This window comes from Alexandromys fortis, unplaced genomic scaffold (assembly GCF_014885135.2).
Source record: "Alexandromys fortis isolate MF-2015 unplaced genomic scaffold, M_Fortis_MF-2015_v1.1 scaffold_95, whole genome shotgun sequence".
Classification (NCBI taxonomy): domain Eukaryota; kingdom Metazoa; phylum Chordata; class Mammalia; order Rodentia; family Cricetidae; genus Alexandromys; species Alexandromys fortis.
The window spans coordinates 5,668,672-5,740,760 of NW_026067990.1; the positions used below are offsets into that span (position 1 = coordinate 5,668,672).

A 72,089-nucleotide genomic window follows, 5' to 3' on the forward strand; every position below is an offset into this window, starting at 1 on the left:
CAGAGAAATAAGGGAATTAAAAGATGTTATGATTCAAATGAACTTAACAGACATCTATAGAACATTCCATTCAAAAAATTACCTTCTCAGCACTTCATGGAACCTTTTCTAAAACTGACCACATACTCTGTAACAAACCAAACCTCAACAGATACAAAAAAGTTGGAATGAACCGATGTATCTTATCAAATCACTTAAATTTAGAATTAAACAAAAACACTAATTGTAGAAAGCCTACATGGAAATTGAACAAAGCTTTGACTGAATTATCACTGGGTCAAGGAATAAATACAAAAAGAAATTAAGACTTCCCAGAATTCACAAAAATGAAAACACAATATAACTAACCCTGTGGAACACTATGAAAGCAGTGCTTAGGAAAGTTCATAGCACTAAATGCCTACATGAAGAACATGGAGAAATCTTACAAGTAACTTAACAACACAGCTGGATGCTCTACAACAAGTAGAAGCAAACTCACCCAGGGGGACTAGACGCCAGGAAATGATCAAATTGAGGGCTGAAATCAATAAAATAGAAAAAAATGAGAACAAAACAAAGAATCAATGAAGCAAAGACTAGGTTCCTTGATAAAATCAACAATAGAGACAAACAATTATCCAAACTAATCAAAAGACAGAGAGTGAATATCCAAATTAATAGAGTCAGAAATGTAAAGGGGGATATAATAACAGACACTGAGGAAATCCAGAGAATTGTCAGGTCATACTTCAAAAAACATGTGTAGAAAAAGTAAAACAAATGAACTATTTTCTGGATAGGTACCACATACCAAAATTAAATCAAGACCAGATAAACAATTTAATAGACCTATAACCTGCAAGGAAACAGAAGCAGTCATCAAAATCCCCTACTTCTCAACATAGAACCTATATCCAGTAACTGATGGAAGCAGATGTGACCCACAGCCAAGCACTGGGTGAGCTCCTAGAGTTCAGTTGAAGAGAGGGAGGAGGGATCACATGAGCAAGGGGTGTTCAGATCATGATGGGGAAAACCACAGAGATAGCTGACCCAAACTAGTAGGAGTTCACAAACTCTGGACTGACAAGTAGGGAACCTGCATGAGTCCATCCTAGGTTTCATGAATGTGGGTAACAGTTATGTGGCTTGGTCTGTTGTGGGGTCCCTGGATGTGGGACCAGGACTTATCCTGGGTACATGAACTAACTTTTTGAAGCCCATTTCCTCTGGTTGGATACCTTATTCAGCCTAGATACAGAGGCAAGGGGCTTGGTGCTACTTCAACTTGGTATGCCAGATTTTAATGACTGCCCAAGGGAGGTCTTACCCCATCTGAGGAATAGATGAAGGGTGGGAAGGGGGAAGGTAGGGGAGGGGGAGAAGGGGAGGGAGGGGAACTATGGTTGGTATGTAAAATGAAAAACATTTTAAGTAAAAAAGAGAAAAAATAATTGACATGCAGAAAATAAAATTCTCAAACACCCCTGTGGGACAGATATTGCTAGTGCCACCACTTTAGAGATGTGGAAACTGACGTTTGGGACCTGATAGAATTACTATTTAAGCCCAGTTTTATCTGAGGCCACAACTAGTGCCCTTAAGTAGCATACAACACTGCATGGGAAAGTGCCAGCAGACCTTCAGGGTCTAAACAAAAGGCCCAGAAAATTAGAACCCAATGTGACCAACAGAGAAGTAGTATGGGCGATTCAAAGGGCTCCAAGGGACTTTGTTCCTCAAGAACACAAATTCTTATAATAATAAAAAAAAAAACCACTGAGGGCTCAGCACAAGAATGTTACTAGTGAAGTCCTAGATATCCTAAGACGGCGAGAAGCTGAAACAACAATATCAAAGGACTGCCTAGTGGAACAATTGCTAGAATGAGGCCAGTGATGCTGTGCTCCCTAAAAGAACCATGAAAAAAAAAAAAAAAGCTGGTAACATCTGTGCTCCACCAGGGAGCAGTTAGAAGGCCATAGCCTGAAAGAATGTAAAGAGACTGCAAATTGGTTGTCAATTCAGGGAATACTACCAAGAGAAATAGGCTTGCTGGCTAACTCTCCTGCCATTACAATGTAGCCCCAGTTCTTAAAAGAATACCTGGCACATAGTAGGTGCTCTATAAATGCCTGTTGGATCCAGGTGGTCAAGAATGAATACATTTCCAAGGCCAGTATGCTATGCTGAGCTACATGCTAGATGTCTTCCATCTTCAAATCTACAGAACCTGTCCTCTTGATCCCCTCTGTGGCAGTGTTGTTCACCAGCTATTTCCAGTCCCCTTCTCTCTAGTGAGGAGCCAGGCAAAGGATCCAGACCCAAGGGGTGGCAGAGATGAACCAGTGCTTAGGAGTGCTAGCTACTCTTCCAGAGGACCGAGGTTCAAATTCCAGCACCCACATGGTGACATAACCATCTGTAACAGCAGTCCCAGGGGATCCAACATTGGCCTCTGTGGTGAGCAAGCCTGCTTGGGTGACACAGGCATTGCATGCAGCGAAAACAGTAATATACATAAAATAATAAAACTAAAAAAAGAAGATTCATGCGCGAGGCAGGATTTGGGCTTCCCCAGTTATTTGGAAGTTCCACATGGCACCGTGACTTAACTTAGTTGGAAATGTATGATCAAAAGCTGTAAGAGTTGTTCCATGTCAGCACAACCACAGGCCTTCTCTAAATGTGGCATTCTGAGTGAGGACTAGGTGGAGAAGAGTCAGCCAAATGGCAGAAGACATATAGCATAAGGCCTAAACAAGAGATAGAAATCTTTCAAAATATTTCATTTTAAATGATTTTATTTTGTATTTGTGCATATGGCTGATTTGCCTGCATGTGTGCCTATGTATGAATTGTATGCCAGGTGCAAATGGAGGCCAGGAGAGGGTGCTGGATCCCCTGTGAGTTGCAGGTGATTTTGAGCAACCATAGGGTACCCAGGATTAAACCTGGGTTCTCTGGAGATATAGCCAGTCATCTGAACTGCAGAAACTTGGCCCCACAATGTGCTAACACACCCTGCTTTAACTGATAATCGCCTACTTTCCAGGAAAGGTGATCTTTAGAACAGGTTTGTCAAGTCACGGGAAGACACTAATGAATGCCTGCAATCCATAAATCCATTCTGATTTTACCAGTCACCTCTAAATTTACACCACTGTTTCCGGTTCATCTATCAGTCAACTCCTCCCTCTGTGTAATCAATTTTCCTCTGATTTCATCCAAATAATATTATAGCAACTGTGGTAGTTGGAATGTAATTGGCCCCTATAGTCCCTAAGGGAGTGTCACTATTAGGAGGTGCAGCTTTGTTGAAGTAGGTATGGCCTTGTTGGAAGAAGTGTGACACTTTGGCGGTAGCCTCTGAGGTCTCTTTTGCTCAAGATTAGTTCAGTGTGACAGTCTACTTCACATTGCCTTGGGGTTTTTGAGAACTGTGCTGGCTTGAATAAGAACAGCCCCAAAGGCTCCTTACACTTTAATACTTGGCCCCCAGTTGGTGAAAATGTTTGGGAAGAGATTAGGAAGTGTAGCCTTGTTGGAGGAAGTGCGTCACTGGGGACACACTTTGAGATTTCAAAAGCCCACATTCCCTGTTAGTTCACTCTGCCTCCTGGTTGCCTCTCCGGATGTGTGCGCTCAGCTACTGCTCCAGCGAGTACCTGTCTTCCTCTTGGCATGCTCCCCAAAACTCTCTCTGAAACTGTAAGCCCTAAGGACACTTTTGCTTTGATTGTGGTATCTTATAACAGCAATAGAAAAGTCCCTAAGGCAAGCATTAATCAGACAAGAGCATGTCATCATTTGGGAGGAGAGCAAGGACCCCCTCCGAAAGACTGACCATTTCTGGAATGCCTACGCTGTGCCAAGTCAAGTCACAACTCTATTTGAGACAATATTTTGTTGACGCTTCCCAAACAATCTCACACGGGAGATCTTAAGATCCTTTTGAGATGAAAATGTTGACTGTAAGGTTCCAACTGTTGTGAGATGTTCCTGGGTTCACTTGGCTTATTACTTTGCTGGACTAAGATTCATGCCCAAACCCACCTGTCTTCAGAATCCATGATCTTTGCTCCCCTCCACTGGACAGACCACAGAGCCTTGCTAAACCACTGCCAGTGTTTCCTGGTCTCTGCCACACACACACACACACACACACACACACACACACACACACACACACACACACACATGATGTGGGAGTGATTTCTTACTAATAAAGAAACTGCCTCGGCCCTCATAGGACAGAAAATTAGGTAGGCGGAGTAGACAGAGGAGAATTCTGGGAAAAAGAAGCTGAGTCAAGGAGTCGCCATGATTCTCCCGCTCCAGACAGACATAGGTTAAGATCCTCCCTGGTAAGCCAGCTCGTGGGCTACAAAGAATATTAGAAATGGGTTAGAACAATATGTAAGAGCTAGCCAAGAAGAAGCTGGAACTAGCCGGGCCAGGCAGTGTTTGAAAGAATATAGTTTCCGTGTAATTATTTCGGGCATGAGCTAGCAGGCGGCTGGGGTGCTGGGGACGCAGCCCCGCCGCCGCTCTTAATTCAACAGATGGCGCCCAGACGTGATAGGCTAAATCCACTTAAAAACCTGAGAAGGCTTAAAAATAAGGGAGAGAGAATTTAACAGAGATTTTTGCTGTTTGCTGGTGGCGTGCTGTAGAGAAATTTCCTGATTCAGCAACAGCAGCAGAAAAAAAGCTGCGGCATTTTAAAGCTGCGCGGCTTCCTGGGGCTGCCAGTGTGAACTCTGGATTTAAAGCATTTCAAGGCTTTCATGGGACTGGATGTTTGTGTTCCCGCTTGGGATCGGAGGAGAGTGCTCTGAGACCTACCGATGGCTCAGCGCTCCCCACCTGCACCTGGGCAGAAGGCAGAATCAGTCTTAGGCAGGCGGAAGAGCATGGCGGTTTCCTGCCGCCATACAGAGACGCGTTTTCAGACTGCGCAGTGCTCTGCATGTCAGATTTGGCTGTAACTTGGATGAAAAGAGTTTCTGTGCTGCACACTCAGTCTCAGAATTAAACTGCTGAGTGCGGCTCCAATGTGGACTTGCTGTGTGCCTGGAACTGTGAATGGTTCAGGGGCATCAAATGGCTCTGAGGCAGGAGCCGCTGCTCCATGCTGAACTGTGTTGACCTCAGGCAGGAACTACCGTAATTGCCATTATAACAGCACAGTTAAGGCTTAGACTGGGCAGGACACAGGCAGTACCCTATTACCTGTACATGGTGCAACTTAAGTTTTTAAGAAGTGCTTAACATTTTAAAAAATGCTCCTGGATAGTAAAAAAAAATTACAGATTCACAGTAAAACAGATTCAGACACTGTTGGATGAATGTACGTAGGCTTGGGAGAGAGAAGAAAAAGAATATAAAGAATAAAGTTAATGTCTTAAAAAGAAAAAGGGTAAAGTCTTTAAAGAGACAGAGTACAGAAGTACAGATAGTTATAGATTAAGAGAAATAAAGAAAACTAAGCCACATAAAAATGGAAAATTCACAGAGAGTCTGTATTATGTACATTGTGTTTTCTTTAAAATTTTTGACTGTGAAGGAGCTAAGTACAGAGAGACATTTCATTATATGGGCTGCTAAGCTGAACCTGCACATATGTTCTAAAGGTATCTTGACTTCAGAATTTGGATCTAAGGTTATGATGCTTTGGAAAAGTCCTTCTTTTGTTTTCACAGAGGATGTGACCCTGTGGATTGCATCTATCCCAGTATGGTATGATAGACCACGCCCTCCTGAAAGGTTGCTGTGAACACCCTCAAAAAATTACTTCACTCAACTGCCAACTGAGATGAACCTGGCACACAGGTTACATCCTAAACGACCTAATTAACGACGCCCCTATTCAGCAGGAAGCAGTTTGGAGAGAAAAAACTACGCCCATGTTCCCAAATATTGTTTATAAATGTTCTTTTACATTTAAAGGGGGATATGATATAGATATGAATAATTTGCATTGGTATGGATTTTATGGTCAATTTTGTTATATGTATATGTATTTTTGATCTTGATTAAGGTATTGTGATTGTGTAGTTCATTTAAAAATGTAATGTATAATTAGGAAATATAGGTTGTTAATGGATAATCATTGCTAATAGTTAAGCTTGTAGTCATGTTAATTAGATTTTCTATATATATAGAGATATATTTCAATTAGATAGGCATTCTTCATATCTTTCAAAGACTGCAGAATATGGCATTTTAAATGTTTTAATAACTTAGGGCTTTTCATGACAATGAGACATGTCTGCTCCTGGCAGCACCAGCTACTTGGAGAGGAAGATGGGCATCGAAGAGGATCCTTATGGAATTGGATAGTCATTTGGGCAAGAAACTGTTCTTGCCTGGACTGTTTAATAAACTGGACACAAAGAACCCACAGAAAGAGGACTGCTGAACTTGCCTAACAGTGAGATGGTCTTTCGGGGTTCCTGATTCATGAAAGAGTCTGCGAGACATTCTGCAGGACACAGCAAAAAGTGACTGAACTGTCTTTGGAATTTCCTGCTTGATGAGAATGTCTGCTGAATACTATGGGCCTGTAGGCTGAAGATGGATGCCCCATCGGTACAGAGGAACTTTGGGTGACTGTCCAGGCAGCGAGATGTCTCTGTCGTTTATTTCTTATTTACTTAGGTAGTATTATATCCTTCTGGAGTCTTTGATGGAGTTGAAGAATGAATAGTTATAGTTTTCCTTAGTTATGATAAGAGATAAAATAGATATAAATATTGTAACTGTAATTCTTGCTTGATAACTGTTTTGTTATATGTAATTTTACTATGTTAAAGTTAAAGCCTTTCTTTTTTGTTTAAACAGAAAAAGGGGAAATGATGTGGGAGTGATTTCTTATTAATAAAGAAACTGCCTCGGCCCTCATAGGACAGAAAATTAGGTAGGCGGAGTAGACAGAGGAGAATTCTGGGAAAAAGAAGCTGAGTCAAGGAGTCGCCATGATTCTCCCGCTCCAGACAGACATAGGTTAAGATCCTCCCTGGTAAGCCAGCTCGTGGGCTATAAAGAATATTAGAAATGGGTTAGAACAATATGTAAGAGCTAGCCAAGAAGAAGCTGGAACTAGCCGGGCCAGGCAGTGTTTGAAAGAATATAGTTTCCGTGTAATTATTTCGGGCATGAGCTAGCCAAGCGGCCGGGGTGTTGGGGACGCAGCCGCCGCCGCTTCCCAAATTCAACACACACACACACACACACACACACACACACACACACACACGCAGTGAAGGGGGGCTGTGTTAACATTTGACCCAAATAGCCAGCCCAAGAGTTGCCCAAGGTGCGGTATGGCAGACCACAGGAGTGTGGGAGGAGAGCTGATGAGAAAGAGCTTCACAGCACACCCCTGAACTTAGTCCTCTCGAGAAGCAGAGAGGGGCAGAGATGGCACTGGGTCACTGCTGGGGTGAATAAATACATCCGCAACAAAGGAAACAGAGCCATATGGGGATTTTCATAAGACATTTCAAATGAAAAACAAACCCCTCTTCAAAAAAAAAGTCTGTATTACATTTGCTGATGGTTCTGTTTCAGAAGTTCAGAGACCTGACCTCCAAAGGAAAAGACAACAGACCCAAACAAAACCCAAAGGCATTGCTAATCGGCCATCTGCACTGATGAGGTAGGAAAATAAACGAAAGCAAAGCAAAACAAAACACAACAAAAACGCCTTAAACAAAAAAACGTCTTCTTTTGAGACAAGAGGAAAACTCTGGCTTCCCAAAGCCATATCCATGTTTTCCGTATTTATGCTATGATGTGACTGGAGCCTCGAGCTCTGATAAGGGGGTGGGGGAGTCCCTTTTTAGGCTATGTGATTTAATCTGTCTCCATCACTTCCCAGAGTCTGACAGGAATCAGCTTAAAATGCCAGAACTTGACTTCAGCCAAGCGACGCCCACCTCCCAAGCCACAACACCACTGTGTAGCCCTCTCCCAGGCGCGGAAACAGTCAATAAGGAAATACCATAGTTAGGTTCTTTGCAACTTGCTGGAAGTGTGTCTGGCGCTTCATTTCCTGATCGCTCAGGTGGAAATTGTAAAAATAATTAAGAGCTATGACTAATCACCAAATCAAAGCAGGTTGCCCGACTCATTTGCAATTGCGCAAGGAGTTCTGTGTGCCAACAAACAAAGACTTGGGGAGTTTATTATTTAAACCAATTAAAAGCTCCAGGCAAAGTGAGGAGTCAATTTGTGGCCACGTGGTGGGAGAACAGAAGTTGGAAGAGCCTGAGGAATTTTGGGAGCGGGGCCATATGGCCAAGATCGAAATGAAGCACCCAGAATCACCAGGAATGTCTGCACAGAAAGCAATTTCAGAATAAAAAGCGTCACCTAGCCAGAACTGTCTTGTGCCCTGCACGAACCCACCCTATTCTGCTGGCGCTCCAGCCGGTCTACAAGGCCAGTAGTCTTGCCCAACAGGAAAAGAAAAATCAAACTGACTCAAATCCGATCCCCATTCGGAAAGAGACATGGCTAAATTTCCTGTCCAGCATTTGGGCTTTTATGTATTTTAGGGCTACCTAGAGAGTTCTTAAAGGCGCAGATGAAAATCGGCTGCCCTGCCCTTCTTCCCAAATGAGGTCCACAGTCCATCTGGAGAGGGCACTCACACACTTGAAGGAAACTGTGGGCCATAAAATGGAAAGTAAAGAATTAAAAACCAGAGTCATTTGGTAGCAGTTATAAAAATAAATAAATAAATACGGTAGCCTGAAGGAGGCAGTTACTTCAGCAATTTAGTTTCACAGGATGGATGTTAGTGGTTAAAGTTACTTAAAGTTCCTTTTCACACATCAGTGGGGTGGGTAGCTTCCTTGTCCCCTTTCCTTGGCTTTCTTTTTTCTTTTTTGGTGAGGGCCCACTGTATTCCAGGCAGACCTCAGACTTTCTACAGAAGTAAGGATGACGTTGAACTTTTAATCCTCTGCCTGTACCTCCTAAGTGCTCCAATTACAGGCGTGCATTTCCATGCCCAGTTAGTTTCTGAGGTGCTGGGGCTGGAACCCAAGGCTTCATGCATGCTAAGCAAGCACTCTAGCAGCCGACCTATAAACCCAGGTCCCCCATCAGCTACTTGTTCACCTCCTTTTTCTTCCAGACTACTGGCCCCCTTTTTTATAACTGCTGTCTTCCATGAACCCACCTCTCCACCACACCTGCATTTTCTAGAAATCTCATTATCCTTCTATTTTCAAGGGCTCTCAATTCTAGGTCCTAGTTCCATCTCCCTCCTAATACCCACTAAACAATTATTCTCCAAAACTCCTTGGAGAAGAAGGGAGATGACATGTACCACTACCAGTCACCCAACTTTGAAGCTAAGTCACATGGTCATTTCTATGCTCTACATTACTACTAATGCCCTAAGACTAAATCATGCTATCCATCCACAGAGTGGCTCACGATATGCCATCAAATAAATCAAGTGAATTGAATAACAAAGAAAAACAGATATAACTGCATTCATTAAAAAAAACCTCTAGCTCTGTCAATAATTTCCAAGTTACTAAGGCATACTTGCTAGTTTCTTGTAGTTATCACTCTGTGGCTCCAACATTCTGCTGCTTGAACTCCACTACTACTATTTCACTACACATTGTTCTCCTTAAACTGTCATTTGTCCTGCAGTGGGCATCTTGTCTTAACCTCATTTCATCCCTACAAGTTGGTAGCATTAGCACAAACTAACATTTCAGATGGAGGAGACCACCCTTGAATGTTTAAGCTTTTAAAAAAAAAAGAAAGAAAGACTATAATGAGGGTCTCTGTGGTGGTTTGAACAGGAATGGCCCACAAAGAATCTTGGGTTTGAAACCTTGATACTTAGGAAGTGGTACTCTTAGGAGTGTGCCCTTGTTGCAGGAAGTGTGTCACTGCTGGGGCAAGCTTTGAGGTCTCATATGCTCAAGCTATGCCCAGTGTAGCACACAGTTTCCTTCCACCTGCAGATCAAGATGCAGACCTCTCAGCTCCTTCTGCCTGCATGCCACCATGTTTGCCTGCATGTCACCATGCTTCTTGACATGAAAATAATAGACTAAACCTCTGAGCCTGTAAACCAGCCCCAATCCAATGTTTTCCTTTATAAGAGTTGTCATGGTTAGGTCCAACCCAGAGACCTTTGTGGGACCAGGCACAAATCAGGGACCTCCGAAGGAGCAGGCCCAAGCTAGGGACTTTCACAGGAGCAGACCCAAGCCAGGGACATCTGTAGGAACAGGCCTGAGCCAGTGACCTCAGCTGAAGCAGGCTTGAGGCAGCACCTCCACAGGAGCAGGATTGAGCCAGCAACATCTGCAAAGGCAGGCCTGAGGCAGTAACCTCCACAGGACCAGGGCAGGACTGAGCCAGTGACTTCCACTGGAGCAGGTCTGAGCCAGCGACCACAGCTGGAGCAGGCCAAAGGCAGTGGCCTCCACAGGAGCAAGTACAAGGGAGCAACCCCTGAGCAAGTAGGCCCCAGCCAGAGACCTCTACTGGAGCAGGCCTGAGCCAGTGACCTCTGCCAGAACAAGCACAAGGTATCAACCTCAGCAGGAGCGGCCCCAAGCAAGCAATCTGATCCATGGGATCAGGGCTGAACAACACCCAGGATTGCAGAGTGACCCACAAGAGTGCTGAGCGACCTCCAGAAACACTCAGTGACCTCCGGGGTGACTGGAAACATGGCCCTGACTATACCACAAGGAGTAACCATATGAGCCTTGGATTCACTGTCACCTGGAAGATTAATCACCAGAGACACAGCCCCAAATATACCAATCAGAGGAAAAGCAAAATACAAGAGATGGAAGAGAGGATCTCAAGCACTGAAGATATAATAGAGGAAATAGACTCATTTGTCAAAGAAAATATTAAATCTAACAAAAGTTTAGCATAAAATATCCAGGAAATATGGGACACCATGAAAAGACCAAACCTAAGAATAATAGGGATAGGAGAAGGAGAAGTCAAACTTAAAAGCACAGAAAATACAGTCAAAAAATGATAGAAGAAAACATTTCCAACCTAAAGAAAGATATGCATATGAAGATACAAGAAACTTACAGAACACCAAATAGAATGGATCAAAAAAAGTCCCCTCACCACATAAAAATCAAAACACTAAACATACAAAATAAAGAAAGATATTAAGAGCAGCAATGGAAAAACCCAAGTAACATGTAAAGACAGACCTATTAGAATAACACCTGACTTCTCATTAAAGACAATGAAAGCCAGAAGATCCTGTCAAGTGTTATGCAGACATTAAGAGACCATGAATGCCAGCCTAGAATACTATACCCAGCAAAATTTTCAATGACCATTGAAGGAGAAAACAAGATATTCCATGACAGAACCAGAATTAAGCAATACCTACCCACAAACCCAGCCCTACACAAAGTACTAGAAGGAAAACTCCAACCCAAGAAAATCAGCTACATCCACAAAAACACAGGCAATAGTTGACCTCACAGCAGTAAATCACAAAGAAGGGGGAAATGCACACAATAACATTACCAATAACAAAAACTAAAATAACAAGAACTAGCAATCACTGGTCATTAATATCCCTTAATATAAATAGAACCAACTCACCTATAAAAAAACACAGGTGAACAGATTGGATATGAAAACAGAATTCATTCTTCTGCTGTATACAAGAAACACACCTCAACCTCAAAGACAACCTCAGAGTAAAGAGTTGGGAAAAAAATTCTAATCAAATGGACCTAAAAACAAGCTGGTGTAGCTATACTAATATCTAACAAAATAGACTTTGAACTAAAATCAATCAAAAGAGACAAAGAAGGACATTTCATATTGGTCACAGGAAAAATCCATCAAGAGGAAATCTCAATACTGAACATCTATGGCCCAAATACAAGGACATCCTCATATGTTAAAAAAAAATACTACTAAAGCTTAAGTCACACATTAAACCACACACACTAATAGTGGAAGACTTCAACACCCCACTCTCACCACTGGACAGGTCTGGTAGCAGGATACAAGATTAACTCTAAAAAATCAGTAGCCCTCCTTTTCACAGATGATAAATGGACTGAGAAAGAAATTAGAGAAACATCACCCTTCACAATAGCCACAAATAGCACAAAATATCTTGTTGAAATAAGAAGTGGCGGGGCTGCGTCCCCAGCACCCCGACCGCCTGCTAGTTTATGCCCGAAATAACAACACACAAACTGTATTCATTTAAACACCGCTTGGCCCGGCTAGTTCCAGCTTCTTATTGGCTAGCTCTTACATATTGTTCTAACCCATTTCTAATAATGTGTGTAAGCACCCCAAGGTGCGCTTACTGGGAAGATTCTAGCCTCCGTCCATCCTGGGTCGGAGCTGCCTGGGAGAGCGGATCCTGGCATCTCTGCTCCAAAGAGCAGAGCTGTCGAGTCTACCCAGGAGAGCTGAGCATGGTGTCTCTGCTCCAGAGAACAGAGCTGTCGGGTCTCTCCGGGAGCAGAGCAGAGTCTGACCTCACTTCCTCTTCTTCCCAGAATTCTATTCTGTTTACTCTTCCCACCTATGCTTTAACCTATCAGGGCCAGCCAAGCAGTTTCTTTATTGCTCAATGACCTTCCTCCATCAATATCTCAGAGTAACTCTAACCAAACAAGTGGAAGACCTGTATGACAAGAACTTTAAGTCTTTGAAGAAAGAAATTGAAGAAGACACCAGAAAGTGGAAAAATCTCCCATGCTCTTGGGTAGGTAGAATTAACATAGTAAAAATGGCAATCTTACGAAAATCAATCTACAGATTCAATGCAATGTCCAGCAAAATTCTTCATAGGCCTCAAAAGAATGGTACTCAACTTCATATGAAAAAGCAAAAAAACTCAGGATAGTCAAAACAATCCTGTACAATAAAGGAATTTCTGGAGGCATCACAATCCCTGACTTCAAACTCTACTACAGAGCTACAGTAATGAAAACAGCCTGGTATTGGCATAAGAACAGACAGGAGGACCAATGGAACCAAATCAAAAACCCAGATATTAATCCACACACCTATGAACACCTGATTTTTGACAAAGAAGCAAAAGATATAAAATGGAAAAAAGGAAGCATATTCAACAAATGGTGCTGGCATAACTGGATATTAACATGTAGAAGAATAAAAATAGATTCATATATATTGCCATGTGGAAAACTCAAGTCCAAATGGATCAAAGACCACCTCCTGAATATATAACCCCAGTAGCACAAACACTGAGAGAAACAATTAATAAATGGGACCTCCTGAACCTGAAAAGGTTCTGTAAAGCAAAAGATACTGTCAACAAGACAAAACAGATTTTCACCAACCCCACATCGGACAGAGGGCTGATTTCCAAAATATACAAAGAACTCAAGAAATTGGTCATCAAAAGAACAAATAATCCAATAAAAACTGGAGTACAGACCTAACCAGAGAACCCTCAACAGAGGATTCTAAAATGCCTGAAAGAAACTTAAAGAAATGTTCAACATCCTTAGCTATCAGAGAAATTCACATCAAAACAACTCTGAGATTCCATCTTACACCTGTAAGAATGGCCAAGATCAAAAACACTGATGACAACTTATGCTGGAAAGGATGTGGGGAAAAGGGAACACTCCTGCATTGCTGGTGGGAATGCAAGCTGGTACAGCTACTTTGGATGTTAGTGTGGCGATTTCTCAGAAAAGTAGGAAACAACCTTCCTCAAGACCCAGTAATACCACTTTTGGGTATGTATCCAAAGGCTGCTCAATCATGTCACAAGGACATGTGCTCAGTTACGTTCATAGCAGCATTGTTTGTCATAGCCAGAACCTGGAAACAACCTAAATGCCCCTCAGCCGAAGAATGGATAAGGAAAATGTGGTACATTTACACATTGGAGTACTACACAGCATAAAAAAATAATGACATCTTGAAATTCGAGGGCAAATGGATGGAGCTAGAAAACATCATATTGAGTGAGGTAACCCAGACCCAGAAAGGCAAATATCACATGTACTCACTCCTACGTGGCTTTTAGACATAAAGCAAAAAAAAGCAGCCTACAATTCAAAATCCCAGAGAACCTAGACAACAAAGAGGACTGTAAGAGAGACATACATGGATCTAATGTACATGTGAAGTACAAAAAGACAGGATCTCTTGAGTAAATTGGGAGAATGGGAACCAGGGGAGAGGGTAGGAGGAGAGAGGAGAGGAAGGGAGGGGAGCAAAAAAAATATTTCAGCCGGGCGGTGGTGGCGCACGCCTTTAATCCCAGCACTTGGGAGGCAGAGGCAGGTGGATCTCTGTGAGTTCGAGACCAGCCGGGTCTACAAAGCTAGTTCCAGGACAGGCTCCAAAACCACAGAGAAACCCTGTCTCAAAAAACCAAAAAAGAAAAGAAAAAATATTTCGCTCAATAAAAACAATTTAAAAAAATATTGATAAAATACATGAAAAAAAGGAGTTGCCATGGTCACAGTGTCTCTTCACAGCAATAGAAACCCCTACTATGACAGTGTGCAAGATGGCTCAGCAGGCTAAGGTGCTTGCTGACTGTTCTGACATTCTGAGTTCAATCTCCACACCCCACATGGTAGAAGGAGATAAGAGACTCCTGGAAGTTTCATCCACATGCACGCACACAGTGGAATGAAAAGTGTGTGTGGACACACAGGCATACACACAATTAATTAACTAATTAATCAATTAAATGTAGTTAAGGAAAATATAACAAGCTAAAAAGCATATAATTGCAAGATCTGTGAGTTCAAAGTTTTACTCTTGATAGGTGGGGCGAAGAAACCCTTCTAAATGAGATAGCTTCAGAAAGCTGCTTGACTCCCCAACGGAACTTCCTTCCTAAACCATCAGATACCCTGAACATTTAAGGCATGTAATAAGCCAGGCAGTGACAGCAAATATTCCTATAGTAAACCAGTGTGACTGGCAATAGTAATGTCCCAGACACTAATTGAGCCATTTTGAGTAGATTTCAAAAGAGATGATAAAGAAATATGGTCCTGCTTAAAGACATCCCTGGGGTGTGAGGAGATACAGGTTTGGAATAGCTCCGCATCTGCTTAAGAGCATCAGAAACTTGGGCTTATTCCCAAGATGAACTACCAAGAGCTATCAAGTATGATTGGCATTACAGATACCAAACAAGCATTTCTTTGTCAGACTTCTCAGAGTTCTCTTGCCCTGGCCTTCTCTTTTTCTGTTTTTATTATTTTTTGATTTAACTATTTTTCATGTGATATATTTTGATTATGCTCCCTTCCCCCAAGCCTAACTCCCCCTAGATCTCCCCCCATCTCCTACTTTATTCTTTCTCTCCCTCCCTCTCTCTGTCTCTCCCCTTTCAAAAATTAAAAAAGACCAACATAAAAATAACCCACAAAAAATGGAAATCAAAACATGCCAAAATAAGGTGAAGTAAAACAAAAGCCCACAAAAGCAGAGTTTGTTTTGTGGCGGCCAACAACTTCTGAGTATGAGGCCTGCCCTGGATTGTGGCTGAACACCCAGAGACAATCTATTGGGGGAAAAATGATTTTCTGTTTATAAGAAGGTATCAGCTGCAGACAGATTCTTGGTTAGGAGCAAGACCTTGTGTCCACTTCCCCTCTCGGTGCTGGGACCCCATCTGGCTTGAACCCGTGAAGGTCTTGTATATGTTATCAAAGTCTCTGTGAGCTCACGTACACATCAGGCCTATTGTATAAGGAGAACACTGTTCACTTAGAGTCATCCACTGCTTTTGGCTCTTACCCTCCTTTTTTTTAATTAATATAATTTCAGTTTATTTATTTTTTATAAACTTGTTTTTTTATTTTTTTTAGTTGTTGAAAAATAAATTCCACCTCCTCCCCATTTCCCATTTCCCTCCCCCTCCNCCCCCCCACTCCATTCTCCCTCCCTCTCGAGAATGAAGAACAGTCCAGATTCCCTGCCCTGCGGGAAGTCCAAGGTCCTCCCACTTCTATCCAGGTCCAGGAGTCTTACCCTCCTTTTGGAAGCCCCTCTTCCATCTAGATCCCCGAGTCTTGAGGGAGAGGTGTGGATAAAGTCATTCTTTTAGGACTGAGTGCTCTAAAGTGTCTCACTATCTGCACATGGTCCAGCTCTGTGTCTCTGTGTTAATCCCCATCTACTGCAAGAAGTTTCTCAGATGAGGGTTGAGCCAAGCCCTGATCTGTCCTTAGGAGTCATTTCATTGCTATGTGCCTTCAGCATGGTAATAGCCTTAGGTTTGTCCCTAGACCCATGGCCTATCTAGTCCCAGGCTCTTTTTCACTTTGGCAGTGTCAGGTGTGGGTTCCAGGATATGGGGTGAACCTCAAATCCCAACAAACCATGGTCAGTCTCTCCCATAACATTTGGGAAGCTGTTACACCAGTAAATCCTGCAGATATGCCACTGCTACAGGTCACAACATTTGCAACTGGGTGACATAGACAATTACCTTCCTCCTCCAATAGCATGCAGAGTCCCTTCCAGTAACGTGAATGTTATTCAGCAGGGATGAAGTTTCTAGTTAGGCATAAGCTAGAATTCTCTGTGCTCCATGGTGTAAGTGTTGTTTTCAGCAATAGAGCCTTAGAATCAGGTTATGGAGAGGAACCAATAGCTTTTGGAATAGCCTGTGATGTTTGGGTGTTTCCATGAAACTTCTTTCGCCAATGACTTGACAAGAAGTAACCCATCCCTGACACTGGAGGTTTTACTTGGTGGCAACAGATGGCTAGTTGGGACACTGATTACCCTATTATTTGGTGACTCCATAGAGATCCCTTTTATATATGTATATATTTCAGAAAGCTTCTATATTAGTAGGTATCCATATGATTCTTCCAATTTGCCTTGGCCTTTAATAAAAGGCTCAGGACATAGTTGAGATGTTCTCTGGTGATGCTACTGAGGGAAGACATGGGGAAAACTCACTTGTATTGAACCATGTTAAACATAAAACATGACTGATAAAATACTGTTTTCATTGTATTAAATGCCTGAAGCCTGGGGTTGTTAACGCAGCATATGGTAGCTATTCTATTAACAAGAAGAGTTGAGGATTTATATTTTGTTTCCCAGCTGTATTTTTTACTTAATTAGCTTATAATATTTACTGCTGAACACCTCAGAGAAGTACTTTACTAAATTTTCAGTCAATACACAAAATAATCTACTGCATTTTATTATGGCATATTCACATATATTTGTATATGACAATTATGTATTTATCATGTATGTGCAGATGTGTGGCGGCCCTACTCCTTTCCTCAACTCTTTTTCAGTATTTCTTTCTCCTATAGCCCCCCCTCTGTGTGTGTGTGTGTGTACATATGTGTATGACCCCATGCACATGTGTGTAGTATATAGAGCAAGATGTAGGGTGTTATCTTCGATTGCTCTTTGGCTTATTCCCCTAAGATAAAGTTTCTCATTAAACTGGAAGCTTGCTGTTTTAGCCAGACTGCTAACCAGTGAGATCCTAGGGTTCACCCACCTCTACCCACACTGGGATTATAGTCACACACTAGGCTTTTACATGGGTGACATGGCTTTGCGTAGCAAATACTTTACTAAGCTATTGCTTTAACTCCTCATATATATTTCATTCATATTCATCTACTAACTACCATTTTGTCCTCTTCTGTAGTGGGAGCCGCGGGTTGCATTCCGCCACTTAGCTCCCGCCACCGGCTAGCTTTATCCAAAATAACAACACACAAACTGTATTCATTTAAACACTGCCTGGCCCATTTCTATTAATGTGTGTAGCACTGAGGTGCACTTACCAGAGAGATTCTACCCTACGTACATCCTGGGTCGGAGCTTCATCGCCGTCTGCCCCAGAGAGAAGAGCTATTGAATCTGAACTCACTTCCTCTTCCTCCCAGCATTCTGTTCTGTTTACCCCACCCACCTATGTTCTAACCTATGAGGGCCAAGCAGTTTCTTTATTTTTTAACCAATGACCTTTGACCATCACTCTTCCTTCTAAATGGACCCCTTTTTGCTTTGATGTCATATACATAAATACATATATAGTTAAACATAAACTCTGCATGTAAGAAAAAAATCTAATAGTTTGTCATTTCTTCCCTTCACTAACTTTTCTTATACTCCCTCCTCTTCCTTTTATATCACTTTCTTCCTCTTCACAGTATCACAAAAGTTAGGTGGTTATGGCTGCCAAGGAAGATCTGAACAAAGAAGCTCAAAAAGATATACTAACAATGAAGGGGACAACCCCTGGGGCCTCAACCCTAGACAAAGAACTACAGACAACTGTCTTGGTTAGGGTTTCTATTGCTGTGAAGAGACACCATGACCACAGTAACTCCTATAAAGAAAAGCATTTAATTGAGGCTGGCTTACAAATTCAGAGGTTTAATCCATTGTCATCATAGCAAGGAGCATGACAGCAAGCAGACAGATATGGCACTAGAGAAGGAGCTGAAAGTTCTACATCCAGATCCATAGGCAGCAGGAAGAGAGAGAGATGCTGGGATGAGACTGGGCTTTTAAAAGCCCAAAGCCCATCCCCAGTGACAACTTCCTCTAACAAGGCCCAATCTACTTCAACAGAACCATACCTGTCAATCCCTCTCAAATGGTGCCATTCCCTGATGACCATGCATACAAGTATATGAGCTTATGGGGACCATTCTTATCCAAGACACCATAGCAACTAAGGAATAATGAGAACAGAAAAAATAATCTTCCCCAGCAAAGCGCTCCAAAGTGGTCAGCCCTGAAATCCTATGCATACAACTAATATTGTATAGATTATATATATGAATATATAAATGAATATAAACTATATATGAATATATAAATAAGTATATACACATATGTAGCACTAAAGAAACAGAGGCTGTGAATTTGAGAGAGAGATTTGAGGATGCATGGGAAGGATGGTGGGAAGAAATAGAAAAGGGAGAAGTGATGTGAGTATATTATAATTTTAAACAATAAAAAAATTTAAAGACTAAATGGTCATAGCTGTGTAAGCTATTTCTGGCTTATACACTCCATCCGATTGGTCTATGTTGCGCTTGAACCAGTACCATGTTATTTTGTTACTATGGCTCTGTGTTGTAATCTGAAGTCGTCTTTCACTTCCAGCACTGTTCTTTCTGCTTAAGAATGCTTTGGTTATTTGGGGTCTTTTGTGCTTTCATGAAAATTTTAAAATTGTTTGTTTTAGTTATATAAATGATATTGTCATCTTAATGAGGATTGTGTTGAACATGTAGTTTTTTTCTGGCTTTCACAATATTCTATCGATCCAGGAGCCTGGGTCTTTCAGAAGACTTTACAGGACAGGTACTGCAAGAACACATCAATTTCTTTCTTAAGTGTCTTAAAGTTTTCATTGCAGAGGTTTCTTTTTGCTTTATTTGTAGATATTAATTTTGAAGATATCATGAATGGAATTTTTCCATGATTTTTTTCTCAGCAAGTTTGTTATTGGAGTACAGAAATACTAGTGATATTTGCTTGTTCATTATCAGATCAAAGCTTTTTTCTTATGGAATCTTTAGAGTCATTTAAGTACACAGTCATGTCATCTGATTGAATAGTTTTCTACTTGTATTGCCTCTAGTTTTTGCTTCTTTGTCTTATTGTTGTAGCTAAGATTTTGAGCACTATAAACAGGAATGGAGTGTATATCCTCTCTCATTCTACATTTTACCAGAAAAGTCTTTAGTCTTTCCCCATTTCGGCCTAGAATCATATTTTCAATACTACCTCGCTACAAGGAAACTCGGGGCCAAATTTAACATTAAAGTTATTGAGTTTCTAGACTGACTTGTGAAGGAAAATCACCCCTACAATGTGAATCTTCCTGAAAGACCCAGTTTTCAGCTTGTAGGTTTTCTCATGTCTCTCTACTGCCTTCAGAAGAAAGCAATCTGGCTGTCATGCTATTGGACAGTGTTTGGAAGGTCTTTAGAGATTCAAGCATCTTCTTTACCAAGTCTGTTTGGGGGTGCAGATCAGTAGTAGAGGATTTCCTGGTATGTGCAAAACCTTTGGTCAGATACCTAGAACTGCATTAAATAATTATTTCACTTGTTGAAAAAGAAAGAAAAAAGAATTGTACGTGAACAGCAGTGAAAACTTCTGCTTCAGGCTGAAAATTCTAGGCAGACTTTGACTTAGAAAAATCTGAAAAGGGAACCATGTGCAGCAATTCCATTGTTTTGGGAGTATTATTCAGTTACTCTCAGGACCTCCTACACACACCATCCTCCTAACTTCATGTCACCTCTTTTGTTGTTTTAAGTTAACAAAGTTAAAATAGCTATTCATTGGAATGCACTGAATTGGAATACTCATCCCTCATCAACAGTCAGCCATAATAATTCCAGGGCTTGCCAACAATATGGTTTAGTGGGTGACTATTGCCAGGCCTAAGGACCTGAGCTTGACCCCTCCCCAGAACCGCTATAGCAGGAGGAAATAACTGACTCCTGCAAGCTGCCCTCTGACCACAATACTTGTGTCAAGGCATATGGGTGTGTGGGCATGTGTGCGCTCACACTCACCCACATGCAATCACACACACATACGGAGTAAATAAATGTAAAGCAATCAGTAAAATGTAGTCATTCTTAAAAGACAATGATCAAAATAGCTATCGTTCCTGTGAACTAACTACCATGTACTGGCTGCTGTCCATGCACAATCTCGTTTCATCCTCCTTGCGGCTGTGCAAGATGTTATTTGTCATTGATGTAGATATGGAAAGTCTGAAGATTACACAAATACAACAGTAAAAAAAAAATACAGCTTAGAGACAAACCCAGAGCTGTGTGGTTCTTACTACCCATTATTCACGCAGGATCAACAGCCCCCAGGGTACTATGTACCTGGTTTTCTCAATTAAGCAAGTGATGAGCAACACCTTATAAGAATCAGGGTTCTAATGCAAATTTCGGAGGCCAAAAAGCCACACCTACTTCTCTGCATATGGATCCATTCAGTGGCCGCTGGACCATTTCTACCTTGTCCTCCCGCCTGGGTGCCTACAGAGGCAAGGGGGTGAGACATCTGGAGCCAATGAAGTCCAGAGATTGCACCAAAGGGAAATACCAACGCAGGGGCAATCAACTAGAGAAAAAAAAAGTGTCAGTGCTGGCCGGGCCACACAGCTACCACAGTGAGCAGCAGAAGAAACAGCCTAAAGCCTGCTACTACCACTTAGGGAATTGTGGGAGTATTTCCCTGGTAATTCTTGACCCTCGACTGCTTCACTGAGCTCCAAACACGAAATATTTTGTGAGCAGCTTGAGTTTTCTCATGGCGCTTTGGCATTTTCTGATTTTATGGCTGCTGGGGACTAAGCAAATCCGTTTGGGGTTTGTTGATGTTATTGTTGTTGCTGCTGCCGCTGCTGTTTTATTTGGGTGGGTGGTTTGGGTTTTTTTTTTTTTTTTTTTTTGGTAATGATGATGTTGAAAAGTAAATATCACATGTACTCCCCACGTGCCCAAACTTGGATTTAACACGAGAAATTGATGTGTGAACCAGTGTTGCTATTTAATGTGGTTTCTATCAAAGTGTTCATAAAACCTGGAGCTGCAGCTGGCCCCCATTAGGTAGTTTCTTGGTGAAAGTTTTCCAAGGAAAACTTTTTTTTTTAACAACTTCATAAAGCCAGGCACAGAAGGGCAGTGCGGCAACTGGCTGAGAGACGTGGGACGTTTTCTCTTTGGCTGAAATGTTAACGGTGTATTGCACGGGGTGGGGGAAGGGCTTATTCTGTCCATTTCTGGCAGAAGAATTGGAAGGCAGTTAAAAAAAAAAAAACTCCATTTCAAACCTTGCATGAGTTCAGTCATTTCTGCATGAATTCAACCTACTATAGACTAGGCACTGTGCCAAAGGCTAGGAGGACCAAAAGGATGAAGAGCGCTGGCCAAAACAAAAACAACTACTTCAAGACAGTCTGCGGTGTTTCTATAACAGCATTTGTAAAGCTATCTGGAAGTATGCTGGTTGCCAAGTAGGGGCGAAGAAAGTATGCAATTTCTTCTCCGTGTAAAAGGAAATACGAGTGATTCGAGGATATGGCCATCAACTTTTCATAACTCTAACAGATGACCTGAGACAATCCGTTTAATAAGCGTAAGTTCCTCTTGGCTAACACTTGTAATGGGTTCGGTCCTTTTGGTTGGCTCTATTCCTTTGGCCCTGCTCTTCCACATTGTCAAGAAATCATAGGCTCGGTCGAACAAAACTGCTTGCTTCGTGGCGGGAACAAGTGAAGCAACTGCCATTCCATCCAAGCCCGTGCTGCCAATGAGCAGAAAGCCCCCTGCTCTTTACCGATTTCACCTGATCCCAATAGCACCAAGCTGAGGACTAGTCTTCTAACGCAGACTTTTGGTGGCTACTCAAGATCCAGAGCATAGCAGCGGATAATCCCATTTACTCCACCAAACAACGGGCAACCCCACCTTAGAGGTAATCTTTGGGGCCCGATTTGAGAACATGTAGATTTGAATGGTAGGCTGTTAGATAAGCAACCCAATCAATAGATTCGTTCTATAAACAGCAGCACTGATCCTCCCTGGTATGCGTGCTTACACATTCCCGCGGCTCGCAGAAGACTCCAGCTGAGGAAATCTTATACAGAGAGTGTGAACGGCCTATTCCTACCCAGCAGACTCTCTTCCCTCAGGTTAGTTACACAGCTGTGTCAGGATTAGCCACTGCACCAAAAACCCACTTCCACTCAGCTAGCACAAGTAATAGTAGTGTCTATAAAGCACCAATGACAAGCCAAAGTATGATAAAACTGAACTCCGGGTCGAGGGACCAATGAGGTTATGGGGCTTACTTAGCGTGAGTGACAGGTTACTTACAGGAGGGATGGTGATGACAAAGCAGCTACACCAACAGCAAGTCTCACCCCAGCATGGATGACAGCTTCCGCATAGCTGAAAGGGCATAGTCTCCCCCACTGGTTAGCGTTGCACTTACTATACACTTTAGCACCTCGTGAGACTCAGAGACTCTGTGCAATTAGGGCAGAATTACCTTCAAATGGCAGGAGGGCATGGTGGGAATCACGGGAGAGGGTCCAAGACCCCTCCCGCTCCGACTTCACTAAGGGGGCATTAACAGTTAGCAAGCCCAAGCTCCGGGTCTTTTGCAAGTATTCTGACGAAGATGATGGCTACTAAAGAGTTCTAAAGGGACAGCAAGAAAAGTGGGAACTGTTTCTTGTCTAAAGAACAAGGAATGAACCAGATTGGCAGAAACACTCTTCAGAGGCTTTGAGGGAGATTAAAATCACACCACACAGCTGGGCATTTTGGAGGTTCACGTCTTTAATTCCAGAACTCACAAGGCAGAGGTAGGTGAATCCCTGGTCTACAAAGAGAGTTTTCAGGACAGCCACCTCTATATCACTAGAGGTAGAGAACATTAAAGTCCAGTGTAAGATACTATATGAAATCAATGGACCCTAATTCTCATTAGCATTATAGTTAGAAAAGATGGAGAAAGGATTGAGCCCCCATCTTCTCAAGTATTGTGTTTTATCTGCAGTATTAGCCACTTTCTCTCCAGACTCTGTATGTCCTACCAGATTCTTTTAATATTATAAAACCCACAAGACGTGTGGACCTGTAAAAGAAAAGACCCTGATTTTTAAAGATAACAAAGAAAATGATGCTAGTTGAATAACAAAAACTGATATGACCTTCCAAGTCTCCTAAGCCCCTGAGAAGTTGTGTTGTTTCTCCAAAGAGTACAAGTTGCAGATACAAGCAGAAATCCACTCTCTTCTACCCATACAACTTCTCTAAGACGGTGTGTGCAAAGGCCTCTATCAAGAATGTGTCCTTGAAAGAATCAATTAGTATTTGGAAACCAAGTAATACTAACGACTGTGTGTCACAGATGATGCTACAAACTGGAACGTTTTATAGTTCAAGATAGGATGCCATGAGCCACCAGAGGTTTACTTTGCTATTAGTTGGTCTATCCTGCCTACTTAAGCCTCAGACCCCTAAACCCACAGTGATGTTATAGGAGCTGATAACCTTTGCAACAGTTCAAAATTCAAAATGGTTGCTCCCCTGCCTCACAAATGAAGAAACCAAAGTTCAGAACCATTAGGTAAGCCCCGCAAGGTCATGGACCTCAAGATGTTGTAAGGGACGCTACCAGTCTTTTGACTCTACTGTTCAACGTGCTAATTTTGAAAGCAACACTAAGGCATTTAAGGAAAATAAAACCAGCATCTCGATCCTTTGCTTTTAGCAAAACTACTAGTTGAAAGGCTAGGAAAAGGCGATAAACACCTTTGATTTCTCGTTGCTAAATGTCCACTTACGGGTCACCCCCTTCCCCCTCAGCACAATAGGCTGCGTTCTTTTGGAACGCACGCAGATCGGGGTTCTGGTGACTTTATCCGCGTTCGCTCCTCTGTCCTTTCGCTCACCCACCGCCATACCCGGCAGACCCACCCCCTCCTGTGCCAGGAACATGCTGCCACTGGCACCATGCCCTACCCATACCCAGCACTAACCCCGGAGCAGAAGAAGGAGCTGTCTGACATCGCTCACCGAATTGTGGCTCTGGGCAAGGGCATCCTGGCGGCAGCTGCTACTAACTGCTGATGACCGTGTGAACCCCTGCATTGGGAAGGGGGGTAATCCTCTTCCACGAAACACTCTACCAGAAGGTGGATGATGGACGTCCCTTCCCCCAAGTTATCAAGTCCAAGGGCGGCGTTGTGGGCATTAAGGTAGATAAAGGCGTGGTACCCCTGGCAGGAACCAATGGTGAGACCACCACCCAAGGGCTGGATGGGCTGTCAGAACGCTGTGCCCAGTATAAGAAGGATGGAGCTGACTTTGCCAAATGGCGCTGTGTGCTCAAGATTGGGGAGCATACTCCTTCAGCCCTTGCCATCATGAAAAATGCCAATGTTCTGGCCCGTTATGCCAGCATCTGCCAGCAGAATGGCATTGTACCCATTGTGGAGCCTGAAATCCTCCCTGATGGCGACCATGACCTAAAGCGCTGCCAGTATGTGACTGAGAAGGTACCGGCTGCTGTGTACAAGGCTCTGAGTGACCACCATGTCTATCTGGAAGGAACACTGCTGAAGCCCAACACCCCAGGCCACGCTGGTACCCAGAAATATTCCAATGAGGAGATTGCCATGGCAACTGTCACAGCCCTGTGTCGCACAGTGCCCCCTGCTGTCACTGGAGTCACTTTCCTGTCTAGAGGGCAGAGCGAGGAAGAGGCATCCATCAACCTCAATGCCATCAACAAGTGCCCACTGCTGAAACCATGGGCCTTGACTTCCTCTTATGGCCGGGCCCTGCAGACCTCTGCTCTGAAGGCCGGGGGCGGGAAGGAGGAGAACCTGAAGGCTGCTCAGGAGGAATAAATACATCAAGCGAGCCCTGGCCAACAGCCTTGCTTGTCAAGAAAAGTACACCCCAAGTGGTCATTCTGGAGCCGCAGCCAGCGAATCTCTCTTGATCTCTAACCATGCCTACTAAACAGAGGTGAACTAAGGCTGCCCCATCAACACTTCAGGCCCCCACCTACCCACTTGCTTTTGAAGAGGGGGCCTTCAGGCTTTCCCATCACTCTTGCTGCCCTTGTGACTGGTGTGGTGTTGTCTGCGAATGCTGATTCTGCCATCCCTTCCAGACCACTGCCAATAAACAACTATTTAAGGGGGAAAATAAATAAATAAATAATAAATAAATAAATGTCCACTTATGAAACTTTCTCTTCCTGGCCTCGTCTTGAGCTCTCCGCTGGATGAACTGACTGGCTTGTCTGGCACCATGTAGACATAGTCTATATGTCATAGGGAGAAGGAACCCCTCCCCAAACTTGCAAATGCAATAAACATGACTTTAAACTTCAGGAAATCCGAAACACATGGCGCCCATAACAATGGCACTGGAGAAATTAACAACAGGTTAGAAGAGAGCCAAGCATCTCCAGAAGCATTATATGCATGCGCCACAACTAGCCTCTATCAGAAAACCCTGCAGGGGATTGTAATGATATAGACGACAGGAGGAAAAGGTAGAAGCTAAATAGCTACCTGGTGAGTAGACAAAGACTCAAAGTTCTTTAAAACCTCTCATCTTTAAACCATTCATTGGTTTTGGAAACTACCCCGCCTACCAGCATTTTAGTAACATATGTATTAAAATGTATCAATCAGCTAATTACTTCAGGGATAGGGAAATTAGTAGATTACAGTCTCAGAAGAGGGTTTTATTTATGTAACTAGTGATGTGAAGACCTGAACTCAGGCCTTTACTACCCAGGGACTGAGTCACGCAAGAGCCTCCTGTGTGATCTCCCTTACAGTGTGTAGTATACAGCCATTGTGACTGCTTGCTTCTGCATCTCTGGACTCAGGCAAATGCAGAGAGAAGATTCAGGAAAAAACATCTGGATCTGCTGCAAGCCTCACAATGTAAATTCATCTCTGGGACTGCCATGGTAGAGAGAAAGAAACAGCTCCTTCAAGTTGTCCTATGACCTCCACACAGGCACGCACACTAAATAAGTAGATAGTTTTTTTAAAAAATGATCTGAACGTATGGAGTTCTTTCTTCTCATCATCATTCTCTAAACAATGTGTTCTGCCTGCTTCGCTGACATGTTCTTAGGTATTGGAAATATTGTAGAGATGGGCTGTAGCTGTCTCTTAGTGGGAAAGTACCTACCTAGCAATGCTAAGCCCTGAGTTCTATCCCCAGCACTGCAATTACTCAACCAACCAATCAATCAAATGGAAACAGATAAAGCGCACTAGAAGAAGAGGGGAAACGATTTTTTTTTTATGTGATGGAGTGGAGAATGTGCAGATTGGGGTTTCTGCTCAGGGAGTGAAGGCGTCCTGAAACCAATGATCTGTCTATGGACCAAGGGCCAACGGGATCATGTGTCTCAATCAGAATTCTCTGAAACGCTCGTCCACCCCAAAGTCCTGCACAACAAATGAGATCCAGGCACGCAAGCAACCAGCAGATAGGACGTACATGACATGTTCTTTCATGTGGCACTTGATCCAGATTCTTCGTAACTCACAGCTGCCCTCACAGCAAGTCCCTCCTGTGAGGATGATAACCACGGCTCTGCTCTCTCCCTTCCTTCCGCCGGCCTCTTCTCATACTCATAGACACCAACCTGCAGTCCCAACCAAGAAGGGCTTCCTCATAAACCCCTCCACTCCATCTGCTTACTGCTGGCTTCACTCGTGCTCGGTGCTGCTCCCCGCAAGGGAAATGCCTTCGGCTTTCCTCTGTCCATCGCTAGCTGGAGCCCTGTGCCTCCAGTTGCCTTCCCTCCGTCTGCCCTAGCTGCATCCGTCTTCCGTTGTAAAGGCCAGCAGCGTTTCTCATTTCTGTCCCTCTGTTTAGCAAGCAGGAAGGTGAGCAGTTTTACAGATGGCTCCTTTTTGGTAAATAAACTGGGTTCCCTGAAGGACTATTTCCTAAGCAGCGCTTGCTTCTGGGACCTATGGTGGCACTAATAAATCGTATGTGACTCAATAAGTACATTCCTTTAAAACTATAACTAATAGCTAAAGGTTTAGGGTGCATTTTTAAAAGCTTGTGAAGCAAGACTCAGTTAAATGTCATATTTGGGCAGTGGTTTGTTTTCTCTTCCCTTTTTTTTGTATTTGTTTTCCATTTCTCTTGTGTTCTGAGGATTCCTGGGGACAGTAACACTTGTAAAATTAGGTTGAAAACAGACGTGATAACATGAATACAACCTATGCATTTGCTGAGCCCTGCTGGGTATTTCCCAATCTGCTCACACATGGAGCCCAGACCTAATTTACCCAACTCGACTTAACCCTCTGGTAACACAGCCGCATCATAGGTGCCTTTGACCCAGATCAGCCTTGAGTACTGATCTAGACATATGCTAATTAAGATTTCATTAATGACAAAAATATCCTGCCTTTGAGGGATGCCTTGGTGAAACAGGAGGGAGATTAAAAAGACAATTACATTTCTTAAATCACCTCTCTTGTTCTCTGCGAAATATTTTAAGGCTGATTTGGTTCAATTCCACCTTTCAAAAACTCTCACTTGGGGGAAAGTGGGAATAAAAAAAAAATAATCATTTCTCAAAGCAACTCTAAGCTGTTCTAACAGAGACTCTGCATGCAGAAAGCAAGCAATGTCTCCAGCCATGCTGTCTGCCTCCCCCCCTCGGCAGTGCCTGAATCACTTCAACCGATGAAAAGGAAAATAGACTCAAATTGTCCCTCCACACAAAAGCTCATCAGAAATTTAGAAAATCGTGTTCTCTATTACAAGCAGATTACTAACCTGGGTTTGATCTCAGCCGAACATCTGGTACTTTTACTTTCAATTGCGGTCTCTGATTCAGTGTCCTGTAGCCAGGCATAGTTTCTAGGGTGCTGTGGGAGGGCATAATCAGCCGGCAGCTGGACACCGTTCCAACGATGGTCATGTTTTTCAACTCAGTGACATTAGTTGCTACTGGCAATGGATCTTTATTTACTTGCTTACTTATATTAACTTGGATTTCCTCTGCTCCAAAGAGGGTCGCCGACTCCAATACTTAGCTAGGCAAGTGACTGCTCAAATAAGTACACAGTAACAGACGACTTGGAGGTCTCTATGGCAGGCCATACATAATCACCACAGAATATGAAATTAACCTGCCAGCCCCGTCTTGTCTAATTGATTCCATCACTAACAATGTCAGTGGCAGGCTACACTTCGAGGTCTCAGGGTGAGAAAATACTCATACACGGCGGAACATCTTGGTGACTTAATTGCCTGTCATACTGCCAAGCCTCCTGCGTGCTATCGGTTTCCACAGCCACAGACTGGAAGAGATAAAGCCCAGTTAATAACCAAGAGTGAATTGATCACCTTGTTCCCCGTCTACAGATCTTTTGAGAAAATTGTAGCATAATCCTTAGAAAGAATCTGCTCACGGAAGCCAGATTTGAAAGAGAGACCTAAGAGATGATTCTTTGCATTAAAACCTAGATGTGCGCTCGGCACTTTCATTTTAAAAATCCTCTCGTTACTGTTATGCACAAAGAGGAACAGCTCATGCTTGAACACACACAAAACGCTGGGATCTATTGAGCACTGGAAATGTCTTCAGAGTGGTCTGGAAGGAAGCACAGTGGAAATATGGAGGCCACGATGCTAAAGACCAGTGAACAGCCATAAATGATTGTAATAGCGATGGAGAGTCAGGGCTACTGTTGTAACAAAATGCAATAGTTTATTTTCGAAGTTCTACAAATTAAGTCTTATTCCTAGTAATTAAGAAGATGGTGAAATGATATATTAGGATCTCAAAAACGTGAGATGAATTTTAAACATAATAATAGTGATTAATTGAAAGTTGACAAGACGCTGACAGAGTCATCATACTTTTCTCAAGTTTGCTAGCTTTCATAGCCAAAGGAAATCCCTCATCCAATCTTTTATTTCTGTTTAATAAGTATTTATTGAGAGCCAGCCATCCTCAGTCCTCTGTTTTGCAGAAGTCCCAAAGCCAATTCCCTTATGTGCACATCTACTTATTCCCTCATTTGACACATGTGTGCGCACTTCCTATGGGCACATGCTATACTAGGTAGCATGCCAGTGCAAAATGCTGAGTGGACTTCAGGTACATACGCTGACTCAGACTCCAATGGCCCAAAGGTTTTTCTTGAGCATGTGACCCCTAAGCTGAGTCTTGTCAGATGAGTGGAATATCATCTGGCTTTGCAAGAGGCTCGACACCTGTCACAAGAGGAAGGCACCGAAGTGAGGTGCAATGTAACTATAGCAGGACATGACATCAGAGAAGATTTTTCTTGAGAAAGAAGAAATCTGAACACAGAGGGTTTGCACGTGATACTGAAGATTAGATACTTATCTTCAGAACAGTGAAGAAGCTGTTTGGAAGTGGGTTAGGGACAGTTTTTTATGTGCCTTAGGGACATAAGATAGCAGGATTGTTTAGCGGCAGTGTTGCGAATAGAGGTAGAGATTCTGATGTCATAAGCCAGGTTCACAAAGACAAATACTGCATGTCTTCACTCACATATAAAAAACTGAAAATAGAAGCTAGACATGGTGATACACACAATGAATTCTAGCACTAGAGATGTAGAAACATCTCTCAGAGGCAGAAGCAGGAGGATCTCTGTGAGTTCGTGGCCGGCCTTGTCTACATATGGAGTTCTAGGACAGCCAGGACTACATAAATAATAACCCTGTCTCAAACAGAAAGAAAATGAAGAAGAAAGAGGAAAGAAGGAAGTGAGAAATAGAAGCGAATGTATGTGGCAAGCAAAAATTGACCAGAGAGAAAGAAAAGAACTGAAAATAGTGGCTAATCCATATGGTAAAAATATTACATACATATATGAAGAGATCACAACCAACCCATTTATGATTAGTATACATTAATAAAACCCTTTAAGAAGGAAATGTTAAAAATGAAAGAATACTTCCAAACAAGTCAGATTTGGTTTTGGTTTTGGTTTCCTGTTCCTTGATTTACGAATCTCACTTTGCTTTTTGACAGTTTGCTCTTCTCGCTTTTCACAGGCGCCTTGGCTGCTATTGCTCTTCCTGTCACATCTGTTGGTCCTTCCTTTGTCCCCTGACTCCAGGGCTTCACAGGCTCTTGTTAGTTTTTGTAGTGTAACCTTTCCCCAAGTTTGCTAAAGACTCTATAGAATTGGTATAGCTTCTCTGTAAATGTTTAAGAAGACATTCCAAGTGAAATTATCTAGACTCAAGTCTCCTTTTGTGGGGAAGGTTGGAATAACAATGTTCATTTTTTTTAATACAGTGCTACTCACATCATCTTTGCCCTCTTCTGTTCTTCCTCATCCTTTTCTACCTTCTGCTCCATCTCCTCCTCTTTCTTCTCCATGGTGAAGATGTGAATAGGCCTCAGGCACACTGAGCAGTGCTGTCTTCTTGCTGAGCTCCACAGCCAGCCCTATCTCTTTCTTGCAGGAGGTTTTCATAGTGTGTATCTGCAAAGAACTTGGCGATTTGCTCAAGTTGCTGAAATTGTTAACTAAATGTTTTCATCACATTCTTGTATTACCACTTGAATATCTCTAGACTATGTCAAGCCACGTGCTACTTATATTGCTTTTATTTGTCTATCTGATTAATTGGTCTAGTTAGAGCTCTACAAATTTTATTAATGATACCCAAAAGCCAGTCATTGACTCCAATTGTTGTCCTTATTGTTAGTTCTTCCTATTTTTGTCGTCTCCACTTAATCTTTATTATATCCATTTTTCTTCACTGTGTGCTTAATTTGTTCATCTCTTTCCAGACTCTTCAAGGTGAAGCTGAGGTCAACTTGAATCGTTTCTTCTTCTGTAATTATAGATATTCAGTGCTGTAAATTACTCGCTAACTAAAACCCCACTATGTTGTATGTTCATTTAATTGAAACTCCTTACTATTTTTTCCTTTGGATTTTTCTTTGACCTTTGGGTTGCATAGAAATGTGTTACCTGGGTTTCAATTTTTATAGATTCTTCCCTGTAACATTCTGTAGCTGTTTCTAATTTTAATCTAATTGTAGACAGAGAATATGTCATATGATTGGAGTAATTTTGATTTATTAAGACTTGTTTTATTTCTCAAACTTGGTGAATAGTTTGCTCTATGCTTAGTGTGTACTTGAAAATGCATTTCTGCTGTTGTTGGAGAGAGGGTTTTATAAATATCACTGAAGTTGAAGTGATTGATACTGTTTTCAAATATTTTATATTATGCTGATTTCCTCTGTTTTCGCGATTAGCTATAGAAAAGTGATAACTATAAATGTAGATTATTCTATTTACCTTTCTAATTTCAACATGGTTGTGTCCATGTGCACAGAAACTGTGTTTTAAAAAATACATTTACATAGGATTTTTGTGTTCCTTGATTTAATAACCCTTCTTCATAAAATGGTCTTCTTTAGCTATAATTGTATTGTCTGCTCTTAAAAAATCTGCTTTAAGTGGGCCTGGAGAGGTAGCTCCGTAGTTAAGAGAATTTGCATCTTTTCCAAAGAACCCCAGTTCAGATCCCAGTGCCCACGTGGCAGTTCTTATTAGCCACTCCTACAGCTTATTAGCTACAGGCTAGCTTTGTTAATGGTGGCTTTTGGTTTTCCTTTGTTCTTTGTTTGTTTTGGGTTTTCTGAGATAGTATTTCTCTGTATAGCCCTGGCTGGCTGTCCTAGAACTGGCACTATAGACCCAGTTGGCCTCAAATTCAGAGATCCGTCTGACTTCCAACTGCTGAGATAAAAGGCGTAGACACCACTACCTGGCCCTAGTTGTAATCCCATTGTAGAAAGAGAATATATTTTATATGATTTAAGTAATTTTTAATTTATTAAGATTTGTTTTGTGTCTGAAACTTGGTGAATGGTTAGATATAAGCAATTTTTTTTAAAAAAAAAAGAGATAGTTTACCCAGGTTACTCCAAGTTCCATGTCCCAAATGGTTCTATGAAGTTTTATAATAACAGAACAAAGATAATCATAAATCAAAACATTTTTCAAGTAGATCTGCAGAAGTATGAAGTATGGTGTTTTTAGCTTATCGCTACGATGCTATTTTTATGGTAGCTTTATCAGAGATGATCGTATATCTAGTTAACTTCCACCCTCAAAGGAGATCTGTCCTACTGCCTTAAACCTTGGATTTATAGGTACTCCATCCAAGCCCTTGTATTTGCCTCCCCATTCACATCATCAAAATGTATGTCATTGTTAGATAATTTCATATACGTTTTAATGATTTACTATTGATTAATTCATCTGTTGAGAAAGGCAGAGACAGAGAGTAAGTACGAGAGAGTGCCATAGCATTCGTGTAGAAGTCAGAGGACACTGTCTGGAGTTGGTTCTCTGCTTCCACCCTGTTGAGGCAGGAGCTCCCTGGCTACTGTGTTTCACGCTTCAGGTTAGCAGGCTGATCAGCTTCCAGGCCATTCTTCTGTCTCTGCCTCTCACTTCATGATAGGAATGTTGGGATTACAGATGCTTGCCACCACATCTGGTTCTTTATATAGTCTAAGAGGATCAGACTCTGGTTATCAGCTTTGTGTGCCTAGCACCTTTACCCATTGACCCATCCATCTCCCCTTGCCCCCATGTGTTAGAAACCTCACCAGACAGGATTGTCTTATGACTTTAGATAATCCACTACATTTTAAGCATATTTAGCTATGTTTTATTCATTTATTTTTTATATTTTTTTTTCTGTGTACGCATGGTCCCGAGTAGCAGTCAGAGGACAACTTGAGGGACACACGCAGTGTTCTCTTTCCGCCATGTGGGTTCCAGGGAGTAATCTCAGGTTTTTGGTTTATACTTCTCTTTGCCCACAGTTAGAGTTTCCGGTATTTTCCTCACTCTTCTGTGTGGACGCAGCTTTCCCCACCATGGAATGTTTTCCTCATTTCTTGTCCTGCTGCTGTACTGCTGCGCTCCTTTCTAGCCCATGGATCTGTAATAAGATCACTATTTCATCTTCAGTTTTGAACTATTGTTTGATGGCTATGTATTCTAGATTGGCAAAGTTTATTTTTCTTAGCACTTTATTAATTTGATACCACCCATATATTGCTTTTTGCTCTAGATAATTTTAGATTTTTTTTCTTTGCTACTTGTTTTGAAAATTTTAAATGTGGTGTGCCTTAATATAGATTTTTATTGTTTTTTTTTTTTACTTGAACGTAAGATGTTTTCTGACCTTACTGTTTCTTCAAAATTTAAAAACATCACAGTTGGATTGTGGAGACACATGCCTTGAATCTCGGTATGCAGGCAATAAAGGTTGGCGAATCTTTGAGTTCAAGGTCAGCCTGGTCTACAGAGTGAGTTCCAGGACAGCCAGGGCTAAACTTTTATCAACTATGGAAATATTTCACTTACAAATAAAGCTCAACAATTTAAAAAAAAATAGCAGTACTAAGCACACATTACAGGCAAGCAGCCCCTTTATATATGAATTCACCAGATGATTGACACAATAGAGCCTTCGCAATCCAATCACCTCTCAAACACATGCCAGCTAAGCCAGGAGCAGTTGTTCTTGACTTTAATCCCAACCCGGGAGAGGAGAGGAATGTGGCTCTTTGTGTTTAACATGGTACTTCTAGGCCAGCCAGGCCCACAAAATGAGACCCCCTCCCCACCCAGCAACACAAACAAAAAGCACCCATCAGCTAGCAATCAACTTTTAATATATGACATTCTCAGGGACAGTTTTAGATTTAAACCATAACACCTAGATCATGTGCCTGCTTTCTCTTCTTGCTATAGTTTCAATGTCTTCTCCCAAATGCAAATAGCAAAAAGGAAACCCATTAGGAACACAAAGGTACACAGATATATACATGTTCACATACACAGAGGTCCCATAAAAACACAAAATCAGAAACCAAAATATATCAGGGGGAAACGCCCAGACAAATAGCGCCTTTCTTACCCCCAAGGTTCTCCAAAGTATTCAGGATTCTGTCCAGGGTTTGGGCTCAAGAAAAATTTTGATTGCTGCATTTGAATCCAGTACTTTCTGGCCTCTAACTAAGTCTTCTATCCACCCATATGATGGCTCTTATGGTGTTCTCACCAAAGTACTACTGGGCCGCCTTCAGAACCAGCCTGGTCTTCCTGCCCTCCACTTCCAGGGCATTTAAGACAGGTGGTAATCTCTCATCAACTTGGATGTCCATGGTTCCTATGATAGGCATGATTCGACCGTGGCAGTATCTGTCTGAGGAGCAGAAGGCATCTAGACCACAATCTCTTGGACATTATGGACCCCATTGTGGGCTGCGTAACCATAAAGGGCTGAATCACTACATAATACCATGATTCTTTTTACTATGAATGGTTATTTCTATTACACCATTGCACTGAAAATGGGTACCAAAGGAGCTTCTGGATATTCTAAAATCTAGTTCTATATCTTATCAACGAAATGAATAGATACATATATTTTCAAGTTATCCAGAAGGCAGATGTCACCTTTAGTGATATTTCTGGAACAAGAAGCAAATGGTTCTACAACAGTAGTCTTGTAAAATAGTGTATGTTCTGGCTTAAAATGTAGTACTTAATAAGACAGAAACTAGAATTCATTTTTTCCTTAGCATCATTAAGTGAGCCCTGAAGGAAGGAACAATGCTGATTGATAATAAGCATAAACATTAGGAAAGCATTTTGCAAGTGAACCACACATTGTAATTGTCTGGTTACCAGACAACTCACAAATAAGATTTCGCTTTATAATTCTGTGTTTCTTTTATGAATAAAAACATCACTGCTTGTATAATAGCAAATAATTCGTGCTACAGTTTGTTGCGGGAGATCCTTCTGCTCCTCCAGCCAATAGCAGATATATTTAAAAATAAAAATTGATATATCATCTAGTTCATTGATGAAAGGACAATTGCTCTTCCAGTTTAAGCTTTTGAGGCAATGTCTGTTTCTTAATGAAACCTGATGAAGCTAATCTTGCTGTTGGGCTTGTTTGGGGATTTCTGCCTCTGTCTTCTGAGGCTGTGATTACAGGTGAGCCACTGTGCCTAGCCAGCATTTTCCATGGGTTCCGAAGATTTGAACTCTAGTTCTCTTGCTTGCCTACCAAGTACTTTAGCTGCCAAGCAATCTTTAACCCCATGTTTAATGCCTCCCTATTGAAAACAGATTGAAAAGTATTCTTGGACTCTGCAATTTTGTCTTCTCAAAATAAGATCCCCAAAAAGATTGAGTCAATTCCCCCAGCGCTTTTGACTTCAGTGTTGTGATAAAGTACAGTAGCTCATGAGCCAGTTCACCTGGATTCAAAACCCCAAACCTGTCATTGCATCAGGTCATCTAAGTTTTCTCTATCTTACTTTCCTTGTTGGGGATTTTAGTCATACAACATGCTTATTTTAAAAAGGACGCCGTGGATATACAATGATTTATGTTTTGGAAAGTGCTTAAAATATATTATCCAAAGGAAGAAAGAAATGAGAACACAAAGCCAACATGTGAGCACTGGCTGAACGTTTTACGATCAAACAAAGATATCACTCTGACAGAGATGTAATATTTTGTGGATTCAAGTTAGATGAACAGCTATGGGATGGAATTTTTAATGCCAAAACTGCAACCATCTCAATCACATATATACTGCTGATAGATTGTTCGGAGATATCTGAACAGACTGGCTAACACTATGTGTATGCTGAGCTCCCTTTTTCCTATGTCGTGTGCCTGAATTTATGGCAGTAGTTGTTACTTTAGTAATATGTGCCATGTTTTCAACATGCTAGATCAACACAATAGGCTTCTTAAAAGGGTACCCAGTACTTCATAATGCCAGTTATGATTGCTATGTCCAAGCTATTAAACACGGCTGTGTTCTACCCATAAAGATAATCCAGTTATCTGGCAATGTTTAGGTGAATGCAAGTGATATTTCAAAAGAAACTCCTGTCTCTGGCGCAAGGTTTGCAAAGGAAAGATACAAGTGTCTGCTTTGTGTTGAGATTCAAAATACTGTTGCCAAGAACCTAAAAGAAGCAGCCAGTAGGAATAACTTGAAGCATAGGGCCAGTAAGAAAGAGAGGTACCGCCAGATTAGATCTGATACGGAAGGGCATCACCCTCTCCTAGGGGCACCTACAACTGGAATACTAGTGTTACATCCAGAATCTGAACTCAAAGGGGGAATTCTCTCTTCAGTCGGTTCTTACCACTAATATGATTAGCCAGTCATCTTGATCATGATAAGTTTGAGTTTATCATGCTTCTAATTCTAAATTCTAGCATTCCTTTTCTTGTGTGGGAAGGTTGGGCAGGCTATTGATATACAGCCTAGGGTGGACTTACACTTGCAACCCTCTGGAGCGTTGGAATTATAGGCATGTATCACCATGTCTGGTGAAAACTCTTGGCATCTGTTTTTTCTTTATTTGGATTTTCAAAGATAGATTATCCCTTTGCAATGGCTAACCTGAAACTCCTACCTCAGTTTCCAAACAATGAAATTACAAGGCATGCGCCACTAAACTACGCCTTAAATTCTTAGATTTTTAACTTCAAATTAGGAGTTTAATATAATTCTTTAATGCTATGGTTGCTTAACAATTTGAGTACATTAATCTCTTTTCTCCACGTGGACGTATATGCTTGTTAACATCATATTTCGCGCCGGGCGATGGTGGCGCATGCCTTTAATCCCAGCACTCGGAAGGCAGAGGCAGGCGGATCTCTGTGAGTTTGAGGCCAGCCTGGTCTACAGAGCTAGTTCCAGGACAGGCTCCAAAGCCACAGAGAAACCCTGTCTCGAAAAAACAAAAAATAAAAAAATAAAAAAAATAAAAATAAAACATCATATTTCGCGTCACAAATTAACTGAAAGGAGCTGGGTCTCATCCTCTTGCGGCGGCAGTCGTCTGATTACCCCTTATATTGTTTCTAGCTTATATTAAAATAATTGAGTAGAAAGAATTTTCTTTAAATTTTCAAAGTATTTTGGCTGTTGTCTCTTTCATACAGACTGATTTCTACAGCAAAGGATGGAACTTCCTGTCACTAGCCACTTATGTGTGTTTTCCTGGAAGGACCATGCAGCCTCGGTCACACTTTCAGCTGGCATGCTGCGTATGAAACTTCGTAACCTCGGCTCCTGCCCCCCCCCCCATCTATATGAAAAACATAAAAGCCAATGCATTTTGCAAATTTAAAGCAAAAGCATAAATATACAGCCTAGAAATTGAGCAAACCTCAAGCTGAAAATACTCAAATACGGAGATAGCAACAACAAAAATCACAAACAAACAAACAAAAACCTGCTGTTGGGCTGGGGCCACAATTAGTGCCTAGCGTATGTGGAAAAAAAAAAAAAAAGACTGTGTTAGTTAGACCTTAAGACCAAACATTTGAAAAAGAAAGAAAGAAAAGGAGCCTTGTGCGGTGGTGTGTACTTTTGCTTCTAGGATATGAGAGGCAGAAATCAGCCTGGTCAATATGACGAATTCCAGCTAGCCAGAGCTACTCAGTGAGGAGGGGGAAGAGGAAGAAGAGAAGAGGAAAAGATCAGAAAACACTCTTTTGTTCTTTTTTGGTTTTTCAAGATAGGGTTTCCCTGTGTAGCCCTGACTGTCCTGAAACTCACTTTGTAGACCAGGCTAGCCTCAAAATCAGAGATCCACCTACCTCTGCCTCCTGAGTGCTGGTATTAAAAGTGTGAGCCACCAACACCTGGTCCTGTTTCTCCTTTAGACTGATTCAACCTCCTATAGCACAGGGTGCCCTTGAACTCACACAGATCCAATTGCTTCTGCATCCCAAACACTGGGATTAAGGGTGTGTGCCACCACTGCCTGACCAGAAAACACTTCTAAATGCACTGTGTTCAGTTGGTCAAAAGCCAAAAAAGAGAAAAATCTTGAAAGCATCTAAAAAAAATCCCAGCTATTTCAGATATAAGAGTAACAGCATCTCACTAGAAATTACAGAAGACATTGGACAGCGAATTTAAAGTACTGATGAGGGATGGTGCAGGAGACTACACACCTAGAAAGAATGCTATATCAATAGTAAAGGGTATGCTTCGAGCACATTCAAATAAGCAAAAGTCTGATGAGTTCATTGCCAAGAAACTGTCACTACAGGAAATGCTAAAGAATATTTTTTTGCCTGAAACTCACTCAGTGACACCAAGAAAGTAAAGAAAAAGTAAAGCAACAACACTAGAAATGGTAAATGCAACACAAATTAGACTTTTCTTTTCCTTTGAACTACTTTAGTGAACATAATTTTTACAGTGAAAACTATTATGCACTGATAGACTTACGATGCATACAGATGTAGTATGTATGTGTCTGCATACAATACATACATATATATACATACACACATATACATGTCATTCAACAATCTCACTAGAGTAGATATAAAGCCTGGTTATAATGTCCTTCAAGCAAAGTCATATCTATATCTATATGATATATAGATATCACTAAAATAAAAGTATAGGAGGAAATTATACTATTATAAAGTTTCCATATTGTATGTGGAATAATTTGATATTAAATTTCAGTAGTTTGGTTTATATAAGGTATACATAAAGAACCCGAGGGTAAAATGAAAAGTAAATCTACTTCACAGAAAGGTTTGTTAATATATGAATTTAAAAAGAAAAAAATTATTCATCAATATGAAAGAAAAACAGACAAAAATGTAAGATGAGTGTAAAACAAATAGTAATTCAAGCTTAAATCCATCCATCTGAAAAAATATACAGCAGTTTGTCAAAACATCAGTGCATGCCAAAGAAGAAATTTTCTAATGACTAGAGCAAGAGAGAGAGTGATAAGAGACATCACTAAGAAAGGGAGAAGTGAAATGGAAGCGTACTACTCCACGTTTCCTGTACTCTATTCATAGTAAGAAGCTGTTAGAACTGGGTGGGCTGCTATACCAAAGGAGCAAAGAGACGAGTAGACGAAAGTATAAACGGAGAAGGCTGGAAATACACCATGACGGATGTTTTTAGACATAGGAAAGGTGGACTCAAGGGGATGAAGGCACTGAAAAGATGTCTTGGTGGACAAGGAGCACTTCCTGCTCTTGCAGTGGCCCAGGGTTTAGTTGCCAGTAACCCCAGTGGCAGAGTATTTGATGCCCTTATCTGACTTCCGGAGGCATCTGTACATAAATACACATACCCCTACACAAACATAGACTTATCGCATAATTAAAAAACAAATATTATTAGAAGAAAGCTGCACTGCCTAGCCTGATATTGTTTTAAAGAAAATTTAACGCAAAGAATACCGATAAAGTCAAGAGCAGAAATCTTATAACATCAAAAGAGTTGATGCATTAGGAATATATAAAAATTATAAACTTGCCCAAGTTTAAAAGTCAACAGATTGTCTGCACAGCGGCAGGAGAAAACATTTTTAGGTGAAAATATCTATCTTACAACCATGGTTGGGGTTGAACTTGTCAAAATTTGTCAGTTGTTCACTTAAAATTGATGTGCTAATTTATAGAATTTATACTTTAGTGAAAAAATAATGAAAAGAAAAAGGGAAACTAAGTATAGAGCTAATTACATATTATATATGTGGTAAGTCAGCCTTAAATGTACACCCTACGGGCAGTTAGTTTTCATTTAAAGTATCCTAATCAGAAATCCACACTCCAGGAAGATTAGCGAGGGTTTGAAGGACTCTAATCAAGAATCCACACCCCTCATATGACTATAGCAAGCGCTTTTAAAATCTTCTCCAAATATGCACCCAAGTGTTCATTATTTAGCATAAGGGCTGTTATAAATAATTTAGCAGTTTTATGAGAAAATTAATCATTCAGGGAAAATTAAACAGGTAACTCAATTTGACGTGAACAAAGTGTAAGAATGGCGCACCACCACCTATGTCAGTGAAACACCTATGAAGTGCACCCTGAATACATGTGTTCACATCAACCACACACAGAGAGAGCGGGGGGAGGAGAGAGAATTGGCAGGGTATGTTTTGGAGGGGAGGGTATTGGGAGAGTTGAAAGGGAAAATAGGGGGTTGATATGGTCATATTTCATTGCAGGCATGTATGGAACTCTACAGACTAAAGAATAGAATTTGGAAGGAGAACTCTCAGATTTGGAATTTTGCTCAGAGGACATGCACAGCACGCTCAGAAATCTTGCCCAACCCTAACACCAAAAATACTGAAGAGAAAGCAAAGTCTGTCATTGTTCCATGAGGAGAACTGTCTAATCATACCACCACCATCACCACCACCACCACCACCACCACCACCACCACCACCACCACCACCACCACCATATTGCTTACATCCTCCTTGGAATGACCTTTCTTTCCTGCTGTGCTTATTACAGTGTCTGAAGGGATAATGTGTTGCTTGCTCTACTTAATTCCTAAGAAACAAGTGCTTTTGTGGCCAAATTTCAAGCTGAGAGTTGCTATTAGTGCAAGGGCGGTGACATTGCTAGTGGAAAACATCTTCTTCCCAGTATCTCTAACTTGTTGAAACTTCATGTGATGGAGAACGGTCATATGAGTTTTTAAGTCAGGTCGCAGTGGTATTGAAGTTGTCCAGGGGATCCTGTGTTCTTTGCTGCTACAGCTGAGGAAACTAGATAAGTTGTTTCTATTCGGAAACATTTCTATTCCTAAGCTTTCAACTTAGTTTCCCAAACTTCCTTTCTAAAAACCTGTTTTCTTCCCAGTTCAGCTCACAAGACCAGGTCACCCAGGGGGTTTAGGGGAACAATTAATAGTGAGATTTTTAGATGCATGCCAATGATTGTAATATTAAACTCTGCATGAAATCCTTCTGAACAGCATGCTTACAAGCAATAATGTGGAAGCATAACTTCCCAGAGGATATGGATTCTCTTGATCATGGTTGCATGTAAGGCAAGTTTTATTAGAACACAGACTTGTTCATTTATGTATTGCCTAGGACTTCTATATTATAATGGCAGATTTGAGGAGTGGAGACTCGAATTCTGTGGACTTCAGTGCTTAGTGCATTATCTATTTGACCCTTCACATGAATTTGCTGAGCCATTCTTTGAAATAGGCTCTTTTGGAATCAATAATTTCATAAAATGGCTAAACAGTAATCACCATTAATTCCTATGTTGTTTTTGTCTTCTTGAGACAAGATCTCTGGCCTGAAATTTTTTTCCCAGATTGCTCTGTTTGGCCATTTTTTTATTGTTTTGATTGAGCTATATATTTTTTCTCTGCTCTCCTACCATCCTCCCCTTCTCCTGTTACCCTCTTCCATAACCCCTATTCTCCCAACTTACTCAGAAGATCTTGTCTTTTTTCTCCTTTTTATGTAGATCCACATATGTCTCTCTTAGGGTCCTCTTTGTTGTCTAGGTTTACTGAGGTTGTGGACTGTAGGTTGGGTTTTTTCTTTGCTTTATGTCTAGAAGCCACTAATGAGTGAGTATATATTATATTTGTCTTTCTGGGTCTGGGTTACCTCACTCAATATGGTTTTTTTTTTTTCTAGATCCATCCATTTGCCTGAAAATGTCAAGATGTCAATATTTTTTCTGCTGTATACTACTCCATTGTGTAAATGTACCACATTTTCTTTATTCATTCTCCAGTTCAGGGGCATCTAGGTTGTTTCCAGGTTCTGGCTATTACAAATAATGCTCCTATGAACATGATTGAGTACCTGTCCTTATGGTATGATTGAGCATCTTTTGGTTATATACCAGCTATGATTCCCAAATTTCAACCTTTTGAAGTGGTGTGATTACAGGTATACACTTCACCACTAACTCTGGTGATTTCCACTTGTATATTTTCCAATATTTCTCTTGCCGATTCTTCTTTCTGCCTGTTGGTGTTATTATTGGTTATTTATTTCTGTGGTTTGCAGTACTCAGAATAAAACGTTGCTGGCTTGTTCAACCTGCTTTCCTATGAAACTCAAGACCACCAGCTCAGAATGGTGCCACCCATGATGGACTGGGCTCTTCCCCATCAAGCACTAATTAAGAAAATGTCCTACAGGCTTGCCTATAGCCCAATCTTATGGAAGCCTTTTCTCAATTGAGGTTTCTTCCTCTCAGATGACTCTAGCTCAAGTTGACATAAAAATTATCCAGCCCAGAACTTATTTGTGCTTAACATTCCAGAGGGATAAGAATCTTTGATAACAAAGTGGGGAGGCATAGAGCCTGGAGCAGGAAACACATGAGCAGGAAGAGGAAAGAATAGACTTGAAATAGTCTTTGATTTCTCAAAGCCTGACTCCAGTTAGATGCCTTCTCTAACAAAGCCTCCTAAGACTTTCCAGACAGCACAAGTATGTAAGTGTCCGAGATGATAGGGGACATCTGATTCAAAACTCTGCAGATAGCCGTATTCACATTAATCCTTCTAATCCACAGGAATGGAAGGCCTTTCCTTCTTCAAGTGACTTCCTTGATTTTTTTTCTCCAGTGTCTTTATGTTCACTATAGAAATTGCTTCCTTGGTTAAGTTTGTTTCAAACTAGTCCATGGAGGGGGGAGGCTTTGAAGTTTACATAAAAGGCCAACCGAACTTGCAAGAAACAGATAACTCCTTTGTTAATTCATCAATTCTATGTGCATATTTCTCATATTCTAATATCTCTAAAGCCAAGACTTTTGAAATTGATGGCACTTTATAGCCATTGTGTTATAGGCGACAGTCACAAGCTTTTTATTGTCTTCCCATATGCAAACCTGGTCATAGCTGCTTACTACCTATGTTGTTATAATGCCAATAGCAAACAGTGTTCAACAAAAGCCTCAGCCCTTAGGAAAAGGCCCATAATACAGAGATTCTGAGACTATAACATTTAAATAAAGAACATAAATAAGAAAAAATATCTCAATTACAAAGTATACAATGATCTAGGCTGGAAAGACTGTTTTAGGATATCATCTTTTCTTAAATTAAACTATAAATACAATACAATAATAAACAACATAGCAATAGGATATTTTATTGTACTTAGCAAGCTGATTTTATGTTCACCACAAAAATTGAAAGCATGAGAGTTAGTTTTAAAAAAGAACAAAGAGAAATATTGATAAGTTACTTCTTCAAACATTGAAATACTTATAAGGCTAAAATATAGCAATGAAAGTAAATAAATAGGTAAACAAAATAAAATAGAGTCATTAATACCATCCTTCTGTTACCCAAAAGTCTCTAAGAGAAAGAAAGAAAGAAAGAAAGAAAGAAAGAAAGAAAGAAAGAAAGACAAAAACAAAAACATCCTATCCTGCAAATCTCATTCATTGTTATTCTGTTCACAACTAAGAAATAAACCAGTCTAGATGTCCATCAACAGATAAATGGGTAGAGAAAATGCATTATATATACACAATATATTCAAACAAATATTTAAAAGATATTAAGCCATAAAAATATTAAATCATGGTATTTGCAAGCAAATAGATGGAACTGGAAAGTATTATGTGAAGCAAAATAAGCCAGATTCAGATTAATACCAGATATTTTCTCATGTATGAAACCTATGTTTCAATTTGTATGTGTGTGTGTGTTTAGATAATGAAACTAGAAAAAGAACCAGGTGAGAGGAAGAAGAGATCTTAAAGAAAAGGAAGGAGTGAAATGGAGAATAATAAAATCCATGAGACATGAAAAAGGGGCACTATTGAGGAGAAGAAGGGGATCAGCACTTGAGTGGGCCAGGAAAAAGAAAGAGGCAGGAAGGGAGGGAATGAAGAAGAATAAAGAGTTTATACAAATGCCATTATGAGTCCCATTACTTTGAATGTTAGCTTTAAAAATTAATTTTGTCCTGACATTGTTTACGTGTGTTGCTGTGTATGTATAGTGTATGTATGTGTTAATATATGGGTCTGTGCATGTACACATATAGGTATGCATACATGTGTATGAAGGACTGAGGTCAATGGTATATTTTTTAAGGGTTCCTCACCTTATTTTTTGAGACAGCGTCTCTCTCTAAACCTGGACCTCACGGAATTGGCTAAACTGACCATCCAGTGAGCTCCATTGGCTCCCGAGCTTCCCCTGTCTCTGTCTCACCAGGTATGCGCCAGCATGCCTTGCTTTTTATGTGTGAGCTGCAGATTCCAACTCAAGTTCTCACACTTTTGCAGAAGACACTTGAATGGCTATCTCCCCAGCCCCAGTCAAGGCATTTAATAGAATGAAACAGCAGCTCTTCAATTCATAAAGGATATTATAACAGTACACAAAGTGATAATTCATTGGATAGTAGGTTAAAATGAAAGTCACATTCTAATTGATGCTCTTGCTGTCTATATCTGGAAAAGCTCTCAAAGGCCCAAGTGCTGAAGGCTTACTCCAAAATGTGTTATACTCAGAGATGGGAGTTTGGGGAAGCAATTGGATCATGAGGTCTCTGAACTCATGATGGACCAATCCATTGATGCGGTCATAGTTTGATGGACTCTTGTGAAGTAATAAATCTTAAGGGTGGAGCCTATTTGAAGGAAGTGGGTCCTTGAGTTGTCCTGGGGCACTGTAAGTGCTCTACCCTATTTTTTCATGGTCACTGTGAGGTGTATACTTCTGCCTTACCCTGTCGTCCATGCTATGATTTTCAATCTGAGCGTTATTTTTTGTAATTTTATTGATTTTTATTGAGCTCTACATTTTTCTCTGCTCCCCTCCCTGCCTCTCCCCTCCCTTTCAACCCCCTCCCCAGGTCCCCCTGCTGAGCACTGTCTTAAGAGCAATAGAGCTCTTTCAGTTCATGGACTGAAACTATTTAAACCACGAGCACAAGAATGTTTTAAGTTGTTTTTCTTGGTTATTTTATGGCAGTGACAGAAAGCCTACTAATACAGAGAGAATGTAAAAATAAATTCCAGTGTTGGGGATTTGCCTCAGTTGGTGGTGTCCTTGCCCTGGCTTTGGTCCATATCAGTGCTTATACCAAGGGTACATGCCTTATAATCCTAGCACTTGGAAAGTGGCGGCAGGAGGATTAGAAGTTCAAGGTCATCTTTGGCTGCATAGTGAGTTCAAAGCCTGCTTGGGATATATAAGACCTTATCCAAAGATAATTAAATATATACATACATAAATTCCAGATAGATGAAAGAAATTATTTTTCTGTCCATGAATGTGGTTTTAAAAAAAGTTCTACTTTTGCTAGAAACCTATAAAATACTATAATCTATTTGGAGAGCAATTTCGCAATTACTGTGAAAAATATGAAACATGCACACTTTTGGGCACAGCAGATGTGTCTGTATGAAGAGGCATGCAACAAAAGCTTTTATTGCTATACTTTCTGTGTGTGGTGCTGGAGCTTGGGCCCAGGGCCTTGACTATGGTGGACCCTGCCTATCACTGTGTTCTACCACTGAAATAGAGTCTCCATTCAGAGCATTAGGGTCAAGGTCTAAATGTTAGAAACAATTGAAATAGTCAGCAGTTGTTAAGTAATGGTCAATCTATATTCTACAGTGGCTAAAAGCAATGAAGTAGGGCTATATACAGGAACATGAGAGGCTCTCTAAGGCATATTGTTAACTTAGAACAAAATAGCAAAGCAATTTTATAGCACGGACTCAAGAATGTATAGGCATATCTATACAAATGTGTATATTATTATACAATAATAATTTGTTATAGTATTATAACAAAGGAACAGACTGTAAACACTCACCCCAAACCAATGACAATGATTACTTCAGATAGGAGAGTAGATGGGACAATAAAGTATGAACGCAGAGTTGCTGTACTTGTGAATGGCTCGTCTCATTCCCAATGGGAAGGTATTCATATATTACTTGTGTAATATTTTTAGACATAATAAAAATTTTAAATACTAAATAAAACTGGATAATAAGCAGAGAGAAGGCACGTGAACTGCCGTTTCTCATTAGAAGCCTTTGAATGACATTTGACTTTTAAAACTGTGAACATGCTTTAATTTGAAGAAAAGAGATTTATAAAATACATTTGAAATATATACTTTTACTTTTTGCCTCAGAAACAAGAAGTGACAGAGTTGGCCTTCATGCCAAAGGTACATTGATAACTTCTAGAGAAATAAAAATGAAAAATATAATAATTATAATTAAATGCTATTTTAGCTTTTACCTATAATAAGAAAAAAATTATTGTAGCTTCATAATAAGCTATATAATAATATTCAACTAGTAATCTATTTTAAAGTTATAAGTAAGGTCCTAATCTGTAAAATGTCTTAGAAAAATAAAATAAAAATTGACTTGAACTATTTTCTTCCTTGAATCCTCTGTATTTGATCCTGTAGCTGATGCACTCGGGGGTAGTTCAGTGTGATTCTATCAAGATAATTTTCTATAATGAGTGTTTATCCAGATGTGTCACCATATATCTATTTAAACTATCTGTCAATATGAATCTCATTTTGGGTCCATAGGATTTAGATCAGAAAGAAGAATTACTATATGTTTGAGTTGGGAGTTTGTATATTGTTCCAGGCACAGAGACAGTGCTGTTTCTCCGTATATTTATTTACAGATCAACATATGTTTTGGGGAGTTCCTTACATGAGACTACAGGGTTTTGATTTCCCTTTGAAAAATCATTTTTGTGAAATATAGTATGGGAAAATAGCTAAAGATGAATTACCATATTCATTTTTATAATTCCTAAAGCAAGCTTATTCTTACCATTGAATTTTTAAATTAGGGGCTGGAGAGGTGGTTCAGCAGTTAAGAGCACTTCCACAGGACCCAGGTTCAATTCCCAGCACCCACATGGCAGCTCACAACTGTCTGTAACTCCAGTTCCAGGACTTCTGATTCCCTCACACAGGCGTACATGCAAACAAAGCACCAATGTACATAAAATAAAAATAAAGTTTTAAATTTTTAAAATAATTTTTGTATTTTATTTGTATGTGTGTTTGCCTGTGTGATTTTGTGCACATGCATTTGGGAGACCATGGAGACCAGAAGAGGGCATCAGATCCCCTGAAACTGGGGTTAAAGGCCATTTTGAGCCTCCATGTAGGATGTAGGAATTGAACTTATGTCCTCTGCAAGAAGACCCATTTCTCCAGCCCCATCATTAAACTTTCTTTAAATATACCAGGGGATGAGCTCTATAAAATTTCCTTTCAAGGAAAGTATCTTTATCATCATTGTAAACCTCTTATACAAACACACCAAACAAATGAAACTAGAAATATAATACTTAAAATTGGCCAAAAACTGAAAAAATTAAAATTGCTGAACATCACTAAGGATATAAGAATTTAAACAAAAGTAGTATATAGGATTATTATATATGATACACCGAGCTCTTAAATATGAGATTCTCCTACTGCTCATTATGACAAAGTTCTGAAGTATCAACATAAAGAAAATGAAGGTTCAAAGAAGTTAAAAGGGATACCAGAGTTGGTCATTGTAGTGACTCATACCTTGTACACCAGCATTCAAGAGGCTGAAATTGGAGGATTGTGGCCGGCCTGGATTACAGACTGATTTCTACATTAGCCTGGCCTACAGAATGAGGCCCTGTCTCAGAATAAAACAGAAGAAACAGGATCAGGCTCCCCGTTTGCCAGGGACCTCGCCAACAATAGGCCTACCACTCTGCAAGACAACTCTAAGATACCATCTTACACCTGTCAGAATGGCTAAAATCAAAAACACCAATGATAGCCTTTGCTGGAGAGGTTGTGGAGAAAGGGGTACACTCATCCATTGCTGGTGGGAATGCAAACTTGTGCAACCACTTTGGAAAGCAGTGTGGTGGTTTCTCAGGAAATTCGGGATCATCCTACCTCTGGACCCAGCAATACCACACTTAGGAATATACCCAAGACATGCCCTATCATACAACAAAAGTATATGCTCAACTATGTTCATAGCAGCATTGTTTGTAATAGCCAGAACCTGGAAACAACCTAGATGCCTTTCAATGGAAGAATGGATGAAGAAAAGTTGGCACATTTACACATTAGAGTACTACTCAGTGGTAAAAAACAATGACTTCTTGAATTTTGCATGCAATGGGTGGAAATAGAAAACACTATCCTGAGTGAGATAAGCCAGACCCAAAAAGAGGAATATGGGATGTACTCACTCATATTTGGTTTCTAGCCATAAATAAAGTACATTGAGCCTATAATTCGTGATCCTAGAGAAGCCAAATAAGAAGGTGAACCCAAAGACAAACATATTGTCATCCTCCTGGATATTAACCTTCATCAGGTGATGAAAGGAGACAGAGACAGAGTCCCACATTGGAGCACCGGACTACAACCAGAAGGTCCAAATCAGGAACAGAAGGAGAGAGAGCACAAGCAAGGAACTCAGGACCGTGAGGGGTGCACCCACACACTGAGACAATGGGGATATTCTGTTGGGAACTCACCAAGGCCATCTGGACTGGGTCTGAAAAAGCATGGGATAAAACCGGACTCGCTGAACATAGCAGACAATGAGGACTGCTGAGAAGTCAAGAACAATGGCACTGGGTTTCGATCCTACTACACGCACTGGCTTTGTGGGAGCCTAGGCTGTTTGGATGCTCACCTTACTAGACCTGGAAGGAGGTGGGAGGTCCTTGGACTTCCCACAGGGCAGGGAACATCGGCCGGCTGCTCTTCAGGCTGATGAGAGAGGGGGAGTTGAGGGGGGGAGGGGGAGGAATATGGGAGGTGGTGGCGGGAGACAGAAATCTTTAATACATACATACATACATACATACATACATACATACATACATACATACATAAGAAAAAGCTCAGCTGGCCAGTGGTGGCGCACGCCTTTAATCCCAGCACTCAGGAGGCAGAGGCAGGCAGATCTTTATGAGTTCGAGGCCAGCCTGGTCTACAAGAGCTAGTTCCAGGACAGGCTCCAAAGCCACAGAGAAACCCTGTCTCGAAAAACCCAGAAAGAAAGAAAGAAAGAAAGAAAGAAAGAAAGAAAGAAAGAAAGAAAGAAAGAAAGAAAGAAAGAAAGAAAGAAAGAGGGAGGGAGGGAGGGCGGGAGGGAGGGAGGGAGGGAGGAAGGGAAGGAAGGAAGGAAGGAAGGAAGGAAGGAAGGAAGGAAGGAAGGAAGGAAGGAAGGAAGGAAGGGAGAGAGAGAGAAAAGAAAAGAAAAAGCTCTACAGTAAGTTACAGATCTAGAGAGTAGCCATTATTTGATCCTTGCTCATAAGCTCACAACTGCAATTTTCCCCAGCTTCATGCTCAGATAATCAGGCACGGCAGCCATGGTGAGGTCTGTGCATTCACAGCTGTCTATGGTACTCATCCACTCATCACGCCATTGCCATCTTTTATAAGTGAAATGACAAGAAGTTAATAAAAGCCTTCATTGACACGCACTGCCAGCAAAGGCCGAGAGGCTTCGATTTGGCTTGTTTCAGATAGATGTAGTGGCAGCATATTCTTCATCTTGCCTACGCATGCCAATATTTGGAATTGCTTTTGCTGCAGTGCTTGTTGGCATTAAGCCGGGAGCCTATCCTGAGAGACAATCAGGAGAAAATTGCACTGTGTTTGTGCCAAGAATGAATCCTTTATATTATTCAAAATTGCTTTCCTGGAGAGTTCGGTATCTGAGAACCTTGTTTCTCTTAGAGGAAGTCAGTTTGTATCTTTGGAGATAATGGGATCAGTTGATTATGTTTGCTTCTGTGAAGCTTAGAATCAAATCATCCTCACAGTTCTAGCAATGTTATGACATTTTCATATGAGCATCTTATTCTTAGCCCTATTATTTTGTTTTTCTTTATTCTTGAAAATTCCATACACATACACAATAAGGTGTTATCATATTAATCCCCCATTTTCCTCTTACAACTTTCTTCATACACTTTAACCTATATTCCCTCCCAATGTCATGTCTTTTTTTTTTGATAACCCACTAAGCCCCATTAGAATTGCCTATATGTGCATTCTGTAGCACCACCCACTAAAGCAATGGCTACATCCTCAATAGCACCTTTCCCATCAATGGCAGCATTTTTGGCTGGCTCGATCTTGTGCGGGTCTTGTGCAGAGAAGCCCGTCTGTTGTGAGTTCATGACTGGATGAGCCATGATGTGCTCAGAAGACAACATTTTACGGCACTCCTCCTTATCCTCTGCTTCTGACATTCTGTCGTCTTCCTCTTCCACAGTGGCTTCCAACCCTTGGGTTTTTTTGCTAAGCATGTCTGACTCCAGCATGAGTCTGTCTCTCATTCACAACCAGTGAGCCATCTCTGAACTGACTGTTGTCCACTGCAGAAAGGTCCTTTTCTCAACAAGGATGGGGGCAGCACAGATTTACTGGTATAAATATATTCATAAATATTTAAAAGGCAATTTGACAACATAACCATTTAGCAAAAGACAACTACTAGGCTCTCCTCTAGGGCCTTGCCCCTCCCAGTCATGGGTTTTTGACTGGGATTACAATGCCAGGCATGAAATTTCCACCTGTGAGCCAGGTTATGGTGGTGCTTGCCTTTAATCTTAGTATTCAGGACCCAGAGGAAGGCAGATGTCTATGAATTTGAGACCAGCCAGGTCTACAAAATGAATTCTAGAATAGCCAGAGCTACACAGAGAAACCCTGTCTTGGAAAGAAGAAAGAAAGAAAGAAAGAAAGAAAGAAAGAAAGAAAGAAAGAAAGAAAGAAAGAAAAGTAAAGTATGTTTATCCTGTAAATCCCCTAAGTAGAAAAATAACTAAAATGGGGTGTCTAAATTCTATGAAGTCATAAGACAAGCAATCAGACATGGAAAGGGAGATTTTTGACAAAAGAAAACAATTAACTTGGCAAAGCCCATCTTTAGCTCTTAAGGCAATAATTCAATTTACAGATAGACACCCACACTATATGACCCAGGAGTTATCAACCAGGACATCACACACTGTTTGAGAAAGACAAACAATATATAAACAAGCCAATCTTCAGTGCTTGTGGTAGAAAGCAACTTCTGGGCCTGTCATCAGGTCAGTATATCCTCAAGCCAACTTCCCACATGACTACTCAAAGGGAAGTCAGATTTTTTTTTAATATTTATATATTATATTATATTANTATTATGTGTATAGCATTCCTTCCACGTGTGCCTGCAAGCCAGAAGGGGGCACCAGGTCTCATTATAAATGGCTGTAAGCCACCATGTGGTTGCTGGGAATTGAACTCAGGACCTCTGGAAGAGCAGTCAGTGCTCTTAACCGCTGAGCTATCTCTCCAGCCCAGGGAAGTCAGATTTGATCAGTTTGAAAAACTGCTATGTCTTAAAAAACTCCAAAGAGAAAATCGTGGTGTTACAAAGTAGCATAGCAACTTAAGAAAACCTGTTTGGGGCTGGAGAGGTGGCTCAGTGGGTAAGAGTACTGGCTGCTCTTCCAGAGGTCCTGAGTTCAATTCCCAGCAACTACATGGTGGCTCACAACCATTCATAATGAGATCTGGCGCCCTCTTCTGGGCTGCAGGAAGGCATGCAGGGAGGACACTGCATATATAATAAATACATAAATCTCTTTTTAAAAAAAGAAAGAAAGAAAAACCTGGTTAAGTGAAAGGTATCATGAAATACTGACAATCTTTCCCGATTTGTTTTGGATGGAAAGCCTAATTAGCTTTAAGCCATTAAAAATGAATTCATATTCCCTCCCCGTATTTACATCTTTCTAAACCAGCAAAAAAAAAAAAAAAAGTCTGACTGTACAGCCAGCCGGCTCCCTATTTGCGTTCTTGATTGGCATGATGGGGGCTGTATCACAGTTTGTCAATATCATGTATTACATGAAACCCAAGAGGAGTCTACCCAAACCTGCAGGATGTGGTAGGCAATCAAGCAACATAAAGGAGATGAATTGCAAGCCCTTCGAGAATAGAGTCATTATGAACTTAACAAGCATCATTTGTAGCTCTATCTATTTTTGCGATGTTAGTGGGACACTCATTGTTGAACTCTGAGCTGTTGTGATAGCTTCAGATTCACTAAGCTGATAAATATTTTAAAACGGCATCTGAATAATCAAAAGCATTTCTCTTGATTCAATCGTTCTCTCGATTCAATAGTCCAGCTCCTGGGCAGGAGCAAAGGGGAGATACTGTCTTCTTTAGCTAAGGAAGAGGTAAAAAGAAAAATCAGCATAATTAAATGCAAAGTGGGTCAATAAAATTATAGAATGTCAGAGCTGAAGAGAAGGCTGAATGTCATCCTTGAATTGTTTCTACCAACATTCCACCTCAGCGCTCCTAGGAGAGGGAAAAGGTATTATACATCCCAGGCAGCCTGAGACCACAGTCCTCAAGGGCCAGGGGTTTATTTGAAACATTTTTTTAACTACTGTACTTGATTCTAAAATGTAGTTAACCTCTGACTCTCATTTCCTCATCTGGAAAAAAAAGGAGAATAAAATGTTTACTGTAAAAGTTGCACTTTCCTGTTAAATGAAGCTGTATATAAACACTGGACTTGAGACTGGGGCTCCAGCCAAGAGCACGAGCTCAGGACCTGAGTTCGGTTCCCAGTCCTGACTCAGGAGGCGACAACTACCTGTAACTTCAGTTTCAGGGGATCCACCATGCTCTTCTGGACTCTGCAGGCACCGGTAGTCACATCACAAGTACATATCCATATACAGACAGACACGCAAACCTAAAATTAAAAATAAATATTAAAAATAACCACAAGGCACTGTATTTCAATTAAGAGTCCCTTTACAGGGCTGCAGAGATGGTTCATCAGTTAAGATCACTGGCTGATCTCCCAGAGGATCTGAGTTCAATTCTCAGCGCCCACATGGTGGTCCACTACCATCTGTAACTCTAGTCTCAGGAAATCTGACACCCTCTTCTGGCATTTGCAGGTACTAGGCACATGGGGATGGACAGACATATATTTAGGCAAAGTACCTATAGGCATAAAATCAAATTCTAAAATTTTGAAATAGTCATTTTACAATAAAGAAAAGCTAATTGTATTTTATACATAAGAAGAACAACCAATGTAGGGTCTAGAGACTGAGTAAAGGTTCTAACAAGAAAGCAAGGTCATGAAGTTGGCGTCTCATATAAGATACAAAGTTATACCTAGGATTGACAGGTCACTGTCCAAGGAACTGACACTACAGCAAATGTTTCCCTCACAATACATTTGAAACCATAAGCTAAACATAGGGGCCTTCTACATCAGCAATTTTATTGGATATTAAGAAAAAATAATAATTTTCAAAATAAGTACAAATATAGAATAGGATATGTTTTAGCTTGGTTTGGTTTGGTTTGGTTTTTGTTTTTTGAAAAAGGTTTTTTTTTTCTGTGTAACAGCCCTGGCTGTCCTGAAACTCACTCTGTAGACCAGGCCAGCCTCGAACTTACAGAGATCCTTTTAGCTCTGCCTCCCGAGCGCTGGGATTAAAGATGTTCAGCACCACACCAGCCATGCTAGGATACGTTATTTTCCATGACCCTTTGAAGGAAAACATGAGACCTCTAGTAGATGCCTTCTCGCTTGGAGCTTGAGTTTCCACTGCTCCACTGTTTGAGATGCTTCATTTGCAAGGTAGGAAGTGCAAGAAAATGGTTCTGAACCCCATTATTGCTCATTCCTTTGTTGAGGGCTCATCCAGAGGAGCCTCACCTATAAGACCACTGAAGCACAGATCTGGTCTTTCTTATTTGAGATGTCCTTTCAGCTACTTATCCAGTGTTTTGAATGCAGGAGAATGGTTAGATCATGGATGGTGGAGGGCAAGGATGGGAAAATGGACCTATACATGATATCACTTTGGGCATCTAAAATATCAGTCACTCAAACTGCAGCTAAGTAGAGAACCTGAGGACAGTTCTCCTGGGCATCTCAGGACAGGTGACAAAATGGCTATGGATCCCCTCCAAAGTCTCTCCAAAGCAGAACATGTTAATGACATCAGGTGTGACGGATACTGTGTTAGAAGCATCACATGGCAGAGAAGAGATTGCTTTTCATGGTGATGAAATCAGCTTGCTAATCACCAATATGAGTCTCACCAGGGGCCAGAAATCAGTGACAAGACTGCCTCTCTATAGGAGGCAAGAGCCCGAGCCAGGGTTCTCACTACAGACTGGCATGCAGCAATTCGTTAATTACCCAGTTCCAGAAGTGGGATAAATCCCTTTGTCTTTCTGGATGACACCCTCCCTTTCAATGCATTTTGTCTTTCACTCCTTAGCAACCCAGCTACTGTGTTCTGACATGGCCATTTCCTCACCAGACTGGAAATGGAAAGAAAAGGGAGGGGGGAAAAAAAGAAAGAAAGAAAAAAGAAGCTGCTATTCTGGAAGCCAAGGGCTCTCACTGCAGTTGAGGTGTGGCTAGCCAAGTTTCTTAATCAATTAATTTGAGGAATAATTGAACTGGCTGGAAACAAACACAGGCTGCGCTTCTCTCACGTGAGTGTTTCTCACTCTGTAATGTCTCCTCACATCGGGAGAGCATTTTCCTGTCTTTGGAGAGCAAATCAAAGGACAATCTTGAAAACGTACCCAGGGTTGACTTTATAGACTTCCCTTGGCAAGAAGACTGTGTTTGGATGCGATTACATAGCTCTCTGATGTCATCCCTACAAAGGAAAATACACGAGATGGCAGTCACAAAAGAACAAAATTGAAGGAAAAGCCGAGAAAGATGGCATTTTGAGACAGTGAAGGTTCTTTTTTTTTCCCAGAGTCAACAACTGCAAAACCATGCTTGATATTGTAAAACACTCATCAGGATGTGCTGTATACAAGCATTTCCCCTCTTAGAGAAAAATGAGTTTCACACCTCCAAGAGAGGAAGTGACAAAACACCCCAGGCGTGAGATGAAATCTGAAATGATACAGAACAGAAAGGAAAACGCTCATCTTTGGGAGAGTCAGCGAAGAGGTAGACGAGAAGAGGCCAAGGTTGAGGCACCAGAATGGGGAGCTTGTGAGGGGGCAGCGGTAATGTCAAACAGACACGAAGACTTAAAAGTTGGGTTCATGTTTTTAAATTGGATTTTAGAATGGATAGGGAGCTAAAGGACAAAATGGAATACAAAAGTAATCGAGTCCTGAATCATTCTGAGTCCTGCATTTAAAGCAACAGGGTTACACGCTGTGTATCGCTAAGTTCCCTCCTGCTACCTGAACGAGGTGATCCGCATTTAACATTCCTTTCTGTATGTGCACGGACTTCCTTCACAAAAAGGATAACTATGGCATATCTGAGGTCAGCTGTAGATTCTGCTACTCTTTGCAGTTTTACATCTAAAATGTTGTGGCTTGCACATAATTAAAAAAAAAGGGAGGGAGCAAAGCCACTGCATTTGCTTCTTCCTGGTGCATGCAAAGTACCACAAACTTCAGCAGCTTTCCCTAATATCCGCGTGTTAGTTTATATTCTTCATAGGTCACTGGTCCATGTGTGGTTAGGCGAATTGCTTAGCTGTGGCCTCACAAGGCTGAAGTCAAAACGTCAATAGGCACTGTGATCTCATGGAAGTTTTAAAACTGCCTTCTAAGTCAATTGCATGTAGGAGAACCTGGTTCCCGTCCTAGTTAGGGATTCTACAACTGTGATAAAACACCATGACTGAAAACAATTTGGGAAGAAGGGGTTTATTTCACCTTTCAACTGCCAGGTCATATTCCATCACTGAGTGGGTTTGTCAGGGCAGGAACTGAGGCGGAAGTCATGATGGGGTGCTGCTTAGTGGCCTGCTCCTGAAGTCATGCTCAGTTTGCTTTCTTATAGAGCCTGCCTAGGGTTTGCACCCCTTACAATAGCCTGGGCCCTTCTACATCAAACATTAATCAAGAAAATACCCTGGAGACTTGTCTCCAGGCAATCTGATGGAGGCATTTCTCAAATGAGGTTTGACTTGCCAGATCACTCTAGCTTGTGCGAAGTCAACAAAAAAGAAAGCCAGCAACAACAACAAAACAAAACAGGATGGTTCACTATGGTTGTAGAACTGAGGCCCTCTGCTCCTACAGGCTGCCTACAATTCCCTATCTTCACAGTACGGCAATTTGCTGCCTAAAACAGGAAGGAAGCTCCACCAGGCATGATGGCACACACCTGTAATGCCAGTTGGGAGGTGGAGACAGGAGGATCAGAAGTTCCAGGGCCATTGTCTGCTACACAGTGAGTTAGATCTAAGACAAGTCTGCAAGGATGTTTCTGAAAAAAAAAAAAGTAACTGGGGAAAGAAGATCTACCCTGTATGTGGGTGGTGCCATCTTATGGACTGTGGTGCCAGGCTAAATAAACGGTGAGTCTCTCAATTTCAGCTTCTGAACTTCAGAACTTTAGAATTGTGTTGGGATAGAAACTGCACTAAAACCAGATCAGCTCATTGCCTGTAGTTATGGTAAGGATGAAAGAAATACCATAGAAAGCTTCAAATGCACTGCTTGCAAATTGTTTCTATTGGTTAGCAGTTCTATGGTTCTCATCGTGGGTGTTATATGGAGACACTGCCTGGTAAATTAGAGGAGCAACTAATTAGGAAAGAGTCCACGTTGGAGCGACCCTGGGAAGAGGGTAAATGATGAGAAAGATGGTTTAATGTAAAAGGGGAGTCATCTGTCTTCTTAATTGATTACATAATGTATGGCCAGCATCCTGATTCCCTGCTGTAAAAAAAATAAAATTAAAAATTGTCTCCATTTAATGATAGAGTGTTGGGATATGCAAGGCATTAGCATCATTGTTTGAACGGTTTGTTCTTATCCTGGGGAGTTTTTAAAACTCCTCAAACATTTCTCAGATGCCTTATAACAAGATGGAAGGAAGCATTTTAAACAATAAACAGTGAAAAGAAAAGAGAAAGAGCGAAGCCCACTTCCACATTGGTTTGTCCCAACTTTCCTAAATTCCTTGCTTTTAATGGCAGCTCTGTCTGGTCACTTTAATGCACTTCTTTTGGAGAAATATATGATGAAATGCTCCAAGTCCCCCATGGTGAGCTCCCTTGCTGGGCAAGATGCTTAAGTTCACTTGAGGCCATAGCTCTTTGTGTCTCATTTATATGACAGATACTGCAGGGCCTTCTTAAAAGTGATAGAGGATATCAACTCTCCATCAAAGGCAGATAACTAAAGAAGTAAAAAAAGGAGCGGCTCTTACATTTGTTCTCTAAGTCACTTTGCTTTCTTCATGGACTCATACCCCCCAAATGAGTATCTGAAATCACAGGAGTAAGCATAAGAATCCCAAAGCATATTGGGAAGTATGTTACCAATGCTCATCATATAAGGGAAGGGCCAATAAGGAGTAGGAAAGGATAACCTCTTTTTGAGAAATCCAGAGAAAGTCCCTGTGATGGTTTGAGAACGATATAAACCCCAGAGGCTCATTTCTTTAAATGCTTATTCCCTGGGTGATGACCCTATGTTAGGAGGCTGGAAAGCTTTTGTGAAGTTAAAATACAATTTCATTGTTTTGTCCCTCCACTTTTCTCCTGACAATCCCTCCCATGTGCCAACCCTTGCTCTATTTCAAATTCATGATCTCTATTTATTTGTTGATATATACATATATAGAATTGTGTATATTGCTGCTGGAGCACATTCTGTTCCTTCCGCCAATAGCTTTTAAGATACAAGCCCACTTGGGCATGGTCTCTTTTGCTTTAAAAAGCAGAGGTAGCCATTTGCTCACTCTCTTGCTTCCCGCTGCTAGACTCTGTTCCTGTTTCCTCAGAGGGCTGTTGTCTAGGACAGTGATCTGTAAGTTTTCCCCTTAAATAAATAACTCTGTCATTATTCATAATTCTGAACTTATGCCTTCAGTGTATGTGTATGTCCATCCTAAGGATAGAAATACAACCTGGTAGTCTGTATAATTTTGCTTGTATATATATATATATATATATATATATATATATTATTTCAGGGATGACACCTGGTATTGGAATTGGGGGATAGGTTCCTCCTCAGGGAAGACAATTTCTCTAACTCTCAGCATTCCATACTGGTCTTTAGTTGTTGATCTAAATTGGGCCCCCCCATGATATTTTCCCTTTCCATGTTAGCATGTTTACTATTCTAGTACTTGTTTAGGTCTTGATTAGGCAGCCATATTCAATGAGATTTCATGGGGGTAGTTTCTCTGACAATTCTAGGAAACCAAATCTCACAGCAAACTTTCTGTTCCCCTGACCTTTGCCATCTTTCTACCCTCTCTTGAGCTATGATCTCTGACCGCTGGGTACAAGAGCTGTATTACAGATGTATCACCTCAGGCTGGCCATCACATAGCCACTTGTTCTCCTCATTTTGATTGGTTGTTGTGGTTTTCTGTAATGGTTTTCATCTGTATCAGGGAAAGGTTTACACAGATTTCTTTAATAGCACACTGTTGTTTCAATTCAGGTTGCATGTTCCTCCTACAAAGCCTGTAATAATTCCATTCCTTAAGCCATGCAACCATATGAGCACTACATATTTCTGATATATGTTCACAATGTCCTTGTGGGTTTTCTGTGGTTTCTACTACTGAAATAATGACTGCATTAGGTTTTTCCCCAAGAGTTTGAGTACTCCTAATATATTATCAGGCAACTTTTAATTTTTTTTCATACAATGTACTTTGGTCATATTCTTTCCCTTCTCTCAACTCTTCCCAGATACCCACCCCACCCCTGCTTCCCTACCCAATCTTGTGTTCTTTCCCTATATACAGATAAATGTTTCTTTGATGGGGGAGGGTGTGAGGCTGTGGGACTTTTAAGAGTAGGTTGTAGCTGGAGGAATTAGAGCACTAGAAATGGGCCTGTAAAAGCTATAGCTAGCCCCATGGTTCCTGTTTCTCTGTTTCCTAGTCCACCATAATGTGAACATCCTTTGGCAAATGCTCCAGCTTCCATGAGCTAGTTCCTCTACCAAGCCTTCCCCACTATGACGAACTGTAAGCCGAAAGAAATCCTTTTCCTCCCTTATGTTGCTTTTGTCAAGCTTTGTGGTCACAGTGATAGAAAAGTACCTAATACTTAAAAGTCCCTAAGAAATGAAATGACCCTCAGCCACCCAGTGAATGATGAAACTCTTTAATTTAACGCAGAAAGTGGGTGCTATTCCTCTCATCTTCTCACGGAGATATTTCTGTGCTGCAACAGTCTATCGTGAAGATCATTGTTCCTCATGCTCATTTAGGTTTCTCAGAAACTAAATCCTGTGATTTCCATTACAAACATGAAGGCATAGTCATATAGCAGAGGGAAAGTCTTCTCCATGTATTTTCTGGGTTTGCAATTTTCAGAAGAAAAGAATCAATGGTTGTCAGCATTCTTCTACATCAAAACGTCTGCTGAGAATTTTACAGCATTTGTAGCTGCAAGAGTCTTTCTCCCTCTTTATTTCACATTTTGTGTTATTGTCCCCAAAGTCAGGCATCTTTCTAATTAGATAACCTGTATCTTTCCACATCACTTGAAGTAAATGTCTTTATTTTTATCCTGAAGAACAGAGCAGTACACAGCCCCCTTTCTACCTTTCATAATGTGCTACTATTACTATGCTGGAGCCTTTTGAAAATTAGTATGGTTACTTTGAGGAGCAGTTGGAAATCCCCCAGGTTGTCCACAGCTCATGATTTACCTTCCTAGCTGAAGGAGGGGTGGCTAGTGTGGTGGCGAGTATGTGCATGGATGAACAAGTGCCTTAAAGGTATAGAGTGACACATACATGCAACTTCAGCAACATGCAGGAGATCAAGGCAGAAAAATCATGAGCTTGAGGCCAACCTGGGCTACATAGTGAGAATTTTTGCCTAAAATAATAAAACAAAACAAAAATTAATGTATCCTTATAGACAGTAACAAAAACTTGAGACTTAAAAATGTACCTTCTGTACACGGTGAGAGGATGATTTTTATAGAAAGTTATTTCTAGCATCTTTATCCAAGTTTGTGAAAATAAATATTCATAAGATATTTATGTTTACCCTGAGTATTCTTTTCATTTATACTCTGTTCTATTTTTCAGATATCTATCTTTAAACCTATCTCTACAATGACCTCCACAGAAACTAATTTCTAGAATAAGATTTACTTTCTTTGACTTACTTATTTTTTGCGTGACAAGTAAATAATAATTTTGGAGTCAGGTACTCGTTGTCTAATGTAGCTTAGGCTGGTCTTGAAGTCACAGTGCAACCCAGGCAGGACTTGAACTCACGGCAATCCTTCTGTCTTTGCCTCCCAAGTGTCCCAGTTACAGGCACGTTCTACCATATTGGAAATGTTAGCTTTCAAGATGTAAGGAAAGCAGGAAATCCTGGCTCCATTTGTTGTTGTTTTTGTCTTGTCTTGTTTTGTAAGTATTGTTACAAAAAATGGCTTTACACATGCCAGGAAATCATTTTCCATTAAGTCATACTGCTATCTCAAGGCATTGAATCAGGCCATCTATTCAAAAATCCATTATCTTCTGCCATGAAGAATCAGTTCAGCATATACCTTTTTCCACCCTTTGGTTTTTCGAGACAGGGTTCCCCAGTAGCTATGGAGCCAGTCCTAAAGCTAGCTCTGTAGACGTGGCTGGCCTTGAACTCATAGATATTCTTCTGTCCTGCCTCCTGAGTGCTAGGATTAAAAGCATGTGCCACCACTGCCCTGTTCAGCATATACCTTCACATTAAGGAAAGAAATGAGAACGTGGCTCCACATATCAACATAGAATCTATGTTCCTTTTGCTATAATGATTATTCTTGCTGAAATGAAATTACACTGGGCTCATTGTATGTGGATATAGAATCTGCAATACAAATTGTTTTTGCTAGCTGGGTGGAGTGGTGCATGCCTTTCGTCCCAGAACCCAGAGGCAGAGTAAGCTAGATATCAATAAAGTTAGTCTGGTCTACAGGTAGGGAGTTCCAGCTCAGCTAAGACTACATAATAAGATCATGTCTCAAATAAAACAAAACGATATTTTTACTAGTGTATTCTTTAGTTGTAAAAAGATAACTTGAACCTAAATAGCACATGCCTATAATGCCAGCACTCAAGAAACAGAGGCAGGAGGATTGCTCAAGTAAAAGGCTAGCCATAGTAAGCTCCAGACCATCCAGGGCCACACTGTAAAACTGTATCCAGAATAATAATGCTGATGATGATGGTGATGATGATGATGATGATGATGATGATGATGATGATGATGATATTAAGGATAGCAGAAGAAGGGAGAGGGGGAAGTAAGAAGGGAGGAAGAAAAGAAGAAAGGATAGAAGAAAGAAAGAAAGAAAGAAAGGGAAATAGAAAAAGGAAACTTTAGTTCTTTAGTTACTGTCATCCACTTCCTTGGGAAGAATGGAATATATATTCAAAAGATCAGCAAGGGTCATCTCAACAGTGTGTATCACTGTGCTGATAGGGAGCCTCATAAAGCTCTCTCCAAGGAAAAGAAAAGAGTCAAAACAGACCCATGTACGCATGCACAAAAGAGAAAAGAAAGAAAACCAGATTTTTAGGAAATAATGGGAACACTTAGATATTCACTTAAGAAAATACTTTGTAGATGAATATCTCATACTATATGCAAAAAATCAATTCCAATTCCAGATGATATAAATAACTAAATGTTAACATAAATCAATAAATATAAAGGATACTAAAAGACTTAGTGGTAATATAACTTCATTCCACTTTGGAAATAAATTTGACTATATTTATGTATATTCTCCATAGACTTTCTTTTTGCAGTGATGCAAGCGTGCTAAGCAAGCACTATGACTGCATCACACCCCCAGGCTAGGATACATGATGCTATCTTAAGCATGTATGCCTGTTACCTAACAATCGAACCCCTTCATAGATTCCCTAGGGAGCTACTGATTCACATGTGCATAAAGGAAATTACCCAAGGTGCTCCCATCAACACTGCTCACGAAACTAACCACACTGAGGGCCTGGAGAGGTGGCTGAGCAATTAAGAACACATACTGCTCTTTCAGTTCCCAGTGCTCACATTGGTCAGCGCTCAGCCACCTGTAATTCTAGGTCCAGGGACTCCCACACCCTCTGCTGGCTTCTGTGGGCAGTTACACACACATAGCACATACTCACACAGACAGAAACACATATGCCAAAATAAAAATAAATTTTAATTACTATTTTAATTGTGTGTGTTTCTATATGCGTCTTATGTGGGGGCAGGGTATGTGCATAGGAGTGGATGTCTGAGGAGGTCAGAGGATTTAGATCTGCAGGCACGAGAGTTATGGGTGGTTATTAGCTGCCTTGGCATGGGTTCTGGGAACTAAGTTCAGATCATCTGCAAGAACAGTATGTATTCTTCATTGCTGAGCCATCCTCCAGCCCCAAAACATAGCCTTTTTGAAAAATTAGTAAATACACTGAAATATTCTAAATATCTATTGGTGGAGAGCAAGCAGTACAATTAACAGTTGAACATCCACACAGTAGAAGACTGTACAAAAAAGAAGTAGCTTGAATATAACAAATTCAAATTTTAAAGACGAGGCGGAGAGTTGACCCAGCAGTTAAAAGCAGGAGTTATTCTTGCAGAGGCCCCAGGTTCAATTACTAGCTCCTACATGGCAGCTCACAAGCAACTATAACTCCAGTTTTAGGGGATCCAAAACCCTCTTCTGATCTCTGAGGGCACCAAACACACTCTTGGTGTACAGACATGCAGACAGACAAAACACCCACACACATAAAAATAAAATACATCTTTTTTTTTTTATGGAAGAAGACGACAGACGGCTGAAGAGAAGACTCAGTAGTTAAGAACAAGTACTGCTCTTGCAGAGGACCTGAGTTCTGTTGGCAACTCACAACTGCCTATGACTCCATCTCCCAGAGGCTGTGACTTGATCACACATATATATCCCACATATGCAGGCATAGAGAACTAAAAATAGAAATTTTTTTTTAATTTAAAATCATGTCTGGAGAAATGGCTCAGAGGTTGAGCATTGTCAGAGGTCCTGAGTTCAATTCCCAGCAACTACATGGTGGCTCACAACCATCTATAATGAGATTTGATGCCCTCTTCTGGTATGCAGGCAAGCATTCAGATAGAATACTGTATACATAATAAATAATAACAAATAATAAACAATATTGAGAACAAAAATTTTGCTTGACATTCTATCTCAAGGAGTCTAAATAATGTAGAGAGTTATGTTAGGCCTTAGCCAAAGTTGGTTGACTCAACATTGCTAACGAGACTTTGAGTGTTTGCCCAGGTAGTCAGTTGTCTCTGTCATTTGTGGCACATTTTGGATATCTCTCATTTGTTAAGTAATATTTATTCCCTTCTCAGATCTTTGACGGAGTTGAAGATTATATCATTGTAATTACTCTCTACATTATTTAGACTCCTTGAGATAGAATGTCAGGCAAAATTTTTGTTCTCAATATTGTTTATTATTTGTTCTTATTGTTTATAGCTGTGTTTGGTTTAGTTCTGTCTTATTTAGACAAAAGGGGGAAATGTAGGGTTAAGCCAGCCCATTGGGGTGGGCTTGCCTCGGGCGAGCATTTACTTATAGCCCTTCCTGTTTCCTGTCCTCCGCTGGAACCTTGGTTTTGTGAGTTTGATTTTTCCATTAAAGCTGTGTATATATTTATTACAATTTGTCTGCATTAATCTATGCCGTAACATTTCTATGTACTTCGTATGTGCACCAGACCAACCACAAACTTACATTGACCATTCTACCTCTGCCTTCCAAATACTGGGATTACAGTCACGTGCCACCATGCCTGGCTAGATTGGCACTTTGATTCAAGCAGATACTATTATACAATATAAATATGTCACCTCCTGGAGAGTAAAGTCCATGAAGGCAAACAACTGCTTTCAACAACTTGATGTGCCAAGCGTGGTACCTGGATGTGTATGCTAAAACTTAGTTCTTACTAGCATCATTTTCCATCACTTTCTCCCAAAGGAATCCCATTCAACCTTTATTCAGTAGGTTTTTATAATGTCTTTTCTGTTTGCCTGGTACCATGTGTTAAATATTTACTATATAAATGTTGAATGGATAATTTTTAAAGCTGTATTACCTACATATGTACTAATATTTAATGAAAAAAAGAAGACCATGAATTTGAAAAAAGAGCAAGGAGTGGTATATAAGAGGTTTTGGAGGGAGAAAGGGAAGGGAAAATGAGGTAATTGTAATCTCAAAAAAAAAAGACACTTTTTAAAACTCTTTATTCCCATCAATGAAGAGAACAGCGTTAAAGTGGACAGTGTGTAATAAGCTTACCTCTCTGACCAAAAGGAAAGAAACAGACAAGTGGAGACAGCCGAATCAGTCACCGTGGGAAAATATATAGTTCAGATTGTCCCACAAGGCAGGGCTCTGGCCCCAGACAGACCCTTTCCATCAGTTCATTGCTGATAGCATGAGCAGAGTCGTACGCACTCCTTCGTGTGTGCATTCAGTGGACAATTTACTAAACAACTTCCCTGGCCAGGTGTCTTAATCCCTGTCCCCAAGGAGAGAAAGCAGATGGCTGGGAGATGGGATGCGAGAAATGCGGTGGCTTTTAAGAAAATGTCATGCTGGTTGCTGCTTTTTCTGAGCTCAGAGGGAGCAGATGACGGCATCTGTGGGAGTGTGTTATTCTGTACTTTTAAATCACCATCGTACCTAGGAGGCCTTCAGTAACCAGCATTAATATTGAGTTGACAATCTTTTCTTCTTTTCTTTTCTCTTTTCTTTTGTTTTTTGTTTGTTTGGTTTTCAAGAAGAGGTTTCTCTGTGTAGCCCAGGCTATCCTGGAACTTGTCCTGTAGATCAGACTGACCTTGAATTCAGAGATCCACCTGTTCCTGCCTCTCCAGTACTGGAATTAAAGGAGTACAGCACCGTGCCTGGCTGAACCGACAGTCTTAAAATCTTTTAATCTAGATAAGATGGACCTTGGAAAAAGGAAGACAGCAAGGTAATTGCCTCCGTAGTAAAGTCAAGCAGGTCCCACTGAAAAGGAGACTCAGAGTTACAACTCAAAGAGAATCGAAGGAACTCTCAATTAAATGTGGGGATTGGGGAGTGCTTTTCAAAGACCATGGCATTTCAAAACGGGTCTGAGAAGGTGACAAGTGTTGGAAGTAAATGGCCGGGGGTGTGGCTGTGTACCTCTCGGCCCATAAACACAAAAGTAGTCCTGTGCCAGACACAGAATGGAATCCGTTAGCGTGATAAAGAAAAGCTGAGAGGCTACGTATGGTACGTAAGTCTCTGTAAGAGTAAGCACACATGTTGGCAGCGAAGAAATGGATCATCATGAATCAATTGCTTTATCCAGACTCAGGCAAAGAAATTATTTTAAAAAATTGGAGTTGAATATCGGGATAAGATCATTTTACTGGAAAGATGGTTTTGATTGTGAGACAATCTCCTATGTAAAAGAAAAGAATCCTTTGCTTGTACATTCCATTAGCAAGAAGATGTCTTGGATACATTCGAATCTTTTGATTGCCTGATTGAATAAAAAGTCTTAAAACGAGAATGAAGAACAGACATTCCCTTGGAAATTGTTCTCAGCAGTCTAGACAGTATTTGGTACAGGAACCCGAATCAAAAGCCTGCTGACCAATGGGACCTTTATGATCTACTCGCTCACCCACTAACGGCTTCCTGGGTGTGCATTGCCCAATGAGATTTTGGGCTCCCTAAGGGCAGGAACGGGGCCATCTGTTCTTCTCTGAGTTCAGCACGATCCTAAGCACATCCCCCTGAGTCTGTCCCTACTCAGTCACCTCTCCGGAGCATGGAAGCCTTCATGACAAGGTGATAGCTTGAGGGACAGCAGGAGCCACTCTTGTTCATTTGCAATTATCTTCTGAGCTGCTGATTTCAGCCCATGGGCTTCTACTTGCCAGGAGGCAGACAGAGAGGAGCATCAGCTCTCGGCTCCTCTGCGGTTTGCAGGAACAGGTTTTCCTCTAGACCCTGGAGAAGGCTTTGTGCAAATTCCACCATAGTTGAATCAGAGTCTACAACAGAGAGGCCTTGCTTTCTCAAGTTAGGGATGGGGTTAGCACTACAAAAGGCTTTCCTATAACCCTGAAGCCACCCAAGTTCTGGTTTTGGTGTGTTTCTAGCCTGTGAACAATACCCTGTAAACCAAATCTAGAAGGGTGCTCTCCTGAGCGCTACAGCCTATGCCAGAGGTGTTGGGAGAGCCCATGAGGGTTCCTGGAGAGGCCAGCCTTGGAATTACTTGAAGAATCAAGAATGTGACTTGGAGGAGCGCAGAGCACAACAGAGCTTGTCAGTTGGGAGAAACCATCATTTGGCCCCCTCCCCCTGCTTTTCCTGGAGGTTGGCTATCCTTGTAATTAACTGTGGAGCGGGGTCTCATGGGAGCTTGCTAAGAATGCAGAATCACAGGCTCCCTCTTTAGCAAAATCCCCAGGAATTCATATGCACAGTAAAGTTTGACAGTTGCTGGCCTAAGCCCTCTGGGCCTGTTAAATGTTCTAGTTAAATAGGGTTGAGGACATTGGCTGATCTGTGCAGTTGCCATGGATAGCAAATGAGATAATCTGGCGCAGTGGTGTGGAGACCATTTGCTAAAATTTTCAGGACTTTTGCAAGCCAGTTGTTGCACTTTTGGTAGCATGAAATTGGATTACGGCGAGAGTGTTTACACCACAAACATCTGCAAACCGCACACACCAGAGGTTCTCATTTGATATGCAGAGATTCGGTTTACCTGCGTTGCACAGGGAGAGCATTTTACATGTGATTTGTAAAGACCCCTGAGCTGGGAAATCTGCCATGCCCAGTCCAGAAAGGACACTTGCCGGTCTGGACGTTGTTCTGAAGTGGGGGGGGGGCGCGAGGTGGCACCCGGATACCCAGACAGAAGGGGTAACGGTATCAGAAAGCCAGGCTTCCAGAATGGACCCGAGTCCGCGCTCAGCAGCTGGAGCCCATTACCAGTGAGCAGCAGCTCAAAGGCCTCGTTCTGTTCCACTGCAGAAGGTCAGCACTTCGGCAGCAAAGGAAGCCAGGCCCAGCACAGGGCCCCTGGGCCCCAACGGAGGGAACCTTTGAAAACAAGTTTTTAAATCATTAAGGAAATGAAAATGAAAAACAAATCCCGAGAGAGGGGCGAACCTGCCTACTAGTTGGCTTACTTAAGGCAGTCTGCCGGTTAATGGGACGTTAAGATCACACCCAAAAGGAAGAAAGCCCTGTAGCCTGCAAGCTCTCCGGTTCACACGGGGCGAAGATGAACCACTGAGCTGCGGAACATTTGTGTCCTCAGACATCTTTGCGAGGGGTTGATCTGCCTCTCCGAGGTACTGTAAGCATTTTGTGAGCCGGAGGTTGCTATGGTGGCTGCCTTTGTGTTGAATAACAAAGTGCTATATAAACTTGGGCAGATCTGCATAAATTATGTCTGGCCTATGGCTTTAGTTTACACACCCTGATCAGTAATTGAAGAAACGTGTTCAAGCCCAGAGCACTGAGCATGGGCGTGTGCTCCACCCCTGGAGAAGTTTCCCAGGTTAGCGTCGTGCAGGGGCTCTTTCTTTCCTCCAGCTGAACAGCTAATGACTGTCGGCACACCTTTCCTGCCCTCACTTGGTGAGCCTTTCAGGACAAGCGCTATGAGGAGGGACTCTCGGTGGTTTTCAGATAATAGAAATCACAGCCAAGTGAGTGAGCGTGTTTCCATTTTGATGCACGGAAACGCAATCCTCTGCTTTTTTTCCCCCTATGCATTCAGTCCATATTTGTGACTAAATGGTGCTTTCATATAAAATAAAAGCCCTGACCCTTAGCACTGTGCCATTGCTGCCTTTAATCTCTCCCTCTCGGAGCCACAACATTCCAGGAAATCCAGAATCGCATTATCAGAGCCTCGCTGCTTTTGCTAAAGGAGAACATATTGCACTACTCTGGAAATAATGAAGTATTGTCAGTCCCAAGCCCCTCCCTGCCTCCATGCCCTCTTCCCTCCCGTTTGGGCAGTAGTTCTCATAAAGAAGTAGGCAGTCGAGTTGTCTGTCTGTAGACAGTCCGCCGTCTTAACAAAGGGCATTGAAAAGCACCACGAGTGCGTTTCATATCCCCTGAGCTCACGCACTTCAGTGGATGGCCGGCGGATGACATTTTCCCAGAAGCAGTGGGGGCTCCATTTCAGTTTCTGCAGAGCAGCCCTGTTAGTCTGCACTCTTTCTTGATGGCCGAGACAACACCTAAGCCATGCACCTTTTACTCCCTTCTGGAAAGGCAGCCAGTCCACCGTCACACACAGGCACCATCCAGCTGCGAAAGCGACTCTCATCTGAGGGGCGAGCGCAGTGCGGCCATGAGTCATGAGCGCTTACAAATGGCAAAACCAGGTGTCCGGGGCTCCGAATGATATTAAAGGAGCTCCCTACTGGCGCTGGGATTGAGGGACCTGGAACTTCAGCCCTGTACCCACTGCAGCAGGGAAAGGCATGGGAGCGGCTCTGATTTTTGTCTTGCATTCTTTCAGCCGGCCAACTTTTACAGAGGGTAGCCACATGATCTGAGCCTGGGATTTCACTTGGCCCTGAGCCACCAGCCCTAACACATGTCTAAGGACTCACAGCTGCCTCGGCCGTGGGTTCCCAGCATCTCGACTGCAGATGTGGGCTTGGTGAGCTGTGTCATGTCTGCTTCACCAGCTTCTGTGAGAGAGGGAGAAAAGAACGCACGGGTTCGAGCTCCAAGTGCCCACCCACAGGTGGAAGAGGATCCAGAAAGTCAGATGAAATCTCAAACTACGGAACATCAGACACGTTCTCCTTAGCAGTGGGCTATGGTAGAACCCAGTTGGTACCAATCCTAAGCCTTCACAGCCGCCAAACCATGGGTAAAATTAGCTTGGCCGAGAAACTGATCACCGCCCTTTCCTAGACAAGATTTCGGAAGTTCCTCACCCATTTCTTTGCCTATGAAATGATATTAATTAATTACAAGTTAATAATGCTAACCAAATGGTAATGACAAATGAGCCCTGGGGTGTAAGAGTCACCTACAGACTGGCAGCTAAGTGTAGTCTCCAGTATGTAGGACAGAAGGCTCAGTCTCACGCGTCACAAGCACAACAGGTCACTTTGGCTTTGTGGAACTTAGTATTCCCTCTGTCTCCGGGGAGGAAGTTGGATTCGATGATATTCAAGGGCACTTCGACTTACAATGTTGAGTCCTTCTGTTGGACATGTAGGCTCTATAACTTGGTGGCCCAGGAAGGTTATCTCGGGGTTCTCTCTTTCTGATGTATGTTCTCCTTAGATTCGTTCATCGCGGAACAGGGGTGTCAGCAGCACCCTGGGCCAGCAAGAAATCATGAGCTCAGCCCACACAGCAAGAATATTCACCAGTGTGGCGTTTGCCCAGTAAACCCGTTTCCAGACACATCTGCACAGCACCTAAGACAGAAAGAAATCAATCAGAAAACACACGAAGTTTGTGGGTGGTCTTTTCTTGGGAAGTTCAAAACTGTTGACAGTTCAAACTCACAAGCTCTATCCACACTCTCAGACATTGAAAGACACAGGGACCCCTTTAATTCCAGGCCCTTTCTGTTTGCACCATCTATAAGGCAAAAGTCTTTTGTTACTTCCTATCCGAACATCAACACAGCATTGGACCCAAGGTTCCAGATCTCCTTGTTTCCAGGCGGTTCCTCAAACAACAGCTTTGTGTAAAGTCTGCCTTTGTCCTAAAATCTGCTGACCTTGAAGATGGGTTCAAAGACTTGAACTCCAGTCTTAGTACAACACTGCTACTCAGGCTGACCCTGGGCTGGTCACTTTTCCTCAATTTCTCCATCTTTAGAAGTAGGATTTTTCACTTCTAGTTCTGACCCTACGAGATTCTACAATGTGCAGCATGCCTGCAACAGGAAGAAAAAAAAAATAAGAACCTTGGCCGTGAACCCACGAAGCCTACTTTCCACTTGTAGCTTTGCTACTTGCTAGCTGTGGTCCTTCTATGTAGCCAAGTAGCAGAGAGACTTGCTTGAGAGCATGAAGACCTTTGTGGAGTGAAAGAAAACAGTGGTACCTATGTTTACCAACAAAACTGCTGGCTTTATTATATGTGTGCATGTTTCCATCCCACAAGAGCAAAAACCACATGTCTTAGAAGTTATCTCTTAGGGTTGGAGAGATGGCTCAGTGGTTAAGAGCACTGGCTGCTTTTCCAGAGGACCTAGGCTCAATTCCCAGCACCCACATGGAAGCTCATAACTGTTTGCAACTCCAGTTCCAGGGAATCCACACCCTCACATAGATGTGCATGCAGGCAAAACACCTGTGCACATGAAATAAAAATAAATAAATCATTTCAAAATAAAAGAAGTCACCTCTTAATAATTGTACATCTTCTGTCATCCTTACTTGCTGATTTCTTGTTCATTCTTTCACCACCGTGGATAGAAGGCCTCATCTCATCTTCTCCCATCCCTCCCCCCTCCCTCTATCTCCACTCTCTCCCATTCCCTCATTCTTCTTGACACCGGAGTCCTTTAACTTCTTGGAACATACTTAAAAATTTCCTCCTCGGGGCCTTTGCACTTGTTATCTTCTCCATGTGGGACCCCCCCAACTTCTCCGTTTGTTCAGATGAAATGTCACCCACTCAACAGTGCCTTCCCATCAAACGTTCTAAAACACATCTCTACTGCTTAATCCCTGTGACCGTTCGCTCACTGTGTTACCTCCCTAGTCTTCATCATTGACTTACAGTGTGTGTTATAAATTAACCATTTCTATCATCTTTTTCTCCCACTAGAATGTAAGTCCCACAAGATCAGGGATGTGTTTGTCGTCTTTGTCTGTTTTCCTCCCCTCCCCGCCAAGTGATACAGATAAATGGTACAGATAAAACAGTATCTGTGGGATGTCCCCAGCTAAGTCCTTAAGCAATGGAGGAGAGGGTGTCTGAACGGACCTTACCTTACCCCGTAGTCAGACTGATGATTATTTTATTTTTGGATTTTTCGAGACAGGATTTCTCCGTAGCTTTTTGGTTCCTGTCCTAAAACTAGCTCTTGCAGACCAGGCTGGCCTCGAACTCACAGAGATCCGCCTGCCTCTGCCTCCCGAGTGCTGGGATTAAAGGTGTGTGCCACCACCGCCCGGCTCTGATGATTATTTTAAATATCACTATAGAACCTTCATCCAACAACAGATGGGAACAGAGGCAGAGACCCACATTGGAACACTGAACTGAGCTCCCAAGATCCAGTTGAAGAGTGGAAGGAGTGAGAGTATTAGTAAAGAATTCAAGACCATGAGGGGGTCATCCACTGAGACAGTGTGCTTGAGCTAATGGTAGCTCACCAACTCCAACTGGACTGGGAGTGAACGAGCATGGGAACAACAAAGCCCCTCTGAAGGGGGTTGACAGTTGGGGCAGACTGAAGAGCCACTGAGAGTGACACGGGGATGTGTCTCTACTGCATATACCAGCTTCATGGGATCCTATTCTCTTTGGATGTAAACCTTGCTCAACCAAGATGTAGTAGGGAGGGCCTTGGAATTTCCACAGGGCGGG

General features: G+C 41.5%; 1 pseudogene; it reads left to right on the forward strand.

Moving 5' to 3' along the window:
• The first annotated feature begins 24,421 nt into the window (after positions 1-24,421).
• On the forward strand, positions 24,422-25,575 carry LOC126512094 (fructose-bisphosphate aldolase A-like; annotated as a pseudogene).
• Positions 25,576-72,089: the final 46,514 nt, after the last annotated feature.